The 72089-nt window shown below is 38.3% G+C and overlaps 1 protein-coding gene across 2 annotated transcripts; it reads left to right on the top strand.

Moving 5' to 3' along the window:
* The first annotated feature begins 19803 nt into the window (after positions 1-19803).
* On the top strand, positions 19804-70313 carry LOC127658145 (iroquois-class homeodomain protein irx-2-like). 2 transcript variants are annotated; one of them, XM_052147265.1, is made up of 5 exons: positions 19804-20417; positions 21525-21927; positions 22193-22846; positions 63292-63474; positions 67597-70313. In XM_052147265.1, the coding sequence occupies exons 1-4, from the start codon at positions 20199-20201 to the stop codon at positions 63456-63458; spliced, it is 1443 nt and encodes a 480-aa protein (XP_052003225.1). In that variant the 5' UTR covers positions 19804-20198; the 3' UTR covers positions 63459-63474; positions 67597-70313. The 2 variants fall into 2 exon arrangements, with proteins under 2 accessions (XP_052003225.1, XP_052003226.1); XM_052147266.1 differs by lacking the exons at positions 63292-63474; positions 67597-70313 and adding exons at positions 23220-23292; positions 23562-24191 and having other exon boundaries at positions 19808-20417.
* The last annotated feature ends 1776 nt before the right edge of the window (positions 70314-72089 follow it).

Raw genomic sequence — 72089 nt, 5'->3', positions numbered from 1 at the left:
TAAAAGTGGAAATTATACTAATTTCAAAACTAATGGCAAGTAAGTGGGACTTCTTTTGTCCCATGTCTTAAGAATCAGTGGTACAGCAAAGGACATCTAAGTGAAATTAAATATGTGTGATATCTCAGAGAGACACGGAGGGAATGTGTCTTAATGTTCTGGCAGGATGGTTTTTATCATCACTTGGTCATCTCATCCATCTGAGAGGTTAAAATGTGCTTCCATGGCAACATACAGGGTCAGCTGATAAAAAGATCAGCCACTCCTGATCCTCATTTTCTTCCCATATGAGCTCAGTCTCGACTTATCTGGACCACTCCATCAAGGTCCACTCAGATAACACACCTTAAATCTCAATCCACCTAAGGCAATGGAGGCTGCTGCCGCCGGCGCTTGCAACAGACTTACAGCTGAAGAAAAAAGCACATGTACACAAACAGATGTCTTTATTTTTCATGCTTTTTGTCTTTCTCTCAAACCCAAATCTTTAAAATAAATCACCCATAGGGAAAACCAGGGCTGGTTGTCATATGTTTTACTCCAGTGAATATTTATATGGATAGGTTTATTTCTGAAAGTCAGTCTCTGTATAGTGGCATCGGACATTTTCAAAAAAATTCACTTTATTGTCCCCAAAGGGAAATTTGTCTTGGTCTTGGTTTTGGACTCATAGTGCATACACGTTCACGAAGACTTGTTATTCCCCTTTGAATGTAAATAATACAATAATTTAACAATTATACATACTACCTAAACCATATCGCATTAAAAAGCATAAAAACATAGCAAAATAAAAAGTGTGTATATACATCAATAAACACATATTATTGGCTTTTCAGGAAAATGCAGAAAAGCAGTTCTGAAACAGAGAACAATTAATGCAACAGCAGAACTGTTCACATTATCTTGAAGATCTTGATGGCGCCGCAGATGGCTGCCTCGTTGTGGAGCTCTCCAATTCGTTTGTTATTTTTGTTAGTATGTCCTGTGTTTAGCAATCTTTTACCAGTCAGTTTTACCATGGACGAACTGCTGAACATTCGGCAGCACATACCAGATACTCTTTTCCCGGTTTTTGAATATTCGGACGTTTTGCTGGACGAGACGCAGGCGAGGGAGACGAGCTGGCGCGCTGGTTAAACTCTGTCAGTGCGGCGTTCAAACAGCACTGCTAAGCATTCATCTCGCGAATCTCCGCTCTCTTCCCAACAACTGGTGACGAACTACATCTCCTCACACATAATAATAAGGACTTTTCAAACTCTGCTGCACTGTGCTTCACTGCAACCTGGCTGAGTGAAGCCATTCCGGACAGCGCATTACATCTGCCGGGCTTCCAGCTGTTCAGAGAGGATCGCATCGCGGAGTTAATGGGGAAAACGAGAGGCGGCGGAACATGCTTTTACATCAACGAAAGTTGGTGTACAGATGTAACAACATTAAAGAGGATGTGCTGCCCTAATCTGGAAGCGCTCTTTATTAACTGTAAGCCATTCTACTCGCCGTGGGAGTTTTCTTCGTTTATTTTGGTGAGTGTTTACATTCCTCCAAACGCGTCTGGGAACTTAGCACTGCAACACCTGGCTGATCAAAACACAGACACAGAACAACAATAACCGGACTCAGTTATTATTATTCTTGGGGACTTTAACAAAACAAATCTCACATGCGAACTACCCAAATATAGACAGCACATTACATGCCCCACCAGAGACAGGAATATATTGGATCACTGCTATACAACATTAAAGGATGCATATCGCTCTGTCCCACGTGCAGCTTTGGGAATCTCTGATCACTGTCTGGTTCATCTTCTCCCGTCCTACAGGCAGAAATTAAAATCAACAAAGCCAGTTGTAAGGACTGTAAGGAGACGGACTATTGAAGCAGAGCTGGAACTACAAGCCTGCTTTGACTGCACTGATTGGAGTGTTTTTGAAGCTGCAGCTACAGACCTGGACGAGCTCACAGATACTGTTACATCATACATCAGTTTCTGTAAGGACATGTGCATCCCTACTAGGACATTTTTATCATTCAACAATGATATACCATGGTTCACAGGAAAACTCAGAGAGCTTCGTCATGCCAAAGAGGAGGCTTACAGGGGTGGGGATAGAGTCTTGTATAATCAGGCCAGGAACACACTGACTAGGGAAATCAGAGTGGCTAAAAGAAGCTACTCTGAGAAGCTGAAAAACAAGTTTTCAGCTAACGACCCTGCATCAGTGTGGAGTGGCCTGAAACAACTTACTAATTACAGGACTCCTACCCCCAACCCTGTGGCGGACCAACGACTGGCTGACGACCTGAATGTGTTTTATTGCAGATTTGAAAGGCCCAATTTCACACCCCACACGCACTCAGACCTTAATTTCACACAACCATTAACACCTCCTGCAACCCCCCTCCTACCCCCTCCTGCTACACTGCCTGCACTCAAGATCTGTGAGGACGATGTGTGCCATGTCTTTCGGAAGCAAAGGTCAAGGAAGGCTCCAGGTCCAGATGGCATCTCACCAGCGTGCCTTCATTCCTGTGCTAACCAACTGGCCCCCATCTTCACTCAGATCTTCAATAGATCACTGGAGCAGTGTGAAGTCCCATGCTTCTTCAAACGCTCCGTTATTATCCCCGTCCCTAAGAAACCTAAAATCACAGGACTTAATGACTGTCGCCCTGACATCTGTGGTCATGAAGTCATTTGAGAGACTGGTGTTGGCCCACCTGAAGGACATCACTGGACTCTTTCTGGACCCCCTTCAATTTGCTTATCGAGCAAACAGGTCTGTGGATGATGCAGTCAACATGGGTTTGCATCACGTCCTGCAACATCTGGACAGACCGGGGACATACGTAATGATCCTTTTTGTGGACTTCAGCTCGGCTTTCAACACAATCATACCAGATATACTCCGGACTAAGTTAAACCAACTCCCTGTTCCCACTTCTACCTGTCAGTGGATTACCAGCTTTCTGACGGACAGGCAGCAGCTTGTGAGGCAGGGAAAATTTACTTCCACCACCTGTACCATCAGCACTGGTGCCCCCCAGGGATGTGTGCTCTCCCCACTACTCTTCTCCCTGTACACCAATGACTGCACCACTAAGGACCCCTCTGTCAGGCTCCTGAAGTTTGCAGACGACACCACTGTCATCGGCCTCATCTGAGATGATGATGAGTCTGCATATAGAAAGGAGGTTGAACGGCTGGCTTTCTGGTGCAGTCAAAATAACCTGGAGCTGAACAGGCTCAAAAGGGTGGAGATGATTGTGGACTTTAGGAGGAACACCCCATCATTGTCCCCCCTCACCATTCTAAACAGCACTGTGGCAGCAGTGGAGTCATTCAGGTTCCTGGGCACTACCATCTCACAGGACCTGAAGTGGGAGATACACATCGACTCCATTGTGAAAAAGGCCCAGCAGAGGTTGTACTTCCTTCGCCAGCTGAGGAAGTTCAACCTGCCACCAGTGCTGCTGAAACAGTTCTACTCAGCAGTCATTGAGTCTGTCCTCTGCACTTCAATAACTGTCTGGTTTGGTTCAGCTACGAAATCAGACATCAGAAGACTACAAAGGACAGTTCAGACTGCTGAGAGGATTATTGGTTGCCCCCTGCCCCCCCTTAAAGAACTATACACTTCAAGTGTGAGGTAAAATGCTGGAAAAATCACTCTGGACCCCACTCACCCTGCCCACTACCTTTCTGAACTGTTGTCTTCTGGGCGGCGCTTCAGAGCTCTGAACACCAGAACCGTCAGACACAGGAACAGTTTTTTCCCCTCAGGCCATCCATCTAATGAACAATTAAATGTGATAATTATGTGCAATACACAGTTTAATTTTAATTTATATTATCCAACATATCCACTTCTGCCTTACATTACTTACATTGCTCTGTACATAATATACATGTTTTTTGTTCTTTATATACAGATTGTATTAGATTTGCACTACGTGTGTGTATGTGGGTATGTATGAAGGTGAGTGTATGTACGTATATGTATAATTATTTATATTGTGTTCTTTTTTGTTTTTAATTACCTATGTCTTGCTGCTGTTTTTGGTATTGTTTGTATTGTTGTTGACTGGAAGCTCCTGTCACCAAGACAAATTCCTTATATGTGTAAGCATACTTGGCAATAAAGCTGATTCTGATTCTGATTCTGATTAGCATACAAAAATATAAAACCATTCTTTGGTCAAAAAAATACAAAAAACTAAGTACCTAATGAATTTTCAAAAATTGCATAACATGCATATAAAACATGTGACAATTTGCCATTAATAAAAATGCAGCAACTTGCCTGAAAGCACAGTTAAGGTTCAATATACTGTTGACACTTGCACTCTTGAATGTATGTTAATGTGGTTTTATTATGTTTACTTGTTTACCCAAATCTATATCCAAAATATGATTAAATTAAAATATAAGTTTGTTCCTCAAATTTCACTAACCAATTGTCTTAATTCATCACAGTTTTTAACTGTAATACAAAACTACTGCTTGAGAAAACAAGCATTTTGGTCTTTGGAATTTTGACTCAAATCCTTATAGTTACTGAGATATGGCTCTTGTGACAATCTGTCATCATTTTATTTGCATTACCAATTTTCACAGTATATCAAGAATCAAGAAAACTATGGCAACACCATGTTCAGAAAGACCATTTAAAATCACCAGGCCTTGCTTGTGTAACTTGTTGATACTTTTTAGAAGACCAAATCCTTCATGTATTGCACAAGTTTGCTTATAGTGTCTGGCCATTTTCAAAACTGGGGTCTCTCCCTCATGGATGCTGTGTCTTAAAATGTGTTGTTCACTTTACATCTGCAGCCCGTGTAAGAGAGGGTGACATTTGCCATCGTCAGTACCCATGGACAGTAGCCAAAAGCCCAATCACCAGCTTTCACCTCAACTCCCAATAATGACCCTTCCATATAAAACCGCTGACCATTCAATTATTTAATGCCTTGTTATGAATAAATAAACTGACTGCTCCTCACACAACAAATCTGGGAAGTATTTGCTCAATTTATCATTGAATTCAAACAGAAGCTGCAACACATTCCAAAAGCAAAACCTTCCCATTGGACCGTTCATTCTTGACCACCGGCCAATATGATGACAGAGCTTCTTCCCAGACCCTTTTATCTGATTTTCTCAAGCTTGTGTTGAGTGCTTGGTGTGATTAAACCTTCATTTCTCCCCTGATAATTTGATGGAATTAATTGTATGCAGCACACATGCACATCCATTTTTAATTAGCTGAAACCTCTAGTCCCATGCTAGTTCATTTTCAACTGGCTAGTCGATGTCTCTGCATGTTGATTTGCCAATGTATAGCTTGTCTTGATGCTCTTCTAAACATAATTTATCATTCTTCTTATGCAGACTCTGGATGTGCAAATGGCTCCTCTACAAACTCTGATCACGGATCAATAAATGTTCACTCTTCAGATTTAATGTTGCATAGCAAAAGTACTAAGAGACTTGCAGGACACAAAACAAACTGCTTAAAATGGAACAGTCTGAGCAGCGTAACATTTTGAGCAATGAGCAAATTGAAGTGGATGAAGTGTTGCTCAGATTAAAGAGACAGCAGTATAAAACATTTGCAGTACTTCCTACAAGCACTGAATGTGATTTTCCCTCCACAAGCAAATTTGGAAAACATATCATAGAGGTACACAGTAAATTCATGGATCTAACTAAATGTTTTAAGTGCAGAGATCAGGGTATGAAATTAGCATCCACAGTGGTGGATAGTTTTATGGGCGACCTGTAAGACTTCTCGGAGTGCCATCACTGTAAAAAAAAAAAGACTAAAACAATGCTACAGTAAAAAAAAAAAAACATTAATTGGTTAACGGGTAGTTACCTTAAAATATATGGTAATTTTTTATTTTATATATATTTAAAAAGACAATACATGTAGTTTTATGGTAAGAATTTGTACATATATATATATATATATAAATGTATGATTTTCTGTATAATTAACAGTAAACATTTTAATTATGGTTAACAAGAGAGTACATGTACTTTTTACAGTAAATTATGGTTATAATTACGGTAAAATACAATAATCAGGCGTTCCCAGAATTCCCTGCGTGACCCAGTTAATTGCATTATATTTTATGGGAATTGTTTTGTTTATCACTTATGTACATTGGGGTGTAAAATATACCGGCATCAATATTATGTCCCGTAAAGCCTGAAACGCAGTTACGGTTACCATATTTTTTAGGACCAGTGGTAGCTCAGCGGTTAAGGCTCTGGGTTACTGACCGAAAGGGCGGGGGTCCTTGAGCAAGGCCCTTGACCCTATCTGCTCCAGGGGTGCTGTTTCATGGCTGACCATGTGCTCTGACCCCAGCTTAGTTGGGATACGTGAAAACAACTGCATTTCATTGGCTCTGTACCTGTACTCTGCACAATGACATTAAAGTTGAATCTTAATCTTAATATTTTTTACAGTGAGTTTCGGGCAACCACAGATGCCAGTTTTTAACTGTAAATTTAACAGGATTTTTTTTTTTACAGTATAGACATGAAGATTGAAGAAACACACCTGTTTATATTCTGAAGAACATATGAAAGAAAAGTTGTGGATGTGCTGCCTTTTCAGAGGTTCAGTGGCACTACACTACTCATGCATCTCACGGAACACACGGCTTGTTATGTGTTCACTCTTTCTGTGTCAGTCATCTGAAAACAGTTGCAAGTATAGCGTTGTATATATTTACAGTGATAGTGAATTTAGACCATCTCAGGAAATGATTTGAGTTTCGTTTGATTTATTTCCACAGAGCAATTTGCATTTGACATGTATTGCAATACAGTACATTACTTAACAAGTCAACAAGAATGGCATTGACAATTTAATTTACTGATTTAATAAAACTTTCCTTGCTCTAGCTTCCATAATCCTCTACTCGGGAAACTTGGCACTGCAATACTTCAGATTTTGACTAGAACATTTTGATCCATTTAATCCATTGTACTTATAATTTTGTGTTTGTGCGGGTAGGGTTGATGAAACATTTCATGTTACAAACAAACGTGAAAATTGGCTGGTCTTTTTACACTGTCACCCAAAACTCTTGTTCCATTTTAAATGGGGTAAAGTTGCATATGCATTCTAGGGTTAAATGAATTTATAAAAATGAGTTTAGCACACGCCTAACCATTACGTATTTCAGTACTATTATTGGAGCATAGTACAGCCAGCTCTGGACACCTCCTTGGAGAGACATTGTGATTCCTGCCAAATTTTGTTCAAGTGCTGGAACAATTTCCAGAGCCTTCTCAATTAGATGAGCACTGAAGCTGTTTGTAGCATTAAAAAGTTGGATCAACAACTGACGTCTTACAGTTGAATCTGACACTGGTCTGCCTTCGAGCTGGCCTCAAGGGGAAGTGATTTCAAACTCTTGGGAAAAAAATAAACACATCTGTATGTCTCTCATCAACTTGCTCTGCCTTTTTACTTGTAGATGTTGCTGATGTTCTGGTGTGATCCTGACAGTTTGCTCTTTTCAGGATGTTTCTCACCTTTTCTGAAAAAAGAAAACAATTCCTCCATTTACATTTGATTTGCAATACAACTTTATGTGATCTACCTGCTAAATTAGAGGCACTTTCATAGGATGTTGAGGAAGAATAAGGTGTTCTCTTCTAGATGAGATTATGATATTTAATTTAATTTTGATAAGCTTTGTGAAACCCAAGGCTTTGATTGATCACTCCCCGGTCCTCCCTTCCTCCAGCTCTGCATCGTTTTGAACAGCTCCGTGTTTACATGGCATTCTCCACTTCAAAGTTTTTCCAACATGACGTAACGTGTGCCAAAGCTTTTCTCTCTCTGTTGTGGCATTTTGTATGGTGTTTGTCTGCCACCCTAACATTTAATCGTGATAGGATTTATTTCAAGTCATCAAAACACTCCAACTCTCTGCCTGACCTTTTGAACCTGCCGCTTCGAACGCTCCATTCCAAAGCCACATTAAATGTCACCTTACTTGTGCTCAAACATTGTTTATTTGCAGGCCCAGACATGCAACCCGATAACACCACAAAAGAGTTGGTGCAAGACCTGCAACGATTGTTATATGTCAGTATTCTCATACCTTTTCAGTCGTTCCAAACTGTACAAAAGCGTCCTCGTTCAAAAACCGAGGCAAGGTCAATGTGGATTAGCCACAAGTAACCCTATCAGGCCCTGCACAATGCTTACAAAGACCACTGACACTAGCTGTCAACAGACTTTTTCCAGGGAACTCTATCTGTTCGGCTCTTGGTTATTGGACTACCTGGGGGAGGTTTGGGTAGCCATTTCAAATTGCATCTCTTTGTGCCTCCTTTTATTTCGCTTTGATTTAAGGTGATTTATTCGGCTCACCAATAAAACCGGAGGGTTCTATCGGGTTGTTGCTGGAAACTTGTCCATTGCATAATTCCTGTAATTTGTGGCTATTCTCTTCTCACATACCTCTCATTGTGCTTGAACTTCCGAGAGGTAGATGAATGGACAGAGGCTTAATTCTACATGACATGGATTAGATGTGTTCCCATTGGATCAGGCACTAGAATAAACAGAGGGAATAAAAGCTAGATTCAGTCTCATTTCCACTTGCTCCTGAGAATATGTGCTAGGAGTGTTTTGCTTTTGTTTAAAGAAGTGTTGTTCTTTGGGCTTGGCTTCAAATGAGTGTGTAAGTGAATCTGTCAGTGTTTGTATGTTCTGTGTGTGCTAATACTTATGAAGACCTGATCATCAAAGCAATGTTGATGATGAATTTGAGGTTGCCTTTAAAGACCTTAAATGAATCTGCAGTGCTAAGAGCGAGATATATAATATATATTATTTATATATATATAAATAATTTGTAATGGATTATTTGGATGGAAGAGAAGGAAAAACTGCCAACAACAAGCGTAATATTAAAAAATTTAAATAATATATATATATATATATATATATATATATATATATATATATATATATATTAGGGCTTTCGATTTAACAAGTTAATTCAGTGCGATTAATTTTATAAAAAATAACGTGTTAAAAAAATTAACGCAATTAATCGCCCTGGACCGTAATAAGGAAGATTCCTGAGAAATGCAAGCTTGTAGTACCATCTGTTTACTCCAGAGGGCAGTAAGTGAAACTTCAGCTGTGTGAGCAACACACAGTTTATACAGTGAAGAAATCAACCCATCAGCAGACAGAACAACACAAACATATGCAACATTCTTGCGTTCAAAACACTTGATGGAGCGCAAATCCGAACTAAGGGATCTCAAGATGTGTTTGTAAAGGGATCAATGGAAAGGAGGAGGGGAGAACCGGCTTGTCAATATAAATAATAGTTTAATATAAAACTTAAAACAAGGACACAAACACACATGACAGACATGTCCGTAAACTATCTCTCTCTCCCGCACGATCCTCTGCAGTCGACCTTTATACCTCAGAGGCTTGATTAGCCTAATACGGGACCGGGTGTGTAGGATCACGACCCGGCCCTGCCCTCCACCCTGCCACATTCCTCCCTCATTCTCTAAGCCCCTGGCCTGACGTACACCCCTCCCCCCTTTCCCTGGGAGAGGGCGTGCTTTAAGTCTAGTCTGCCGGCAGGTCATACCCATCTACCTGGATGAGGGAGGGGACAAGGGGAGGGAAACTGAAATTATTAAAATGGGGGGGTACTTCCTGTAACAGTGTAGTACCCCCCAAAAAAACACAGAGAGGGAAAGGGCCAATGCAGAGTGGCAGTGAGAGAGAGAGAGGAGAGAGAGATGAAAAAAAAAAACTACTTTAAAACTATACACCGTCGCATGGTCCCCGAGCACTCCTCCACCCTCTCAGGTGGACGACAGCCACTTCTCCCCGGGCGGACCGGAGTCAGACTCACGACCCCCGGCAGTCAGAACGCCCCTCCGCGTTCTCGGCGACTCGTGGGGACACTCCTCCGCCCCTGGCAGCAACACTACCGCTCCAGGCGTTCAGGGAACACTTCCCTCCTCCCCTCACGGCGGTCTTGCTCTGAGCCCTCCGCATTTCTGGGGGATGGCAGGACTCTCCTCCGCCCCTGGCAGTGGCTCCATTGCTCCAGGCGGTCGGGGAGTCCAGTCCCAACTCGCCTTGCGGACGGCAGCCATTCACCGCGTCCGGGCGGTCGGTCTACTCCCTCCCCCGGTGGATGGCAGCGGCGCTACCCTGGGTGGACGGCAGTGTGGAAGACTCTGCAACGGGCATCCCTCCTCCTTCCCAGGCTTCGGCACCAGTGTAAAGGGATCAATGGAAAGGAGGAGGCGAGAACCGGCATGTTGATATAAATAATATTTTAATGAGAAACTTAAAACAAGGACACAAACACACATGACGGACATGTCTGTAAACGATCTCTCTCTCCTGCACGATCCTCTGCAGTCGACCTTTATCCCTCACGGAGGCTTAATTAGCCTAATACGGGACCGGGTGTGTAGGATCACGACCCAGCCCCGCCCTCCGCCCTGCCACAGTGTTCTAAGTATTAAACTATATTTAACTTTACACAGTGACCTAAACATTTTATGTTTATGATGCAACGCACACGAGACGCTACACAAGCATGTCTGACGCAGGTGAAGATTGACGGGTCCTTAAACAAGCCCTCATAATAAATCTCCAACTGATTGATAATTTACTTGTGTAATGGATTGCTGTGAACTGTGTGTCAATGTTTGACTTATGATCAATAATATGGTAGTAAACAATACATTGTAATCTAAAGATGCTTTTTGTATTGTCTTATTAATGATGAACACTTCTGCTACAAGAACGTAATGCATTTTAATTATCTGAATATTTTTTTATTTTATTTTATATATATATATATATATATATATATATATATATATATATATATATATATATATATATTTATAGATAACTATGTTTAATTATTTCATCATTATATATTGAATAATTTTTATATGAGGGGCTTTCTCAGCAAATATTTGTAAATGCGATTACCGTAATTTCCGGACTATTGAGCGCACCTGAATATAAGCCGCACCCACTGATTTTTAAATAAAATATTATTTTGAACATAATTAAGCCGCACCTGTCTATAAGCCGCAGGTGCCTACCGGTACATTGAAACAAATGAACTTTACTCAGGCTTTAACGAAACACGGCTTGTAACAAAAATAAATAGGCTTTAACGAAACACGGTGTGGCAGTGGGGGCGTGGTCAAGCGCCCGTCCGGGAGAGAAAAGCGGTAAGGGCGCTTACACCTGAGCTAAATTGTGTCTAATTTCAGTAAGCATGGGGAGAGCGGCATAAAAAGGCAGCAGCCACAGAGCTGAGAGAGTGATACACGTCAGTCTAGTGTTGGCGCATAGAAGAATTGAGAAACTTTATAAAATTGATTGTAAACATTGCTGTGGCCATTAAAAGCCTTACCTGGAACGTCAAGTGGCCTGCTGAAAACTGTCACACTGGTGCCCGTGTGACAGTTTTCCCAAGAAGGACACGTGAAGCAGGGCACTTGAAATTAGACACCGGTGTTAGACATAATTTAGCGCAGGTGTAAGCGCCCTTACAGCTTTTCTCTCCCGGACGGGCGCTTGACCATGCCCCCGCTGCCACACACGGCTTGTAATAAAACATTTGCAGTAAACAGTAGCCTACCAAGAAAGTCAATGGTCACTATCTTCCTCGTCCTGTGCACTGAAACCACTGAAGTCATCTCCTTCGGTGTCGGAGTTGAATAGCCTCAGATTTAGTTGTCTTTTTGCACTGAGTCAATTCCCCACCCTGCTGTTTCCAACGTCTTATCATCGACTCATTAAGACCAAGCTCCCGTGCAGCAGCTCTATTTCCTTTTCCAACAGCCAGATCAATCGCCTTCAACTTGAAAGCAGCATCATATGCGTTTCTCCATGTCTTTGCCATGGTGAGGGTGACACAATTACTATCGTAATCAGAATGATGGGAAGTTTGCGCGCGCTCGATTTAATCTAAACAGTAAACAAAAAAAGTTGTTTTGACCTTAACCCGTTCGGCAATTTCATTGGTCTAATGAAAGCTTCACGCCAAAAAACTGAGCACGCCACAGAATGTGTTTTTTTTTTTTTTTTTATATATAAAATTTGAAAGCGGGAAAAATCCATATATTAGCCGCGTCATTGTATAAGCCGCGAGGTTCAAAGCGTGGGAAAAAAGTTGCGGCTTATAGTCCGAATTTACGGTAATCACGATGAATTAATCGGGACACCATGTAATTAATTTGATTAAAACTTTTAATCGACTGACAGCCCTATATATATATATATATATATATATATATATATATATATATATATATATATATCACCGATCAGCCACAACATTAAAACCACCTGCTATATATTGTGTAGATCCCCAAAATGCTGCCTGTAAACTGTACTGTTATCTGAGTTACTGTAAACTGTACTGTTATCTGAGTTACTGTAAACTGTACTGTTATCTGAGTTACTGTAAACTGTACTGTTATCTGAGTTGCTGTAGACTTTGTCAGTTCAAACCAGTCTGGCCATTCTCTGTTGACCTCTCTCATCAACAAGGCATTTCAGTCCATAGAACTGCCACAAAATGTATGCTTTTTGTTTTTAGCACCATTCTGAATAAATTCTAGAGCCTGTTTGCTATGAAAATCCCAGAAGATCAGCAGATACAGAAATACTCAAACCAGCCCATCTGGCACCAACAGTCATGCCATGGTCTAAATCACTGAGATAAAAAAATGTCCCCATTCTGATGGTTGACGTGAACATTAACTGAAGCTCCTGACACGTATACGCATGATTGCACTGCTGCCACACAATTAACTGATTAGATAATCATATGGATGATTGTTGGTGCCAGACGGGCTGGTTTGAGTATTTCTGTAACTGCTGATCTTCTGGGATTTTCACACACAAAGGTCTCTAGAATTTACTCAGAATGGTGCCAGAAACAAAAAGCATCCAGTGAGGGGCATCGGTTTGGGAGGGGGGTTGTAATGTTTCATTACAACACAATACACAATGCATAATAACAAATAAATAAATAAATAAATAAATAAATAAAAATATTCATTGTAGGTATGCTGCAGTGTGAGATTTGACGGTTAGATTACCGTCTGAGAAAAAAACTGCAGTTAACCGGTTTTACAATTATATGCACATTTTCTCATCATGCAACAGCACTGATGCCAAAAATGCATATCAAATAATAATTGTCTAGATATCTAAGTGGATGTATTTCTGGGGAATAAGTGGACGCTAAGGGAAGCCCTATAATAAGAAAACTGATAAATACACACACACGCACACAAAGGAGTTAATAAGAGACTCTCCAATCTAGGGCACAACACAGCTTATGCGCATACCGAGTTCAATGATGTGCTTAAGTGTAAACAGAGTGCTCCAAATGTTTGTAAATATAAGATTATTGTGTATGCGCAACATGTAGTTCATGGCATTCAACAGTTTTTTCCTTCTGCATCAGTTTATTAAAGCAATCTGTTGTCTGTCAGACACACCAACCAAGAATCAGCAACAGACTCTAAATACTGTCCATAACACCTTATAAATAAAACTTTGAACGGGAACATTGCTTTAAATAATGAGGACGATTTAAGACGCAACTTTGTAAAGTTTACTTGCTGAAAGCACGCAATGCCCGCACGCTGTCAGCACGCTTAAACATTAGAAAAGAGGCATCTTTAATTCATCACTTTAAAATCAACACAGTTACAAATATTAAACTTTCTATGTTGTTTTTGAATGATTAGTGGAGCATCCTCTCCCAAGGATGTGTTTTGAGTAGACTTCTGTCTACTTGTTTACATCCGTCGTCTTCAGTCAGTCATTTAAATGCTGCCAGTGTTCGAGGACCATGCGACGGTACATCAGAGAACTGGTGAGTGAGTTTATTCTCTCTCTCCTCTCTCTCTCTCGAACCGTCGTCACCGGCTGCCTTTATCCCTCGCGTGCCCCATCAGGCCGATTGTGGACTGGCCGTGCGACATTCTAGCCCGCCAAGCTTCCCTCCTCTCCACATCAAGATTTCAAATATTTAGAGTATTTTTTGTCATTTTTGGTAATGTGCTTTCAGGATGGATTTGTATCTCATGAAGTCCACAGATTCACCTCTTGACAAGTTGTCATTCTAATTGATTAAACCTAGCTAATACAATTGAAAGAGGGTGATTTAAATCATTAAATTGCAGTAAATCAACACCCCAGCAAGTGTGCTCTCTCTGGCCCTTTAAATATTTGCAAATGATAATTCTTAGTCTTCGCTCTATTTTAAATCCCTGATCAGACAGTGTGGATAAGCAATCAATCATGAGTTTAAAGTCACTTAAAGGTAAACTTTAGGAGGTCATGATGAATTCTAACAGACATAAGCAGTATAGGTTACCCAAAACACACAGCATTTTCCACATAATCTTAAGAATATCCACACATTTTGCAACATGGGACGGGATATGGAAGCGCAGCGTAGTTCTAGCGGAAAGACTAGCAGCTGCACATTATCACATCATTAGCTGAGTAACTCCTAGCCAATCACATGTAAGCCGTTGCTTTATAAGTCTGCTCACAATCTATCACATTGCTGCTTCAGTGTGCTAACACGGCAACCTCCACCACCCCACCACCACCAGTTGAGCCCCGTCCCGCACAGGGGTAGGCTCCTCGCCCCTGCCTCCTATCTTCGGCAGGATATGATGGTTCCGAGTACAACTACCTCGGACTGCCGGACGGGGCCTACGCCAAAGAGAGAAATTACTTTACTGTTTTACATTCATCAAATAAATGGCATCTTAAACCTCACTCAAGCCTGCGTGTCTTCCCGATAGAAGTATTTTTCCTATGCTTTGGCAGAGTAAAAACCAGGGGGAAAAACAGTCTAAAAACTGTAATATGCAATCATTTTCCATAGTGGACTCACTACAATGTTTACCTCTCACGCCATTGCCAACTGACGTACTGTATCTGTTACATACATTGAAGCACTTCAGTGAAAAAAGAAACCGTTACTGTGCCAACCGTTTGGCCCGATGGTGGAAAAGTGGCTACAGTCTCATGAAAACTCGTAATGATTTGTACTATATGGTGAAATCGTAAAATATTGCATAATGGTTCATACACAAAGGTGTGACTTTTATTCCGAGAGAGACCACCCTATCAACAAATTGAATTTCAAAATGATAACAAACAGGCATCAAATTTTAGCTAGCCTCCAATGCAACACTTCATTTAAAGACAACAAACATCAGAAATCACATTTGGTAACTTATTCATAACTTATTCATGCAATACTAATGACTGATGTATGTCAATAACCTGTAATATGCTTCCCATCCATTTTTATCGAGGCCTTCACACAATTTCCCGGCTACGCCCTTGTTTTACACAAAAGTTATTTTCCTATTAAAATCATGGTTAGGTTTAGGTTTGGGTAGACGGTTACCCTTTCAGAAAAAACCAAACATTATAACCTTGTTTGTTGGTTCTTTTTCTTTTCTATGGGAGTAAAAGGCGTACGTTTTTGAACAAGCCAACGAACACACATTTAATGTGCAGCCTACTGTTTGCAGCCAAAGAGGCATGGAACCAGTTGAGGTTTCAGTCTTAGTTGTTTGATAGGCTATAACTTCCATAACTTGTTCCTCCGGTATTACCAGAAAAGTGAAGAAAAGAGAAAGACAGAGAAAGAGTGAAACTACAATTGTCACTTGCTCGGTTGGGCTTTTTGTGCTCAAAAACTGTTGCCGAAACATCCATAGCTTTCTGCTGCATGTTAAACAAATTGAGACTGTGTGTGCCGCTTCACAAATCCATTCAGCTCCAGGACGCAGAGTGGTCGAGGAAACGAGTATCTGTGTTCCTCCCCAGACTTCATCACAGGCACAAACCCTGCTCGCCCAGAGGAACATGCTTACAAAGTGATGGGGCTCAGGGTTTTTCACTCGGGGCTAGGTACTGATTCTAAACCCTTTCTGCTGCCAAGCACATGGATAGCTACTGATTAGAGGTCTGGCGAGCTTGCCGATGCCAGTTGGGCAAAATGATGGCAGTCGCCACCTTACCTCACCCCGTAGGGCCCACTGGAGAAAACCAAAGACATTTTCCCCTGACAGAAAAGGAACTCGCCCCAAACCACAAGGGTCAGACACTGAGAACGCACTATCTCCAAACAGCACTTCCACCTTGAAATTTATGTGAATTATCACAGAGACAAATTGCTTTTTTGTTGTTATGTTTATCTGTAGCCTTGTTTGCTCTAGCTCAGCTAAAATGAGCTGTTTTGGTGACTTTTTTGAGATCTCATTCGCTTACAGATCTGCTGTAGGAACATGATGAAATAACAGCAAATCTAACTTTCTCTAAAGTGCCTACGGACACGCAAACACACACAAGCTCTCACAAACCTATTCTCTCTGGTCTTCTTCTGACATTTTGGGATTTGCAGGCATTCAAAGAAAAGTTCAAATGCCAGTTTTTGCCATGTTCAAAGTAATAGTAAGTTAAGTAAGTTTCCTTATATTATCTTTCCATGGAGCACAACATACATGGTTTCTGATATCAAGAAACAGAATACAGATTCGCCATTGAATGATATGTCATGAAAAATACGTAAAGGTTCCTTTTACTAGTTCGCTCTGTCTATGGCTGCAAATACCTCACTCAAACTCTGAGCAGCAATATGAGCATCAAAGGAACATGGGTTATCCTGTATTCAACTCAGTGTTTTGTTTCAAAGTTGAGATTGATGTGAGCACAAGGGTGGAATGTTAACTGGGCAGACAGGTGTATCAAGATATTTTTTCTTTCAGAAATGGGCTCAGGACCTATCCAGGACAGTGGAAGAGCTACAATAAACAATGTCTCTTTGTCCTTCATATACAGGCTCTACACTATCTAGTCCCATGACCTACTGTTTACTGTTGCAACAATTTCTATTGTGTACTTCTACCTGCTCTGCTGTACCAATAGAAACATGCGCATACAGGGAAATAAACACACGCTATCTAAGATTTATGCACACACAAATACACGCATACAAAGTAGGCCAAAAAGAATTGTAATTCACAGAAACAGCACTTCAAACCCTGTCAGCCGTCTAGGTTTCACATTTCAGAGTTAAGAATATAAAATCAATAATCATTTAGTCATAAGGGCAAATGAAGTAACATAAGATCAAAGTATACCCCTTTGGCCATTGAAGTTGCACTGAGTAATTTATCTCATCAAAAGGCAGTGGTCCTAATCCCTTTGCTACTCACTGGAGCTGCCATAGCCAAGCTGTATTATCCTTGAGTAAACAAGTTTGATAAAAAAAAAAATGTAAAATCAATAGCTGTTTCCTTCTATCCAAATCGATGGCATGCATCATAAATCTGACTCTGTAAGGAGCCTGAATGTATTTGTGTGCGTGTGTGGTTTTTCTCATATAGCATAAGGTCCTGTATAATTACAGATTGTGCTGTTAAAACTTGATCAATGGTATCAAAGGCAAGCTGATTATATTTGCTGTTCATGACCGCAAAGCTTACTCGCTGCATACTGTGCAATGTTGTGTTTGTGCATTTCTGCTTTTATATATGTTAGGAATAATAATAATAATAATAATATGCTTATAGAAATGTTTGTTTTAAATTGAAATAAATGACCTTACATAATTTAATTTAACATAATTATGTTTGATAAATAATATAATTTAATGCATTTCATTATCAAGTTCTCATGTGCAGTATAAGCATCCAAGTGCATGCATTAAAGATATGGTAAACTAACTATTCCACAATTCTCATAAAAGTTCTGTGTCATAATTATGGCACAAAAGCTGTATTTTAATTAGTTCAAGAAACAAAAACAACAACAACAAAATCTTTGTTTGTTTGTTTTCTTCACACGACAAATACTGCTATACCTGTCCAAGCCAATCTATAATGTAAAGAACGTTTTTATTGATTTTTACGCTTTTAGACAACGAGTCAATAATACCATGCAAGCCTATTGTTGGTTAATTCCATAATTTCGTGTTTAAAGGCTTCTGCCGGCTTGAATCGCTGTGAATTGGATAATGGCATTTCACTGATACTTAGCTGCAGTCTTGAATCTCCTATAATTCCATCATGTTTGCAGGGACTAAAATATCACGAGGGTTTCTAAGCATGAAAGGTAACCTAGTTAACCTACTGCCCCCTGCTGTGCGGCGCGCGCCTGGCAGCATCACCTGCGCAGCTCGCGCTCTCTCCCATGCCGCGTGCTTCATTTCCTCAGTGAGCCATCACCGCCAAATTAATCTGTTTCCAGTCTTTACAAATTACTTTATGATAGAAATAAGACAGAAGGGGGTAGAAACAGGACTTAAAATGGGGAAGAAATAAGACCGACTATGTATCTATATATCATCTATATATATATATGAGTAACCCTGATGCATGAGAGCTGAATAAAACAGTGTAAATAAGAAATTAATTGGATAAAATAAAGAATATTTGTGTTCTTTTTTTTTTTTTTTTACAATTTTTTTTTTTGTCTCAACACTACCACAATTGTTAATCATTTGAATTTTGCTTTTGTGTGCTTTTGTTTGCAATTGAATTCGTATATGCATTAATGTTCAATCTTTGAATAAATATAAATATATAATTATTGCTGATGCTCACTGCGAAATATTTTTGGATACCGTCTTGTCAAAGGGCTGCTTATATGAATTATATTTGCATATGCCACTTTAATTTAACGCAGTGGCATAAGTGGTAGCCTATAGGTTACATTTCTACTGAAGACAAAAATGCACATTGATTATTGTTGTCTTGTCAGTTAACTGTTGAGAATATAAAAAAGGCAATAAAAAAAAAGGAAAGTTTCCGAGCAGTGTTTGGTATTGTCTTGGGGGGAATATATGAAAATAGTAACACTAATAAAGGTCAAAGTCGAATTAACATGCGTAGCACCCATTCGATGCATATACTGTACACATCACTTTTCCTCTTTTACAAATTATAGATTATTTTAGATTTTTTCCCTCAAAGTTTACTTGTTTACTGCCATGATCAGGTGTGATTTAAACATAATAATAATAATTAATAATAACAATAATAATAATAATAATAATAATAATAATATATAGTTACTTTATTCCATATTTAATCCATCAGAGTAATTACAAAATAAATGATACACGTATGAAGAAGCAAACCCCGACTGTAAGGACGGAAGTCCTCTTGCGATTAGAGAAATATTAGGAACTGTGTGGAAGATAACACCTCCCATCGGCCTGTTCGTGCACTGCTCCTCTCACTTACTGTACAACAACGCAGTTAACAATTAAATCAAGAACTAGACAAAATACAATAAAAATACCTTAAGTAATAGCACGCCACATTGAGCAGGCCTATATCATGCAACTGATTGCAATTCGAAAAGTGTAACACTAAAGCGTCCTTACACACAGGCCATTCCAAATGATTGCGTCATTACCCGTTGCTCCACAAAAATAATAATGACAAAGTACATATCACATATAGTATTTATAAAGTACATATCATTTATTAGTAGGCTACTTAGTGCTTGAATAAAAACGCAATGACATAGGCAATGTAATGTCTATGAGTAACGCCTTAATAGAAACAGTGAGATTCTTTTTTTCTTTTTTTCTTTTTTTTGTATGACAAATGGTGAAGTTGCATCATGCCATCCATCAACGATATCACGAGCGTTCTATGAAATATATAAAAAGAGAAAGAAAACTTGCCATCGATAAACGGTGGGAACGCGACGACTAGTACGCACAGACTGCTCTCCGCGCAGGTTTTGTTCCGGAATTGCATTTCACTGCGCGAAAGAGGGGCGGAGATGGAATATTCAGATGAGCTGTGATTGACAGCTCCGGTTTCTCCAACGCTCTCAGAAACTCGCCTGCTCCTTCCAGCAACTCTTCACTCCACACTCCCGAGCACTAAAAACAAACGGACGCTAAGGGGATCTTCATGACGGCACTTCGCTGATCTCTTCCCTTTTGCGCATTTATTTATTTTCTTTTATTAGTTGATCCCTCGACTCGATTGTTCGATGCGCTGATTCTATTGAGCAACTCGTTTTCCGCCCTCCTGACTTCCTCTGCTGGAGAGAGAACAGTCGAGTCTTTATATAATAATGTCCTATCCTCAGGGTTACCTCTACCAGCCCACGGGCTCTCTGGCGCTCTACTCGTGTCCGCTGGCCGCCCCGCGGAGTGAGGAGCTGGCCCGGTCCTCCTCCGGTTCAGCGTTCAGCCCGTACCCCGGATCAGCTGCATTCACAGCCTCCGCCAATGGATTCTCCAGCCCTCTAAACTATTCAACAGATCCGGCCACGGGATTCCCGTCCTACATGGTAAATAGCACTGTTGTGGATTTAGAGCCATCGCAATTCACAAAGTCATTGTTGTTGATAGGATGCGTTTGCAGAAGGGTTAACTTATAGTTGTGGGTTTGGGGTCTTGATGTGTGTTTCAAAGGGAAAGCTAATGCGGGTCATGAATACAAATGCTGTGCATGCACTTGGGGTTGGCGTTGCTCTAGATGCCAACAACAATTCAATGGTTACAATCTCGTCATTCTTAATACAATAATAATAAACGTATTTATTTAAAACAATCGAGTAGGCGAATTTTTGTTAGAATATTTACAACCGCAAATGTGCATTAATCTATTAAAAACAATAAGAACATGCGTGTGAATATTTCTTAGAATGCATTCAGGCCCAATTTCACGTTAACTTTTGCCATTTAAATCTGCACTGAATTATTCTGAGATAATAGGGGATATATATATATATATATATATATATATATATATATATATATATATATATATATATATTATCAGTGATAAATTGTTAATAAGAATGTGCGTGGTTGTGCGCACCTACAATCCTGGGGTTGCAGCCTAACTATATATTTTTGAGTTGTCATTTGCTTCAATTTTGGAAATGGTCTGTAGTTCAATAGACGCTATTCAATCGTGAATAGATGAATTGCAATGCTAATGACATGGCACATGAAAGCGGTTAAAAAAGTGTCCATATCCAGTGATTTTTCTAATAGGATTTGTAATGCTGCGGTTCACTGATATGCTTCTGACAAAACACACTTGCACTGGGGAAGTCAGGCTGATGATTATGCAAAATGGCTGCAATTACCCATTATCTGTTATCCACCCCAGTCACATGTAATTGTGCATTCTGATAATTGTATGAAGGATTAATCATTGTTTATTGGCTTAATTATTATTAGTATTATATTTTTGGTTACACTTTATAATGACCTTTTATAGCATTAAATATATATATATATATATTATCAGAATGAACATGGACCGATTTAGTGTAAAGCTATACTAGCCTACAATGTTTGATATATATATATATATATATATATATATATATATATATATATATATATATATATATATATATATATATGTATGTATTTTTTCGAAGGGATCTCCGTATGACGCGCACACTACGGGGATGGCAGGAGCGATAAGTTATCACCCGTACGGGAGTCCCGGTTACCCGTACCAGCTCAATGATCCCGCTTACCGAAAAAACGCTACGCGTGATGCGACAGCAACGTTAAAAGCATGGCTTCAGGAGCACAGGAAAAACCCTTATCCCACAAAAGGAGAAAAGATCATGCTGGCCATTATTACCAAAATGACCCTCACACAAGTGTCAACCTGGTTCGCTAATGCCAGACGGAGACTCAAGAAAGAGAACAAAATGACATGGGCACCTCGGAATAAAAGTGAAGATGAGGATGAGGATGACGGGGAGGGAGAGAGAAAAGATGAACGCACGGATAAAAACATGGACAACGGCGAGGCGTCTGCTGATGACGAAGGTACTTTATTATAATGCATTTTAATATTTACAATCAAATATTCGTGCGTTTTGTCTTTGCCGCACGGGTTTATGAAAATTGCATAACAAATGGGGGACGTGTTTTAGTTGAATGTTCTGTTATATTTTAATAAAAGCATAATGGGTGCGTTGTTATGCTAAATTTGATTCCAAACATTTAGTTTAGGCATACTATGTTATAACATAGAATCAAAGACGTGACTGCGTGAATTAAAACTTTCGCGTGTTGTATATTGTCCACATAGGAATCAGTTTGCACGTCGATGCCCTGACAGATCACTCCTGCTCAGTGGAATCGGACGGGGAGAAGGCCACGTGTAGGACCGTTTGCGATTCTGGACTTGATACCAAGAACAAATGCGAAGGGAGTGATATTGACACGGGCCACGAGGAGAGGCAAAGGGTCCCGTCACCCAAGCCGCTGACGTCCTCTCCTCTGACTGGGGTGGAGGCCCCTCTCTTGACCTACCATCACCGAGAGGACACCCGAAACAACGCTAACAAAACATGTCTGGACAGTCAAAACCATACCGTCAAACCTAAACTCTGGTCATTGGCCGAGATCGCCACTTCGGACCCAAAGCAACAACAGCAGCACTTGGGGCAGAACTGTCCCCCGGGCGTTGGCCATTTGACCTCCACAGCGCCCAGCGCGTCCCCGGCGGGCGCAGTGTACCCCGCCACCTCAATATTAGGAAGGCCTCTTTATTACACCTCTCCGTTTTATAGTAATTACACAAACTATGGCAACTTTAGCCCACTGCAGGGCCAAGGGATTCTGCGCTATAATCCAGCTGCTGAGGGACTTCTGCACAAACAGACCGGCGACCCCCTAATAAAGACTAATCCAAACCAGACTGAACAACATTTCATGGCCTCAAACGCAGAATCCAAAAAAGGTGCGTAAAGGTCCTAATGCTGTTGATCTTGACCAACGAAAACGCCCATTTGGTGATAATTTCACTGATTTCACGTAGGCATATTTAATATAGTATTTTTTGCAACTATATTGCATAAAAAACTGATTAATTAATTTGAAGACTTATAGTTTAGTTCATATTAATTCATGGCAGAGTATGCTATATGATTCATCTACTTCAGCCTTCAAATGTGTGTTATACAAAGTTCAAGGTTTGGATTTTATTATTAGAAAGTGACTTTTATTAGAAATTACAAAGACACATTTTTTTCATAATCAAAAAGTAGAGGTATGACTGTGTATACTACATATTTGAGCTGTCGATCGATGTAGTATATTCCGTTTCCCCACAGACCCCTCCGAGGTGTTCACAGTAAGACCCCAGTCTTATCTCTCGAGTTAAAGACAAGGAGGCAGATCCTTCAAGTAAGTCGCTAATTTTAGCATTTGAAGTGTAGGTTAAGAGTCATTTTGATCATGACAATTGAGTGTCTCCATGGGCCACTTGCTTATATTTGATCGGTCGTGTTGTTCCCACTGTTTGATAACTAGGCCTTCCCATTTGCTTCTACTGCATATAGAAGATTGTCTCTGGTGGTTTAGAGAGATATATATATATGTATATATATACATTTAATGCAATGATTTTTTTTTAATTATTTTACTGATGCAGGTTTTGTATCCTTGGTTCACAGGTAGGTGTCACAGTTGCTTCGAGCAAAGCGAACAAGCCATCATCTCTCTCTCCCCAAGCTGTTTTAAACTAACATTTGCTCTTAACGCGGAACCTTTTGTGTGCCACTGTACACCCACGGACTACAGAGCACCTGCCTATAGACATTACAACCCTAAAAGTTAAGATTATAGAAAAGAAAATGACAAGAAGGACCGAAAATATTAAGGCAAATTAGCCAATTTGGTCTGGGTGGACTGTTCATTTATTGATGAAGTACATTATCCCATCATATGTGACTTTTCAATGAGGAACATTATTTCTCAGGATCCTTAGAGTATAGCTTCCTTGCCACCGGTTGTACGTGCGTGGGACATGATATGCCTCTTAAGACTTTATCTGCTAGAAGTGTAAACGACAACTCGGGACTGGTATAAACTTGACTAAGAGTGGAATACATTTGATATTTATTTTTGTAATGACGGCGACAGCCTATAATTTATGCAAGTTGTATTGCAATGGGAACTGAACATTGTTTTGTAAATAAATCATGATTGGTTTTTATTTCAAAGCTGAGGTTACACAATGTTGTTAACAAGGAGACCTTTACTAATTTATATCTCTGATTGTAAATAAATTTCGCTAGTCTGCACTGGCACAATTTGTGTGGAATATTTATACAAAAAGAAGAAGAAAAAAAGTATTTTATATATATTGTTCGTTTATATAATATACTCTCAAATAAACTATAACATCAACTGATAATATATATATATATATATATATATATATATATATATATATATATATATATATATATATATATAGGCCTATATATATATATATATATATATATATATATATATATATATATATATATATATATAATTTATATAAAATAATCGTGATAGACATGTTTATTCCTGCCATACATACATTTTGATTGGTCCTAAATAACGTTCAATATGTAGACCTGCTCTAGCCTTAATACCACAATTTAATTCCACCATTTTGATACATAATATACAATATAATGTTGAATGTGGTCTTAGCAGTGAATAATAGAGGCTGCTGATAATCCAGGCCTTCATCTATTTTTCAGGATGATGAATACCGGGCTGGAAAGGAAGCGTTATGAGCTCCCGGCGGGCTTTTAAGATGACCAGTCGGGCTTCATTATAGACCGATATTGAACGATCCATAAAATCGTGTCTAAACATCTGCCAGTTCCGATGGGGCCCGAGTGTGTGTGTGTGACGGGAATGACGTCTCTCTTACGGGCCACTCCGTTCAAATTTAAAGGCGTTCGTTAAACAGACTATTATCGCTCACGGTGTTAGCTTAAACAACTTTACAATAAAGCAAAAAAGGCTAAAATAATAATAATAATAAATATTTTTTATTAAATGTTTTTATTTATTTATTATTTAAATTTTATTTATTTATTAATTAAATAATAATAGTATTAATAATAATAATAATTATTATTATAAGCTATTAATAATGCTTTATAATAATAATACAAATAATAATAATAGGCCTACTAATACCTGTGTTGTATTTTGATTTGATTTTATATTGTATTAATAATAACACTAATGATAATAATAATAATAATTATTATTATTATTATTATGCCTTTTATTATTATTTGTCATTGATATTAAGTCTAAACATGGCATCGGTGGGCTGATCGTAACGCAAATATACACTGTATGTGCTCCGAACTGTTATTAAGGTAACAGAAAGTAGTATACCGATAGCCTAATATTTCCTAATAATTAAATAAGCATTACAAATAACAACATTAGACACATTTCACGCTCGGTTAATGTCATGACTGATAGCATTAGTCAACTCAGTTGGATTTTACTCATTGAATTCAGGTCAGTACTGAGATGAATTAGGTCGTTTTCTCGATTATATAACTGTTGAATTTGTCCCGTGAAGTGTGTTGCGGGTGTGCATATAGGCCTGAACGAAAGGCTTCATTATTAGAGGTGAATTATTGAAATGCAGGCTTTAATCTCAGGTTGGATCCCGTGGGGAGATCGACCACTGCTGTCAAAATGGCACCACAGGCGGTTTCCATTCATACTCCCTTCAAATGTCAACATTTGTTCTCAATAAAAAGAGTTATTGTTTCTGTAAAACAGCCTTTGAAAACATCAAAAAAAGTTCACCCACCTCTGTTTGATTGGGATCAGGAAAAGTTGAAGGAAAAGATGTTATTAGACAGATAACATTGATTTAGGCTCCTAATTTGACGCACTATTAAGGGCATGTATTTATTCACTAAGTAAAGGGGTTTGGGACAGTATTTTTAGTCAACCCATTAAACTGTAAAATTATAAATGCGATATTTGAGGACTCAAATGTATTTTTTTTTTTAACATTTCTTTAATTATTGTTTTTACTTTTCAGTTATTTCACTGAATGCGACAAATGTCCTACATTTTAACTAGGCGTTAAAACGGGTTCAAATAAATCAATAAATAAATATTGAATCGATTATTGACGTTTAATGTGTTAATGAAAACATCGAAACTAAAAAGATCTAATGCTGTTTCCTATTTAAGAGGTGCTTTATTGAATAGTTTGAACGCCCCTCTCTCTCTCTCTCTCTCTCTCTCTCTCTCTCTCTCTCTCTCTCTCTCTCTCTCTCTCTCTCTCTCTGTGCGCTATGCTAATCCCTCAAAGTTTAGTAAATCCAACTGGAGAGGGCAAGCACATTAAAACGCTTCGAGAAAGCAACCTCTAATAGCCTCCCTCTATTCTGCACCGTTTATCTGAACAGCTTTAATAAACCATTAGACTCGTAAATAATATTACTGTTCAAGAAAGGAGAGAAAAAGTATTAACAAACAGAATACATGTGGGTTCAATAAGATACTTCAAAGTCTCAGAGGCTCTAAAAGTGAGTCCCGGGTCAGTTCTTCCATAAAGGTGTCAAAAAAGATGTCCTCTCATTAGACTGATCAAGGCAAGGGAGAGAGTTTGTCCACACCAGACTCCAAATAAGATCATTAGACCCCTCAGCTAAGCATTACACCTTTAACTGACAATTAAAGTTCATGCCAAGAGAAGCCAAGTCATGTAGATCTTATGTCCAATTTATTTCTCAAGATCATTGCTTTAGTAGCTGGAGTTTTCCTTGAGCGCTAATGTGTGTCACTTTTTTACTTAGTTGTTAACTGCAGTCTTATCTCCAATAATTTGTGATTTTGTGTATGACAGTTATGGAAGGTCACATCAATCAAGCTCCCCTAAAACAAGTAAATGTAGGACTACTTGAAAGTATTTACCCTAATGCAGTATTTAATGTATGTACTTTTTAGAAAAATAATTTTCATGAATAATCAAGGAGGATTGACTTAAAGAGTGGCAAAATGACAAGAAAAGCAGAGAGAAAAGAAAGATAAATATTAGTGGAGTTTAATTAAGGGTGTGGAGGGCTCAGTAATGCAGGAGATGAGGCCAGACGAGGGGAAAGCTATTTTTTAATGTCACTGTTTGCTTTAATAAGAGCAGTAACTGAATATGTTTACATATTTTTAAATATTCTCTCTGTCTTTTAATTAAAAAAAGCACTACAGTACAAAGGTTTACATCAAAATATGATTGCAAGCTCTAAAGTACAGCATCAGTCTATAAATTAAAGCAAAGCAAAGACATAATCATGACAGACTAACAAAATATTATATATGGACAGCAAACAAATACAGTATATACTGTATACATATATATATATATATATATATATATATATATATATATATATATATATATATATATATATATATATATATATATATATATATATATATATATATATATATATATATATATATATATTAGTATATAGCATATATAGTATAGTATGTATTCAAATCAAATATATATATATATTTTTTTCAGAATCATATAATACATGAATAATTAAGACATTGTTTTTAGCTATTATTTTTTTTTTTACACAGCTTTAGCACATGTTATGCTCAAAAGAAATCCCTAATATTGAGGCATTAAAGAATGGGATGTAATAGTAGGGTAGTATTATCATCTATAAGGCTACTTCCTGTAGAGTTTGTATATATTAACTTGAACTATGAGCATTTCACCACTCTAACACAATATTGGTTCTTCCACGCCGTCTGACTTTGTACCCTGATAGAGTGAATCCAATTCCAGGGTCTGATGTGAACTCACATCCTGGATCCCATCTGATCTCTCACATCACATGTTTCCTTCTGTTAACACTGGGATATAATTCTAGTAAGATGCCTGTGTTAATGAGTATGCTCTCAAGGACTAATGCAAACATTTAGTCCCCATTAGTGCCACATGGACTGGGGCGAAAGTTTAAAATTAGCCATCGTACACACTTCCCCTCCCTGCCCTCCGCTTTTCTTTTTTCCATCCATCCCTGTCTTCCCATTGCACATTACATTTCTGTCGTGCTTTGCAGACAAACACAATATCCCCCGAAGAGCCGCGTGTGAGTGAGCCATTAGCCAAGCGAGGGCACTAAATGAAGCCCCTCCGATATCATTGCTAATTAAAATTCTGTTTAGCGGGCCCTGGCTGGAATGCTAATGGGCTAGCTGGCTTTAACTCCCAGTTTGTCGGCTAAAGTCTGAGCCAGGGGCAGCCAGAGCGGTTTTGCGTTATAGAGGGCTGTGTTCAGTTGATAGCATCTGCTCGAGCCGGGCTCAGGGTCAGGCCAGAGCTCTCTGCTAAGTCATTAGCTCAAATTACTCTGCTGGTTTCTCTCAAGTTGTGCAGGGCTAAGGAGCTAGATCTCCCCCGGCTGCTGCCTAGCTGCTTGTGGCTCTCCTGGAAGCCAATACTCTCCTAGGGGGATCAGGCCGGCATTAACCCTCTATCTCCTCCCTCGAAGAGTTCACCTGTGCCTGCGCTTCCCCCAGACAAATATAGCGGCCCTGAATGCGACTGGAAGATTAGGATCTATCGGGTACAATCTCGCAAGCCAAATCCCCACAGGATTGTTGACCCTTTGAAGTCCTCGGCGAGTTTGCTTACACAGAAGTTTACATGGTTAAGTCGGGTTTTGACAAGGCTCAGGGAGGCAGACTTTCACAGTCTCCCATTCTTTGAACGTGGAAACTGCATGACCCAGAATCCCCCTCTCATTGGTAGGATTCACACGGGAGAGATGGTTTCACCTGGCATCTTTAAATCTGACAGTTACACACATTCTTTGAATAAAAATAAAAGGTCTTGATTTCACCACACTGGCTCTCTTTTTCATTATTTCATTATTCAGCCCCTCCCCTTTTTAAGTAATTTTACTGAGGTTTTTTGCATTCGGTTGCTAACTAATTAGGGGAATATTCTGGATAATATACAAGTTATGGTCAATAGACATGGGATAATGCTGATAACTACAAAAACATTTTTTGACTCATCCCTCCTTTTCATAAAATAAACAAAAAGATTACAGAGTGGCACTTACGATGGAAGTGAATGGAACCGATATTAGAGGGTTTAAAGGCAGAAATGTGAAGCTTTTAATTTACAGTATATTAATTATTCTGTTAAAACTCATGTATTATTTGAGCTGCAAAATTGTTTAAGACAGTCATTGTTTTCTGGTCATTTTGGAGCAAGTGTATGTGTGTGTGTGTGTGTGTGTGTGTGTGCAAAACACCAGCCCACCTCATCACTCTACAATGATAAATGGCAGCTATTGTTTACATGTCAGGGGCTCTATCTTCTAAACTAAAGATGGTGTGTAATGATTTTCCATAACACTTTAATGTAAATGTGCATTCTTAATATTTTTATTATGTAATGTTAAATATTTACTTAATATTTAATTATTTATAATTTAACCATTTTATGAAAACAACAAGGCACACAAGGTCCTGCAATATTGTGGAAATGGCTAAAGGCCCATTCACACTGCCAGAGATGTGATTGCTTGGGGTCTCTAGTCGCTGTACTATTGGTCGCTATTGAGTGTTATTGGTGGACTGCACAACTGGTCTTATAAATGATATTGCATTTGAAAATAAAAATGAGCGTTCTGAAGAGAAAGCAGTTTTATATAAACTGCAGCAGTGCTTAATGCATCATATCATTAACAAGATTAATGATCTATCAATGTATGAATTGTATCAATATGATCTATAAATGTATGTCATGGTTTTTGATGCATCATTTTATTATTATTACTTCCATGTAGGGTTAGTAACCCTAACCCTAACCCTAAAACTAACTAACTAACTTCTCCTTCTTGCCAGCACTTGACTCCAGTCTCACAGGAGACGAATGACTTGAGCTCCTGATGTAAACATATTTGTGTTGCTGGACATGCCCATATCCTGTCACCTGTGGTCGCTGCCATTTTCGTTGCTGAAAATTGCCAGCTCTCATTGAAACTAATCTCCAGTCTAGCAGAGTAAACAGGGCTTAAAGGAGTTGAACTCGTGCCTATATTCACAATCCAGCTTTGCTTCTTAAACTTTTATACACTCATTCACTCATTGCCCTTAAACACTATATATCTTATTATTTAAAGAGTTCAAGCTAAAAATGGCAGCCAAAATTTTCACATTCTGTTTTAACATCTATTTAGCAATGATGAGGTTACTGATGATGATTGATCTTTCTCTTTTCAAAACAGATCCACAAAGGAGTCAAATGACCTGACTTTAGTATACTAGAGAGTGAGTTCTGCTTTGTTGTGTCTCAGACAGTTGTTCTGAGGCACCAGCTGCGGTGTCTGGTCTTGAGACAGAGAAAAAGAGAGAGATCAGCAGGTGAATGAGCAGAAATGAAAAGATAGGCTTTCTCTTTAAATTGTGCTGTGCGGTATTTAAAATGAGCATGACAGAGCTTCATACCCTTTCCTCCAGCGTCCTCCCAAAAGTTGCGTCTGCCAGAGTTACAAGTGAAATACTATCTGTCAGGTTTATCAGCTAATTAGCAGCTGCTGCCTTTAAAGATGTTTCTGTCTTTCCATTATATGGAGTTTTTTAGGGTGTAAAATTGTCTAGGGAATGTCCAGACACAGATGAAATTCTCAGAGCTCTTTAATGTGACAACATATCCACATCACTGTTGTGAGGCTTGGCTAGAACATTATCATAAGACACCTTGGAGAGCCGACCATAATTTAATTAATGTTGGTCAATCTTCAGTTCTGCTGCTTGGTCTGTGCTAGCCAGAATTCAAACCACTGCCCCCAATGGCTAATGCTGGAAGTGTTTTAGAGCAAATGGTCTTGTGTGAGCTCCAGTGTCCAGGTGAAATGTCCACAGAGTGGCGCCAAAAAATGAGTAGATTTTTTATTTATTTTTTGTAAAATATATAATCCAGTCAAAAGGAATGCGTATTATACTAACCTTACTCTGTACCCCAAATACTAGCCCTAAACCTTACCGTCAGTGAAATACTTTATATTAAGTGTATTTGAAAAGTGAAAATGCAACCTCCAAATAATGCTCACCATTTTTAATGTGAACAATATTGCTTCCTTGCTTCAACTCGGGAACTTTGTACGTTCTATAAGTATCATCTATTTTAAGGACCGTAAATCCTTCCAGTAAAGCTAAGGATTTCTGTATATCTTCTGTACATGTGTAGTCTCACAACTGGCAAATAGGTGGCACTATTTCCTGTTAAAATGCTACTATGTAAGACTATGTTCAATGTGAAAACACGTAGTCTAGACTTTGCCAGTTTTCATGTTCATAATTCATAGATTAGTGTCCTGTATATCTACTGAAAATCTATTGAACTCTATTCGGGTCATTTTTGACCCAAACATCACAGGTGTCATTATTTGTAAACATAACAGAAATGTTAAAAACATAAAACAACATAAAAAAGAAAAAATATTTAATTGTCATATTGTGAAGACAGGGTGTTAGAATGTGTCCTCCCCCAGTTTTCAGATCGTTCCTATGTTGAGTTGATTTCAGGGTACATGAACTTTCGGAAGCAGCATGTCGATTTTCTGTTGTAATTTCCATGCTACAAGCGTCACAAACCGAATCGCAAAAATAATGACTACTTTCAAACAGGTTCCCTCCAACACTCCCCCCGTCCGCCATTGGTCAGAACATCTATTTATATTGTCGTTACGGTCAATTTGAAGACAAATGGTATGTGGTGAGCTGTCATAAAGATTGAGAAGTGGAGTGCCAACAACTGCGGCCTGTCGAGCCTCTGCTTGTGTGAAAATATGTGTAACTGGTAAGTTTGAAATAGTATACGTCCAAAATGCTTCCTCAACATGGTCTGAGACTATATATTTTCTCTTGTCATATTTTAGCAGTGGAAATGTCAGGAGTTCAGTCTCAGCTCTTTTCCTCAGAAACCCTCTAAAGCTGATATAATTCAAAGCTGAGAAGCTTAAACAGCAGAAAAGTATGAAAAGTAATGTTGACTTTGGTCTATTGCAGTTGGCTGTGCAGCCGTGCTTAAATCAGCGCTCTTCTATTGTCTGAGAATCCTCGCAACTATTATTCTCAATTACTTTGGACATGTCGGTAAAAAAGTATCAAGAGACAGCATTTATGTATGTTTTTAAGTTATCCAAGATGAAATGTGATTAGAGTGCAACCAAAGTGCAAGATATAAAGAGGCAAATTATTCTCTAGATAGGATTATAAAATGATGAACCACTTCACAAGGTTAATCTGCATATCTCATTACACCAGTTTTAAGTCCACTAATAACAATAATGGAATTCCCAGTGAAGCACTCCACTTTTATACTGAAAACACTTTTGTCTTAAGTGTATTTAAAGGCATTGTTCATTGTTAATTACCACACATGCAAGAATAAAGCAGCTGCTGTGTTGATTTAGCAATGCATTATAAAGCAGCATCAAGCTTTGCTTGTGATAGCTTTGATCTCTGCTAGTCATGTATGTTATAACAGATGAATAACAGTCATTCATCAGTCGTTAACTATGTGAAAAGGAACGTAAACATAAATTACTAGGGGTCTGGGACACATTCACATCAACATGTCCACACACCCACACACACATTCACACAAACATACATGCATTTCAGTCTACACTGAAGCCCAGAGCATTAAACCTTTGGCAGTAAACAGTAAAACAATGGCATTATTGATGTTTAGAACAACATACTGACATACAACGTACCAATTTTACTATTTCTATCTTATACAGTATGTAATTTACAGCATCTCTGGCTCTACAGTGTGCATGCACGATCTCCGAGACATGTTTTCTGGTCCAGTAGACACCAGGAAGTAAATGCGTTCATTTAAGCAATGATGAGTGTGATTCAGGGGTTGCAATTTTTGCTTTAATAAATACTTACATTTAATTAATTTAATACTTTCTGTGTGTGTGTGTGTGTGTGTGTGTGTGTACATGTTTATGCTACATTGTGGGGACCAAATGTCCCACAAGGATAGTAAATCTGAGATCACCTACATTGTGGGGACCAGCCAGCGGTACCCACGAGGGAAATGTTTTTTTTTTATATTTTGGTGCAGCTATCCTTATGAGGACTCTCCATAGACAAAATGATTTTTATACTGTATGAACTATAGATTCTGTCACCTAACCCTACCCCTAAACCTAACCCTCACGAAAAACATTCTGCATTTTTACATAAAAAATATAATTTAGTATGTTTTTTAAGTGATTTAAATTATGGGGACACTAGAAATGTCCTCATAAACCAAATTTAAAGCATAATACCCTTGTTATTACCAGTTTGTAACCTGAAAATTTTTTCCTCGTAAACCACCCAAAACACACACACACACACACACACACACACACACACACACACACACACACAACACACACAGGCACACACACACACACATTTGCTGTCTCAAAAGAACTGCCTTTTAACTGTTGCTTGTATATCTACACTATATCTCTATACGTGTTTAAATTCCCCATCATATTCTTTATTTAATTTATTATTATTATTATTATTATTCTGTTGATGAATTTTAATCAAAACAACCTTTAGTTATTTTTACTTTATTATTTATTTATAATAATAAAAGAAAATAATGAATAAAAAAAGCTAATTTCCCTTAGGGGGGGGGGGTTCCTTTAGCCCCATTGTACCCTTTGCCCCATTTAAAAATAGAATAGAAATAGTAGGCAGTACAATGCATACTGTGCAGTATTCAGTAAGCAGTACACTAATCTGTTGTTTGATATGTAATGTGAGAACTTCACTATAATACACCATAAGATTCAACAGTGGAATTCCTTTTTGAGGTTAACACAACGTGTTTGTCTATCTCCCCCACCCGTCCAGACCATGCTCAGCCCCAAAAATTAAAGGCAACCCTCTCATGTTCAAATTCCCTCTCACCCTCCTCTTCTATAAAAAGGCTATTCCCCATTTACAGCACAAGAGTGTGACACAGAGGGAGCGGCCTCCAATCACAAAGTGCGTATCTCTGCATCTCTCTTAGTGGAGGACGCCTTTTAAGACGATCACCACTCAGCCAAGTCACCCAGGAATATTAGTCTTATTTCATCTAATCAGTGTATCCTTATGCCCACGATTTCAATTCATTAGAAGCACTCAGTGATTCAGGCCAGCTGTTTCCTGCCGCTTGGCTGAGAACGAGGTGGAGAAAGACAGGCAACCCAATCCACGGCAACACTAGGCTGCTCAGCGCAACACTACTGTTATTATACAGACCGGCAAGCAGCTTAAAGGAAAAGTTCACCCAATAATAGGTGTCATTATTAATGTCCTAGGTGCTGTTTTCTATACAATGAAAGTGAATGGTGACCACAGCCAGCGGCAAGTTTGTCCCTCACACAAAGGTATCATATGGATTCACAGGACTTAACATATAGTGCACAAATTAATGTGGAATTAAAGTTATTAGCTCTCAAATCTCATGTGAGACCATGTAGAGTTCAGTAGATATACAACACAACTCCCATTTGATTATATATATGAACATTTATATAGGCTCCAAACTTTTTAAAATAGCATTTCATGTGGAAAGAGTACCACCTATAGATCAATGGTGTTACTGTTATTTACAGTATATACTGTATACAGTGAACCATTTATTTTGAATGAAAAAAATGTATAAAACATAGTCACAAAATATGTTTTCTATCTGTTTGGAACAAATACAGAATAATTTGACTGGCACAAAGAAATTAAGCATACAATCCCATAGACTTCCATTGAAAAGGTCCCGGACATATCTAGGGATCAGGATATCATAGATACTTGTTGATGGTCTCTTTTGATTTGGCTAGAAATATGTAGTTTTTTTAATGCTCTAACACCCACCTAGCAACACCCTAGAAATCACAAAAAAACACTTAAAAGATTAAGATTAGTTTTCCACTGTTTTTAACTTTAAAATGGGTTTACCAGACATTACAGTAGGGTAACACTTCTGGTTGTGGTTGGTCACAATGGCATGGGGCGTTATTACTGTCAAATCAAGCACAACCTGTCCAAAGGTGTCATTTTTTTATTGTACACATACATGAATGATCATACAGTATGATCATAACACATGTCATACTCTCTTATGTATTTATGGTGATTCTTTTATCCTTTTGGAGTTTTAAAGAACCTTTAAAGAATCCTTATTGACTTTCATTGTATGGAAGAGAGCAGCTCGGACATTTTGCTTAACATCTCCATTGGTGTTCCACAGAAGAAAGAAAGTCATATGGGTTCAGAATGAATAGAGAGTAAGTAAATAATTACAGACTTTTCTTTTTGGGTGAACTTTCCCTTTAAAGCGTTTTATTAGTGCTATAATGTTGGGGCTGCTGTGTACACTAATTCAATCAAGTCAATACAGACCCACGCGTCTGCGGGCCTCACACTATTCACTTTCAGTCTGACACGGACAGGGGAGAAGAAAGGAAGGATGAGTCTGCTTTTTCTTTTCAAAATGATAAGCTGCATCGGCTGTCTGCATGAGGAATGCACAGACACATTAAGCTGGATATCAGAGCAGGGAGATTATGAGATGTATTGTGTCTGATTTGGACATAAGTGTTCCACTCTGAAAGGGAGGAGGGGGAGTACTTTAAGGGGATAGAGAGGCAACAATATATCTGCATGTGCTTGCTGAACGTGGCTGATAAAATATTGACTCTCTGGTTTTGCAGGAATAATCTGGTGAGGTCCAAAATAAAGCTCAAGGCTTTTGAGTCCCGCTGCTTGACTTGCTGATGGTGCTCCCATGTCAGAGTACCTGACAGCAAACTCTTCATAAAAAAAGACATGGCACATTAGAAATTCTCGCATTCCCTCTCTTGTGCGCATGGACCTTCCTGTTGAAAGAACAGGAAAGCTTTTCCCCTTAAAATCCACATCTCCATCGGCACTCAACTATTTCCGTACTCTGATGGCTCCCGACCCAGGCATCATTGTGCATTCAGAGTAAAAAATACAGGAAAGAAGGTTCCTAATAGTGGAAGTGACTTTTAAACACGTCAAGGCTCAACGTATAAAAATGATCCCTATGTTTCCCACAGAAAATGAAAGCTGATTTTCTAATGTGTGCACACACTGTCAGATGCTCTGGCTGAACATATATAACATAACTGAAAAGTCATTGGCACTGTAAGAGAGTAAAACGTTTTTGTTGTATGGGAACTTGCAGTCTCACTATTAAAGAACTGGGGTGGAGGGTGATCACCAACTACCCCTCACTTCTACAATATTTTGACCCCCAACGTTTTTGTGCAGGGGGTGAACTTTCCAGACGGTCTCTTGCACAACAGTCACATTTCCAACAGGAACATTTCAAAAGAAGCATATCAAATGCACATAAAAAAAAATAAAAAATAAAAAAAAGGTACATAATAGGCTGTACAGTACAGGGCAAGTTGATCAAATCACAAAATAAGATACGTCCCTGTGCCTAATATAGTCTACATTCAATTAAACATACAGTTTATTCTTTTCTTTTTCTTCTTTTTTGTGCTAAAAAAGTTGAATTTGTGCTCTTCATCAATCTGTTGCAAAGTTTACAACTTACAGTAGCTAAACTAAATATCTTAATGTGTTCTGGGTTCAATAGAAGTTCAGAAGTGCACCTGGTGCAACACGGGCACAAGTGCCATTTTTAAATGAACACAAGCGTGAATAGTGACCCCAATTGTGGTCTGTTCCTCAAGCAAACCTGTCGTATTGATTTCATAACACTTGGACTATATCCGTAGACATACAGATTACTTTTATGGTACTTTCAAGGTTCTTGATTGTCCTTTTTGGATCTTGGAGGTATCCATCCAATTTCCTCGAATCTAAAGCATAAACGTGGACATTCTGCATTAGATCTCATTTTGTGTTTAATGGACAATAGAAATAGGTAATACAAGGACAGAATAACATGAGTGTGAGTAGGCCTAAATAATAACAAAATGAAATTTAGGTTAGATTTTGTTTCTTCAACTGAGAAGTACAAGGCTTTAAACTCTTCCTCGCATACATTTTTCTTTAACCCTGGCTTGAGACAAATCGTCCATTGTAACACCAATGTACCACCATATCCTTCTCCACATCTAAGCTTTATCTACTACTGCCCCCTCTGTGCTATCATGTGAAAGAGCATATCACTCCTTCTGAAAACAAAGTATGAATGAACTGCACAGCTGAAATGACAACACTGAGCTTTGGTTGGTGTGTAGACTCTCACTACTGTTCTATGTCTAAACAGTAAACACTTGAGTATGAAACGTTACATTTTTGTATTTTCCATATTTGAAACATACAACTATAGAACCATGGCTGTAATGAAGTAAACAAGCTGAAGTTTTAAATTAAAACACTTTCACACACTGTCCTTTATTGTGCTTATTATTAATATATTATATTATTTTATTATATTATTTATTTTTTATTCTGTTGGACTTGGTGCCCTTGGCCTTGATACACCACACCTGTTTTTGTAATAAAGCCCCCTCCCACACACACACACACACACACACACACACACACACACACCACACAACACCAGTGCCAGATCCATGCTGCCACGGGCTCAGGGGTAACCGCACGCATGGGCTGTGTGTTTCTCTGCCTTTAGTAGCAGATGTGTTTCATTATTGCAATAAACACCACTTCATGCTTGCCCATTCTGCCTCACAGCACACTAAAGAAACTAAACAGATTGTATAACAGAGTGTCCTATTGCTGTCTGCAAGGGATTTGGAAAATAAAACACTTCCTTTTTGACTTTGAATCGCTTGGCAAGGGCCACACAGAGTGAGGAATGGACTCCCTGGGCACAGGAGGGGAGGGGATTGTGGGAAAACTTTAATTAAATGCTTGTCAGTGCATTCACCTGGGTGAAATAAGCCCTCCTGACTCCAGGCTCTGCTGGTGCTCTGTCGGCTGCAGGACAGTTTGGGAATGCAATGGAATCTGGTGAAAGCTTTTTCTTAGAGCGAGCTATATGCAGTAGGCTGGACTTTACTATGTCTGTGCTGTGTCATAGCTAATAGATATACAGTTGATATGGCAGTATACTGTATGCAGCGACTCTAATGGTTAAAAGTGGTGAGCAATTTCTGTACAATCTGTTTGCTAGCGCAGCCAGATTCAATGAATTTGCAAGAGTTTTGGGCGGGACTAGCTTCTGTTCAAACAATAGAAGACGGGGGAGTGTTTAAAACCAACACAATCACACAGGGAGTCGACATGATGCTACCGAATGTTCCGGTACCCTGAAATCATTTCTATTCTGCAGAACAGTTCAAATGTGTGTACCATTTCCTGCAGTGCGTTGTGTCAGCAGTCTCAGAGACATGGTTTCTGGTCCCATGGAAACCAGGCAGTAAGCACATTCACATAATTAATCATAAGCACAGTTGCATTTTCATTCTAAAATTACATTTTACATCACTTATGGATAGGTTTAGGATTAGGGGGTAGAGTTTATTAAATATGCATTCCTGTTGACTTGCTTGGGGGGCCTTGGACACCTGGAGTCGCAAGTTCGAATCCAAGGCATGCTGAGAGACTCCAGTTAGGCTTCCTAACCAACCAATTAGTCTGGTTTCTAGGGTGGGTAGAGTCACGTTGGGTTAACCTCCTTGTGGTTACTATAACGTGGTTCTCTCTCTCGGTGGGCGCGTGGTGAGTTGTGGGTGTGGAGAATAGCGTGAGCCTCCACACGCACTAGGTCTCCGCGGTAACACGCTCAACAAGCCACGTGATAAGATGAGTGGATTGACCTCTCAGACGCTTAGGCAATTGACATTCATCATCCGCCACCTGGATTGAGGCGAGTCACTACCCTACCATGAGGACCTAGAGCGCATTGGGAATTTACACTTATGTATACCTATGTAAATTGCTTTGGAAATAAAAGCATGTGCCAATAAATTTAAAGAAACATAACTTTTAATATTATTAATGTCAAATTTAGTTGATGATCTGAACTGTTATGTTGTTGGTCTAATTGAAGTATATAGGCAGTACCACCCCTCCCTTTATGCATACTTCTCACTGTGCACCCCAAATTAGAAGTGTCTCTGTCACCGTGGACAGGAATAAAGCATGTACTGCCATATTTAGCACCATAGCATACCATAGCATTTAGCTGCACTAAGAGCATCTTAAGATAGCTTGTTTCAGACACAGACGTGTTTCCTAAAACAATTAAAGCCTGTCACGAACAGGTTAAATTAAAAGTAACTTGGGCATACACAATTGTCATTTGTAAACTTGTCTATGCTTTCCTAACAACGTTATATTCGCAATAAAGCACAACCTTAATCAAAATATTTGATCAATAATATACAGTCTACCATACTGCTGCAATGCGGCATATAGGCTACGAAGTAAAGTCTCTCAATTGTACGCACATCCGTTTTAATCAAATGCATGATGTGCATAATGGCAGATGTAACCCTTTCATATGTCAGTGAAACTGGTGGGGCCCAAAGGGGTAAGCTGGGAAGTTCCTAACGTTTATGAGATGTGAGAGTGCCTCTCTCAGGAATTAGCCTCTTGCCTTCTCTGTCATACGACCTTAGCTATTGGTGGATGCATCTGGGCATGTCTTACTGGATCTGATTAGGTGCAAATGAAATCTTCATCCATTGTCAGAGCGTATTAAAGAAACGAGTGGAAGGGTGCCTTTGTTCCAGACTAGAGTACAATTTTACTCTAATACACGCAAGTTATGTCTGATCTAGAAGCTATAAGTAACAAAAGACTATGAATAAGAATGATATCATTTTTAAGATATACATCAGTTTTGTTTCAACATACTTAAAAAAAAAAAAAAAAAAAAAAAAAGGAAATTTGCATTACATTATTAAAAACCGAAACAATGTGAAAGTTAAACCACAATTACTACAGGATAATTCTTTAACTTCATGGTGCCTGAATGTTTTCCATGACAGTCATCCTGTTTATAATGGAGGTAATAACCTTGGGCCCCAACATGGGTGAGAGTCCCGTTACAATTATATGAATGGAACAATGAACCAATAAATTAAATACCTTAAACTATACACATGAACGTTAACCCTTAAACAGTTGCCACAAGAAATATTAAAGGGAAAATGATTCTTCTCGCTCCCACTTTATATTAAGTGCCTTTAACTATAATGCACCAATATTAAAATACATACAGTACAATGCAATGTATCAATAGTGTAACTGCATGTTGTATTGCAAAAATCAATTCACATTTGTGCTACCTAGGTTGAGGTACTGTATGTGTAGGTTTATGAGTAGGGGCTGGTTAAATAAACAAAGCCATCAGCTTAAGACTTCGTCTAACAATTAGTCTGACTATCTAAAGACGCCATAGAAAGCATGTTGCATAAAACAAGCTCACAGTTGTCTTATTTGCATTGCATTGTGGGAAAAATAATATGAATGTGCAATAATATGAAATAAAAAATATGTGCCTGTTAGAAGAAATGCTTCAAAATCAATTGTAATGAAGAAATGTAGTGATTTTAACCCAAATAATAATAATAATAATATTATATATATACACACTACCGGTCAAAAGTTTTGAAACACTTGACACTGAAATGTTTCTCATGATCTTAAAGATATTTTTATCTGAAGGTGTATGCTTAATGTTTGAAATTAGTTTTGTAGACAAAAATATAATTGTGCCAACATATTAATTTATTTCATTATAAAACTAAAATGTAATAATACATATATATATATTTTTTTAAATTGATGACTTGGCCCAAATAATAAAGAAAAGCATTCAATAAGTGCCCAACATAGATGGGAACTCCTTCAATACTGTTTAAATGCATCTCAGGGTGAAACATCAAGAAGTTGGTTGAGCAAATGTCAAGAGTTCATGTCTGCAAATTCTAGACAAAGGGGGACTACTCTGAAGATGCTAAAATAACAGTTTTGATTTATTTTGGATTTTGTTCAGTCACAACATAATTCCCATAGTTTTATTTATGTTATTCCACAATTTTGATGACTGTTATTCTAAAACAAATATAAAATATAGAATGAGTAAGTGTTTCATAACATTTGACTGGTAGTGTACATATATATATATATAAACTTAAGGAATTGTGTTACCATCGTAGAAGTCAAAGTCTTCTATAAAGTCTCAACTGAAGCCCCCACTGGCCAGAGAATATTTGTCAGAGACGAGCCACTTCTTTAAATGAATGGGAGAAATTGGAATGCCCAGTCAAGGAGCTCTAAGTGTTCAAAGGTCAAGGGATGTAGAAAGGAAGTCCTGCCTTAAAAGTAAAAGAGACAATCAGCTTTTAGATACACGCATTGCCTGCCAAACAATTAGAGAAAGCATATGCTCATTAGCTATTCAAGCTGGGAAATGTTTTTTTTTTTTTTTTTTTTACGTAAATCTATTTGAGGTAAAGAAGCACAGTGATTTGATTAGAAATTTGTTCTTTTAAGTTTTTATACCACTGACTGAAAAATGTAAAGACCAAAATTCTAGACAACTAACTTGTAAGAGTAGTCTAAAATAGATATATACAACCAGCCCTAGGGGTAGGTGATAGGGTTAGAGTAAGGGTTGGGGTAGGATTGGGTTTAGAGGTAGGGTTAAGGTTAACAGTGTAACTACAGATGCAATTTAATGCAGGTACTTGATATGCATGTACAATGCAACAACATGCATGTACATAATAAGTACTTTGTAGTTAAAGACACCTAATTTGATGTGGGTCCATATTACTACACTTTTATTTTTAAATGACAACATTTATTGAAAAGTTAATTAACATTAATGACCTCAATCAATCAGCTGATGCCAATGTAAAATGGCAATGTTTCCTGCTTCCTGCTGAATGACCCTGGAAGGGTGGGGATTTGATTATCCAAGGTCTGCATCTAACTTTCATTGTTTTTACACTTGAATCTGCTCCAAACTGTGGTCTATCAAATGAGAAAACTCTTCAAGTTATACACAATAATAATTGATACATAAAGCACTGGATAATCATCACATTACAAACTATTTAGAGTGACAACAAACAACAACAGAAGTGGTATAAGTAAAAGCAGCAAACAATAAAAACATATAGTCATCCACATAATTTGCTTATAGCTGTGTCCCAAAAGACACATTATGCACTATGCACTTACAATACACACTATGTACTAGTAGTGTATGGATTTTCAAAGTGTAGTATCATTCCAAATGGAAAACAACATTGTTTTACTACACGGAAGCATTCGCTGTTTAACAGCTGATGAAAGTGACGTTTCAAACAGCTTTCAGTTCACTTCAACATATTCAACAATATCTAAAACAACATAAATATTCACACAGTATGGGGTGATGTGTAAAGCACATTTGCTTATATGTGCTGTCTTCATTCAAGTTACCGATGTTAATACATTCTTATTATTTACAACTGTTTTGTCAGGCCAGGACCGCAGCCAGGTACCTGCAACCCTTCAGCTACATATTTCAAACCATGAGCACTGAATGTATAAGGTGTCCAACATTCCAAACCCCGTTTGAGGTTGAAGAAGTGCATAATCCGGTTACATATGCAAATTATTTTATTTTATTTGCATTTTCAGCGATAATATACTTCTCAAACTATTTACATTACAAAATGCTATAGAAGAGTGCAGAAGTGTGCAGTTTGGGACGCACCTAATGCCATGGTGCCAGCTCGGAACACAAAGAGGCCTATAGCACTAGTTACAAATTACAGCGTTGAGCTCATTACACTTAATCCAACCACTTAGAATGAAATTGTGAATAAACTAATGAAATATATCAAACTTAAATTCTAAAAACGTATTAAATCCATTATAATTGTCAGAAATTAGTGTGGATAGTCAAATGGGTGGAAACCTGTTGTTATAACATAATTATGAAAGCCTTTATGTCAGTAAAGTAATAAGAAATAATTTCAGTCTGTTTTTGGTCACTTGTGTGATCCTTAAATCCACTTTAAGAATCACAGTCATGCACTTGATTTCAGATTTTGAGGCAGCCAGTGAAAGATGGCACAAATACAACACAAAAACAAACAGACATGGTTGTGCCAGCCCATTCCGTGTTCCCCACTGTCAATTACTCTAGCACATGTGTGTTTTGCAATGCAGATCCAGGCCTTTGACTGGCAGCAGTAAATCCATTTCCTGAACTCCTAGGGTCTCTCTGCCCAGGCTGGGAATTAGTGTTTGGGGAGGGGGATCTACCGGCTTTTACTGATAACGTGCTGGCTGAACTAGCCAAAGACTGTCTGCAGGCATGCATTAAGCATCTCGATGGCACTTACCAAGCCCTTATTCTGCCTCAACCGTCTCTTCTCAGAAAGCATGGGCAAGCCTTTGATATGCAACTACAGAAAGCAGCTTTTGACTGATTGAGTGTTTTGAGGAGATACTGAACAGTGTGTGTGTGTGTGTGTGTGTGTGTGTGTGTTTGTGTGTGTGTCTGTGTGTGCATTTGTCTTTTTGTGCATGCATGCTTGTGAACATTCAACATGGAATTTGTGTGCTTTTATTTTTGTGAAAAATTTACTAAAACTGAAATAGTTTTGTTGGTTTTATTAAATATATTTGCATTGAAATTACAAGAAGGTTGGGGTAGGATTGGGTTTAGAGGTAGGGGTAAGGTTAACAGTGTAACTGCAGATGCAATTCAATGCAGGTACTTGAAATGTAGATACAATACAACAACATGTATGTACATAATAAGTACAATGCATCAAATGGTTAAGTACATTGTAGTTAAAGACACCTAATATAAAGTAGGTCCTTATTACTAGTTTATTGCTACACAAAACAACAACAACAAACAAACAAACAAACAAACAAACAAAAAAATGGCATGTTAAACTCAACCTTGTTGTTTTGTTGTTGTTGTTTTGGAGTCTCATTAAAGTTGATTAGGGCTTTCAATACAACTATGTTTAGAAAAATGCAAATATTCGATAAAATCAAAAAACATTTTGGTTCCACAACATCCATGTACAAGTCTCAACCTATCGTACACCAAACCAATGGCTATGTGATATAAAAGAGGTACAGCGGTTAAAGCCAGACGGTCAATGTCTGACTGATTACATCATTTCACCAATTTGAGAGCTCAGCCAATCATCATAAAGAAAAGCTAGGACACAAATACATTGATTGGAAGCTCAATGTCAAATAGGCAGTCTGATGCAGATCCAATGCAAATGGCACTCATGAACATCCCATAGGCTGTGTTCAGAATGGCACACTAGCCATTATACTTGTGCTACTTCTGCTATATTTGATTATGGCAGAAGTAGTAAAAGTAACGTGGTAGTACATGTCATTCCAAACTTGGAGAATGACTCTCAGAAAAGCTCAATGTTGAGGCGTGACCCAAAATGATGTGTTTACAGCACCTTGATCAATCTTTTTTGGCATTGATTTGAATGGTACTGGTATCTCATCTAGACTCCGATTACAGCATTACTTCAGCAGTGCTCTGTGGGCATTCATATGGGAAAACCCAACTGCGTTACTTGAACAAACAGCACAATAGTGATTTATGAAATTTGAAAAAAGTTATTTGCTAAAATATTGGAATGCAGAAAGAGTAATATTGCAATTTATTTCATATGTTATAGTCATTGATTGCCACATTTATTATAATATTCTAGGTGGAAGCTGTGGTTCCCGTGTAGTGTTAAATCAATCACCACTGAACTAAACCATAGTGCATTGACAGCCATTCAACCCACATGTTGTGACGGAATAAAATGCTTTTGCAAAATATTTATTATATTTTAGTGGCTTTATTTATTTGTGTACTCGTTTATTTATTTGAGTGTAGAAGGAAATAGAGAATTGATCTATTTTATGTAGTGTACATTTTATGTTGTACTGAAGTGTCGAACAGAAAGAAGAGAATGTAAGAAAAGAATGTGACTAATCAAACTGCTGAACCCTCAGGGTCTCTCAGAGCATTTATTCCACAGGCTGTAAGTGTCAACATAACCAGATCAGAATACTTAATTAGATCATTGACAAACAGTCAATGGGTAGAGATTAATATAGCAATACATTTTATGGTTTTAACCGGTTATGACAAGTTTGCATTTTTTTATTTAATTGGGACCACCTGCCCTGTGAAATTTAATTACGCCATTTTTACAAACATACAACTGTCAAATAAATTTACTTGCAATGAAACACTTCATTGTAAACTATAAGGGCACCTTGGCCCATGAACAACAGTCACTTGCAACATCAAGTTTAACAACTCGTTTTTCTGGTTTATATGAAGAAATCTCTTCAACGTGCATTTTGATTTACATACAGCTTGATTTACAACATAGAAGTCAATGCAAGCAATTACTGCAAAAGGAAAAATGGCCTTTGGCGTAGCGCTTGGCTCGAAACTATCAAATGACAGAGAAGTTGCCACACAATGCCTCAATCAATACAGATTCTTTCCATCAAAAATGACCCGTGGTTAAACACAATCCACATAACTCCCCCGAAGGCCACTTCACACAAAGCTTTCATGACTTGTGGAGTAACTGCGCCTTCAAAAGAAATCTTTAATCACCTAAGGCTTCTCATTTGGCAATGTCAAAACAGAACTATACTCTCAGCAATATGAGTAAGCAGCACACAAGTGAAAACATCCAAGTTGGCTGGTGGGATCGAAGCAATGACAGATAGGTTAATACCAACTGGAGTGTGAGAATTTGACAAATTAGAGCAGCACCTTGGCTGTGATTTATCAGGCTTCTGTGATGTGCCTTGCGATGAATTCTCAACAGCAAAGGAGTTGTTTTGAAGAGAGAGAGAGATGGGCTTTTACAGAGGAAAGCTTTTTTTGTGGAAAAATATTAATAGCATTCTTGACCACAATTCATTTTGACAAATCGGTTCTCAGGGTATTAGGATAGTTTGACTGTGTCTAACATTGCTTCATACTCCTGGTTTGATAACCCCCCACCTGCAAGCCCCTGTAGGATATTTGATGAAGAGATAGCACAGATGGCATTGCAAGGCAGTTTCAAAAATACATTCTAAATGCAATAACCGAAACATTAAAAGGATGTGAGAAAGATGCTCTTCCCACAAATGTCTCGTCAGACTCTCAGTCATAGGAAGACATGTGAGTTGAACTGTTGGGAAGAAGAAACATGCAATTAGTCAGCTGTCAGACGGGCTTTTCTTTACAGCTTAAACACACATCAATCATGAGTGTCTGTAGATAATTGTAAATATCTCTGTCAAAGCACATAACATTCCAATAATGATAGTTAAAGGTGAAGTCTGCGCCACAGGTGCCACCAAACAGAATTGCCAAAATGATGTTTTCAAACAGCTTTCTGAATACACCCCGTCTGAGGTTGATTAGAAAAACAAAACCATTATTATCATTATGTCATTACGGACGGGTCGATCAAAATAACACAGAACCATTTTTACAGTACCACAGAGACAAATTATTCACAGTTTTTGAGAAAACTAACCAACAAATGGCTTACTTACAGTTGGCTCTGCATATTAAGGTGGGATAAGAGGAGTTATTTTAACACAGAAAAGCTTCACACTTCAGCTTTATCCCTGGTCAAGCTAATGAAAATATTATGGTTTAAAGAGAGAAGATAAAAGCTATGCTGATGTTAAAATGTTTTGTTAAGGAAATATATTTAGAGATATTTAGTATTTTTTGTTTTAGTAAAAAAAATCCTGTTTGAATGGGCAAAAATAAGGGAATAATTGATGAAAAAATTATTTTAGCTGATGACTTGCATTAAGGCTAAGCAACATAATGTAGCTAAAAAGTCTTGATATTTATAAACTGTATTGGGTAATATAACTTTTAAATGTAACTCATAAGAATATTGTGTTACTCATTAAAAAAGTAACTTAATTAAAAAGTTATTTTATGGAAAGTAAAGCATTACTAACAATTTAATAAGTGTACATTACAAATAAGCCATGCATTGCATACAAGAGGCATAACAGGTCATGCTAGCTACTGTACAACACTCATGTCAAAGCAACATAGTAAACAAACACATATTTAGAAAGTAGGTCTTTCCTTCATATTTATAATAAAGAATCAATAACATGCATATGCATTATTTGTTTTTCCATTCACATGGTAGCAAATATGAATAATGAAGAATAACCACTGTCTTACCTAAAACCTGCATCATATCTGTCATCGTGCTATGCCCATCGACAATGCCAGAGTCAACTTAAGATGTTTTTCAGAAGTAATGATAACATTCAGTGGGGAATGCCAGTCTAACATGTTCAAGGAATAAGTCTGATTAATAAAATAATGTTTTTCACTTAAGTCATCTCAGTGCAGGCTTGTTTTGAGTTGATCCACGGAGCATTCAGATACCACAAGGTGCATACTGACAACTTGAATGGAATTGTTTTTAATGCTGCCAAAATGTCATAAAAACGGCTTGTTTCATGAATCAAACTACTTGTTTATTATAAAACAAAAATCAATGTAAAACACTGCTTGGAGTCACTGATCCAGAGTCAGCTTTTCTCATCCTGTTCTCCCAGTAACAGGGAGCTGCAACACGGAGCAGTTCCGTGCAAAAGTTGGAGAATTTAATGAGAATTTCAACCTGTGTATCATGTCGTGACCAGTGGAAGACTAGTCTTATAATTCCTCTGCCTAAACACGTTTACTGTTTACGTTTTTTAATGCAGTGTGTATTGACACATGAATCAATCTTGTTTCACGCAACTGAATGTTGACCTCATATTACTTTAAAACATGAAATGTGCATGAGCGTTAGCGAGTTGATTGACAGGTGATGTCTGTATCCTGTGATTGGCTCTTTTACCTGCAAGGTGGGGCTTCCTTTCTACGTCAATTGAATTGGGTGCTTGAGCTTCTTGGTTGGGTGTTCCAATTTCTCCCAGAAGTGACTCGTCTCTCTCTGCTAAGTAGTCTCTGGCCTCACGCTCTATAGAAATACAATGTCAATCGTGCGCTCCGTTTCTTCCCGGAAGTTTGCACAATTTTACTCCTGATTTCTCGCAACAGTGGGCAGGGACAATAGAGGTGTACAAAAGCAACACATTACTTTATTTAAAAAGTAACTCTGATATTATAGTCTAAAATAAAATATATTGCGTTACTTTACTCGTTACTCTGAAAAGTAATCTGATTACGTAACGTGCGTTACTTTTATCACTTTACCCCCAACACTGTTTATAGAAAATGACTTAAAATGATTATTTATTTAATTCATTCATGTTTTTAATCTCTCATTGAGAGGAATATCATATCAACCATCATTTAGTTTTATTTGTAGTTGCCAAGTGAAAACAAAGTGTGTGACGTGTAGCACACATTGACAAAACACTACAAATCTAATTAATAATAAACAGTTTATCACATGAGATGATCACTGAATGAACTCAAGGAAGAAGGGCATTTAATCATTTTCATGCACTGCATTTGCACTGATTAACATAACAATGCATACCAATAAACAACATATTCCAAAAAATATTAACAAACACGTGTTAATATACAATATATAAAAAATGTCACCTAGAGACTACCATGCACATTGTTGAGTGATTGCGCAAGTGAATCTTTGATTTAGTTCACTGAAACACGAGTATAAATTACCAACATTTACAACTGAAGATTAAATCAGAGATGCAATAAACATCTTAAGACTTCACACCCAAATTCTCTTAAATCACAAGACAATGAAGGATTGCAAAACAAATCTAATAACACAGTCTTTAATAAGCATGAAAGCCAGATAAAATGTTCATTAAATTCATGGTGATATTCACGATGTCTCTTCATTTATATCAGCAGTTACATCACTACAAATTAGGGATGGGCACGAGTACTTGAGTACTCGGAATTTACAGCAATGATCGACCATGAAAACTATGTGCCTTTTCAGTAAATTCAGGTGGATTTTTTGAGATGGATTATCAACAGAGATGTCTAGAACCAACCAATCTAATAAACGATGTTGCAGTGCTTGCATTTGTTCAACATATTTACGATAATTAAAGGAAAGAATCACTTTTGAACACCTGTCTCTGCAAATGTTTGCTAAATAAGTTTTACTATCATGTAATGTAGGAACTTTGACTCATTCATGTTTATCATTAACTCTGTAAACCTCGCTGACATGTTTGCGTGACATCACACACCTGCATCTCAGTGAAATTGAAGTTGAAGATTTGCGCACGAGTTACCAAGTTGGAAATCCTACATAAAATGGCATTCAATTGCAATTTTCCCAGAAGTACATTGGAAATTTCAACTCTCCGAGTTGAATGAAACGCAACACGACGTTAATTAAACATGACAGTGATAAGCTCCGACACAGCACATTGTGACTCTCTGTCTGGGGCAAAAACAGCACTCAACTCTGTGGAGAAGCGCACACACACCAGACGAGAATATCTAGACAGAGCGGAGCATTAGGTGAAAACTATTTTCACCTAATGCGGCATATTAAAAACATGATGGTTACGGTGTCTCTGGTCAAGCCAATGATGGTTTGCAAATACACAGTTCAGCCATCCACAACGAAACAGCGTTGCATGCTTATTAAGGTAATTACGGTAACCTGTAAGGTGACCAGTGAGTCTTCACATAATGAAAAATATAATGCATTACATTTTGATTATGCCATCTTTTGTACATTTTTTAAGAGACAACGTCATAACAGCCTGCTTTATAATAATGAATATGTGAGACATTGGAACAACAAGATGCAAAGCAGCAGCCAAAAACATGTGTCTGACATATGTACATAGTATGTGTTAGGAATTCCTTGTCTTGTTTCACTGTTGCCCTTTGTCTGCCATTTTTGTCACCTTTGCATTCCTTAGTTTTCACTTTTGTCCCTTGTGTAGCCCCTTAGTCTCTTTGTTAGCCTTCGTGTTCACTTGTCATTGTTAAAGAACTACACTTCCCAGAATCCACCTGCCATCATCACTGCCATTTTGTTCATTGTTTTCACCTGTGTCTTATTCAGTCATCACTCACTGTGTATTTAAGCCCTGCTTTTTGTTCACTCCTTGTCGTTCGTTGAATGTTGTTGTTAGCCTGGTGTGTGTTCCCTGCCTGTGTTTTCTAGTTTTATGTTTTATTTCCCCATTGAGGGTTTTTCCCGTGTTCCCGTGTTTTGTGTACCCGCCTTGTTTATTTTTCTAATGAAGTTTAAACTGCTTTTGGATCCGCATCTCCTCGTCTGCTTCGCTGCCTCCATTCATAACAGTATGAGCCCACCAGTTAAGTAGAGAAAATGACCACATTTCTGCAAGTATATCATAGATACAGTATACAATGCATCACCCAGCACACATTTGGATCTCAGATCTTATTTTTTTTTTTGTACAGGCTTAAATTGATGTCCTTTCCCAATCTGATGTGAGTCTTTAGGACATGTAGTTTCTGATCATGGTCCAGAGAGGACACACGGATATTTCTAGCTACTGCCATTGTGACTCACAGCACCGAGAATGGGACCAGAGGGGGTGTGAGGAAGAGAATTATTGATTGATGGGTGAAGGGGACCAATCTGCTCTATGACCCTTCAAATGGGTCATCACTCTAGGGCAACAGCGGATCAACCGTCTGGGCAGGTTAAAGAAACACAGTGCTGCTGCAATCTAGACCTTGAACCTTGAACGTTATATCAGATCGTCTGTCACCAAGGGGAACATGGAATAGTTGACAAGTCAATGCATGCAACATAAAATTCCTCCACTCAGTAATGACTGGAATTGAACAGTTTCTATTGAAGTACAATTTCATCTGAGCTTGATGATGGTCTAAATCTGTGGTTTTCAATTGCTGGAAAACAAGCCAAAAACAGGTTGCAGTTCTGTTCCTAATAAATACAAAAAATAAAGGTTCTCTCAGAAATGTTTTCCTTAGTAAAACATTATGGAGAGTATTTTTAAACATGACCACTCACAGAGTCTCTAGTCATATCAGTAACTTATAAAAGCTGTTTTATTCTACATGGTGAGGGTGCTCTCATGGGAGCTGCCATTTAGAATCACATGACAAGTTGGATGCTACTCGCTTAATCTCAGTAAACATCCTGTAATTGGACACTTTCACTCATTTATTAAATTAATCATGGCTGATTATGAATAGTGAATTTCTGAAATCAATAATTGAAAACTATTGCATTTGAATGGTGATCCATCCACTCCACTAGTTAGCAATGCAGAAACAAATTACTGAGTGCACCTTTAAAGATAAATCCAGATAAATCTACATTTCCTATATTGTTTTTTGTTGAAATCAAAGGCCATGTGCCCAATCAAATTACTGTAAACTGCTGCAAACTCATCCATCATTTGAAAAAAAAGCTAGACAAGTCATGCATATGCCAGCATGGACAAGTGGCCCATGACATCCTATTGAAATCCAAAAACACAATTTCACAGATTAAAAAAAAAAATACAAATGAGAATACAGTAAAGAAAAGTTCCTCTGTAAATCAAACCTTTGCTGATGTTTTTGAGCTTGACCTCTTTGTCAAAAACTGGCACTCTGTTATGTAAATAATTATGTTGGATTGATCAAGCCAACACACTGCTATGCTACAAACTATGTTTAGGGTTTCTTCAAAATACCTAAACCGTCCTCGTGGTGGCACGGTTACTCACCTCAATCCAGGTGGTGGAGGACGAACCTCAGTTGCCTCCACTTCTGAGACAGTCAATATGCACATCTTATCACGTGGCTTGTCCTGCATGACACCGCAGAGACTCACAGCATGTGGAGACTCATGCTACTCTCTGCGATCCACACACAAATTACCACACGGCCCACTGAAAGCAAGAACCATGAATCGCGACCACGAGGAGGTTACCCCATGTGACTGTACCCTCCCTAGCAACCGGTCCAATTTGGGTGCTTTCCTCCGTATACCAGTCCCTCTCACACACAGTCGAGTGCTCAGCATTTCAAGTATACTCTTTTGACCGCAAGCGTAAAAGGATACATTCAACGCATGCCCACTCCGACTGCTTTGTGATACTCTTTAGTACAGTCAATGGATTGGCACTGTGCATGTGCCGAAGATGCAGGCAGTCCTTGAGCTGGACAGGCCGCAAGGACTGTGCTGAAGATGACATTTGAGTTGTGCAAACTGTGTGCGAGCTGTACTTGAATGTCAAAACCGAAGTATACATTGGTCTAAAAGGAATAAATAAGTTAGTTCACCCAAAAATGAGAAAATTCTAATTTATTCTAAGAAGTTAGAAGAGATCAGTCTCCTGGTTGCCTTGATTAAGCGGCCCGCACCCCTGGATTCTGCCCTCTTCTGCAAACGACGGTACTTCTGGGTAACGTTTTGCAGGGCACCGGTCAGCGTGTCGTTGCTACGGTTAAGGTTACTGATTTCAAGCTTCAACTTTTCAATTAGATTTTTACAGCCAGGGTTGCTGCATTCTTCCTCCTCCTCCTCCTCTTCAAATGGGCAATCAGCTTCCTCCATGTCCGGACCCAAATCCAGGGTGCTAATCAGTGGCACCTCCGGGTTCGTGGCCCTAAGTGCTGCCAGCTGTCCGATCACCCTCTTCCTCTTGCAGGACAAGACTGCGCTCTCCTTTTCAGAACTGGACAGCTCCGTGTGCAATTTCAGGTGCCGGTCTATCCGGGTTGTTGCCTTCCCACAGCCAGCAACTGGGCAAAGGCAACTGTTGATATTTACCCTCCCGGACTGCAGTGACAGCAGAAGCTTTTCTGAATCTTGTGACATACTACCAAGTGCTGGCTCATCCGTGGAGTCATATGGATTACTTTTATGATGCCATTATGTGCTATTTGGAGAGTCAAAATTTTGGCACCCATTCATTTGCATTGTGCCAGAAATACTCTTCTAAATATCGTATTTTGTGCTCTGTAGAAGAAAGAAAGTCATGTGCATCTGGGACGGCATGAGGGTGAGTAAATGATGAGAGAATGTTTATTTTGGGGTGAACTATCCCTTTAACACTAATTTCTCCTTGATTTTAAGCTACATCCATTGAACAGACCTTCAGAATGTTCTGGAAAAGTGTGCTATGTATTTCTAAATCATTGTACTTAAAAATGACTAATAAAATCAGTGTTGTGAGATATCTAACTGATTTCTGTGACCGCTCTAGTCTCTGTAAACAACAAACAAAAATGTGTCCGTGAGTCGCGGTCACTGAAACGTTCTGCCTGTCTTTCTGCATGTCAATTAATTCGCGCTCTCTTATAGAATTATAGTTGCAGTGAATTATTGTGGCTTAATGCCATTTTTATGCCATGTTATTCATAATAGTTGTCAATTGATGGCGCTATTTTGCTGATGTTTTAACAACCGTCTCTGCTCTCAATAATGCTCATTTGGTCTCTTTGGAGTGTGGGGTTTTGGAAAGAGGGGGCGTGGCTAATTCAACAGCTCAGTCATGTGGAAGTAGAACTGCTGGTTTTTGCACAGCAGACAAATGTTCAAATGGGCCAACGGAACTCCAACTCTCAAATATTCTAATGTAAACAAACCCACAAAAAGGCCTTTGATCTGTTTTAAAGAAGCAGTACGCTATTTTGTTTTAGTTTTTTTGGGAGGGTGAAAAAGTTTACAGAAAATGTTCCTTTTCTCTGACAGATATCAAGTCTTTCTAGCGATTCAGTCCACTGTCGGCTATCTCTGAAATGCTCTCGGGAGGCTATTTCCAGTCATGCCAGTGAAGCTCCTATCTACTTGAACGAAGAAAGATCAAAATCTCAAAAACAGTTGTCAAGATTACAATAAAGAAGATATTTCAAATCAGCAATAAAATCTGGTATCATAAATAGTGATTCTTTACCTCATATTACGTTAAAAAACTAAAATATCCCGGCTTGTATAGCTTATGCGCATGTGCGTTCTAGAGTTGATTGACAGGTGATGTCTGTATCTAAAAGGTGATTAGCTATTTTAACTGTAAGGCGGGACTTCCTTTCTACATCCATTGACTGTTGGGTGCTCAGAGCTCCTTGGTTGAGCATTCCAATTTCTCCCATTAATTTTAAATGAAGTGGCCGGTCTCTGCTAAATTACGTGTCGCTGCAGATATCACTGAAATAAGTGTCATGAGATATCTCACTGGTCTCTTTGACAGCACTACACTGTAAAAACAGCAAACAAAAATGTGACCGATTCATAACAGTAGTCAGCTCTGGGCGTTATTTTGCTACCGTTGTGTTCGACGACTGTAAGATGTTCAGTGACGGCCTCAGCGCTATCTTTGTAGTGCGGTGTTAAGGAAAGACTTGGCATGTTTAATTTAACGGCTCAGTCTCATGGAAGTTCCAGAACAGATAATACCACTTACAGCACCTTTAAATTGCCATCCGTCCATCCATCCAACCAACCATCCATCCATCCATCCATCCATCCATCCATCCAACCAAGAGTCTGTCTATATATCTAGCTAACTGGCTGTTTAATAGCTGTACATCCATCAAACTTAAACATTTTAAAGCTAGTTTAAATTTTGTCAAGCTAAAATCAAAGTCTTGTCATAAAACTTTAACTATCTAGTTTTGAATAATGATGGACCAGTTTTTGGTGACACAGATAACCATGATTTTATGTATTGTTATTTTTTTTTAACTTTTGCATCATGCACAGCTTTGGTACTGTGTTGGGTGGCCATTTGATTTCTAATGTAAAATATGGGTCTTCAAGCAAAGCCAGTCTAAATGCAAAAAAAGCTGTTTTGGTGCACTCTCCGCAAAGTACACAAACATGACTTGGGATCGCTCCATCTCAGAACTGGTTTTGACACATGTGCGGTCAGCTGAGCACGAAAGACACAAGGTGGAATATTGTAAGTGCACACACTCCAGTGGAGAGGACTCCAGGCAAGGTTACCTTCTCTTGTTTTGGCTCTCCTCGTGCATGCTTTCATTGGTTCCTCGTCCCTCAGGCCCTTTGGAGAAGCAAACAATCCAGCCACTCCTCAGGCTGTAACATCTGCTTATCCCTCACTGCCTGTAGCATGGCTCCAGGTTCCCTCTGGCTGGAGCACACAATGTCATTTTCTGTCATGAGCACAGGAATTTGTAGTGACAATGTTAAGACTTTTAGAAGCTTTGGCCAGCTTAGGTTTCCTGCCAGCTCCGGCCTACACAACAGAGATGATATGGCCCCTTGTGTCACTCTTTCTTCTCTTCAATTTTAGCAGACTCCCAGAGCACAACACCTGGTTATTCGTTTTTATTCCCAATTTTTCTGCTTTCATTTTCTACCAATCCCACATCATTTATTTAAGGTCATAACCTATTTATTTGTTTTGTTACTGCCAGTTATTATCTAGCAGGCAAGATATAGAGTACGTATCCTTTTTATTTAATGTATGGGCTTTTTAAATGACAGAGGATTGGAACGAGAAATGTAAATGTGATCGGAACATGATGCAGGCCAGATTCAAACCAGCGTTCCTGTGATTCAACCGATCAAATGTATTGTGCTCTTCCAACTACACCACAGCTCCAACAGCAAAGTACATATTTTCAAATCTGTAAACGTATTAAAGGTTCTCACCCTCATGCCATTCCAGTGTTTGACTTCTTCAGGTCTCACAATTTAAGTGAATGGGTACCACAATATTGAAGCTGAAAAAAGCACATAAAGGCAGCATAAAGGCAATCCATAACTCCAGTGGTTGACTTAAACATTTTTGATGAACTATTCCTTTAAGGTATTCTCTACATTCGGGCACTTTTAGCCCTGTACATTTTCAGTAAGTAAAATCCTGTTGAAAACATTTTCACACTTGCTATTTTATTAGAATTGTCTTCTAACAATGCTCAACAGTGCATGACCATGATTCCGATCACCAAGATTTCAATTATATATTTTTATTTTCTCTGAATGTCATGAAAATTCCCACCACAGTGTCATTCCCAGCACATCTCAAATTCTGTATTGTGTTTAATAGAATAATGTGGTGGAAATGGCAGTGATGAAAATTATTATTATTATTATTATTTTGAAACAACTCCTTTGTCTTAAAAATGCTAATTTCACAGTTAACACTTTTGTATCCTTTTTTGTATATACACTTATATATTTTATATATTTATTTATTTATTTTGAGATATTTCACACTTTTTTGCATAATTTAGAAAAAAAATACGTTTTGATTGGAAAATAAATATTCTGCTCACATGTGGTATTTGCATTAATTTCTCTTTTGTTTTCTTAAAATATCACTTGTAACACAATTTTCAACATACGAAATAAATAAAAAATGTAGTAAAGGAAAACAATAATTAGATTGAATTTTCCTAGTTTAAAACAAAACTTAAACAATTACATCTGTGCATAAAATACATTTAAAAGTTACCAGAAATAAATAATAAAGGCCTGGCAAAAAGTCGGTTTTATGTGACCTTTATTTAAATAACTAACTAACTAAATAAATAAATAAATAAAGACATAAATACAATTTTCCAAAGTTGACGAAACACACAAAATGAAATTCTATGCTGCCTTTGGAGCAATGGCCTACTGGTTAGAACAATCACTCTGAGATGTTAATCAACAATGTTCATGTGAGCGACACATGTTTGAGTCCAACTTGCAATATTTCCTAATCTCATTGCCCTCTCTTCTGCCCATCATTTCCTGTCATCTCATCCTCATTCACTCGCAATAAAAGTGGCAAAAAGACCAAAACATTGAGTAAGAAAGACAGAAACTCTAGCATCACTGTGGCTGACTGCTCTCAACCATACTTTACAGCTGAAGATCAAACTATGTAATGTTATCTAGTGTTTCAACAGAATATTGTGTCCCTGTGTTGTATGAAAAGCAGATGTGTACTGGCCAGCTGGACGGTGAGCTGAGAGACTCTCTGTTCTGATTCACAGTGGTATCTTACACCGTTGCGATGAAAAAAACAACAACTATACATGCAGAAATATAGTGTCACTGTAGTGGCTTGATGTGCAACGACAGTGTGGATGTGCTTTTTTCATGCGGACGACCCAGGTTCAATTCCTCCGTTTGTCACACTTTTTTTCCATACTGTTTCCTGTCTGCACAAATTTTTTATATTTTCTTCAGTACTACTTATTGTGTAATAAAAATAAAAATGAATATATAGGTTGAGGGTTGTGGAGTTGAGAGAACTATTTGCACTTAATGCAAACAAGATGTGTTTTTTTGCTATTTGCACTTAGTGCAAATAGATATATAAATATATGATATAATTAAATAGTATGAATTCATGTCATAGTACTATGTGAGGAACAGACCAAAAATGTTACTACTGTGCACTGAATCTCATTTTGTGTTTTTTTATAGTTGATTTGACCACACTGACATTTAAACATTCATTCAGAAATCACCATATTAAAACTACAGCTTGTATATATTTTATACTGCTCACTCTGCAATGTTCTCTCAGTAGATTACTATTAAATATCTCACTCTCATTCTGTGATACAGTATGGCACTCTCCAGGTCTCAGATAACCTTGGCTCAGTCTGACACAGTCAGCATGAGGAACTAATCTGGACCATTTGCATAGCATATCCAAAGATAGAGGAAGCGTCTCTTAAAGTCACCTGCCCGCACTGAAGCTGCAGATGCTTGAACGCCGTTGTGCACACCACAGGGGGGAGGTCACTGCCGATACTGTTGGAAAAGCACATTATTTGTGGACACAGCGAGCCGCGCTCCCAGCCACCCCTGTGGAGAGCTCGAGTCGGGTCCCACTGAGCTCATGTACCTCCACGTCTTACAGGTGCGCCAGCATTCCGCCATTGATACAGACGGACGACATATTTATTAACTTGTTCAAATGCACCCTCCCCCATCCACCCGAGCACTCACCTAGCTAAAGAAAACAATTGGCTCCTCCATTGGCTAATTGGGCCGGGCTCCTGTGGCGCGACTTGCCCAAGTGCTTGATGAGGCATGAAACGATGATTAATTAATTTACTGCTCAGTTGATCATCAAACTGAGAGGTTTATGATTTGCACAGCGGTCAGTGCCTCTCTGCTGTTTTGGAACTCAGTAGCGGAGAGATCAGTGCAAGCTGCAGCCCCGCCGCTGCCTTTGCTTTGACCTGTACGCCGGAAAAACTTTACGTCCACACCCCTGTAGAATATCCCATGCATGAGTAGTACAACACCAATATACATCTTATGTAACTATACTTTGTTTCATCTACTACAGGCACATTTAGGTCCAACATCGTTTATATATATATATATATATATACAATAGTACTGAAGAATAATAATAATAATAATAAATTATTTCATTTTTTTATTAAAAATGAAGGTCACATTAAAATTGTCCCTCTGATGTATTTTGTTCTACTTTAAAATGCCATATTTGTACATTATACATTATGTTAATAATTTCTACATCATTCCAAGTCCCCTTAAAATATTAAAATCCATCATAAAAATAAATAAAAAACAAAAAATTCTTATAATTGTCAAAGAGTGATATACAAATAAGCCATTTCAATATGTATGTCTCTTAGTTCTGGTGTCATTTTCAACCATTTTTCCCAAGTGACAAGTGTTAGTGAAGAATACGTGACATATGAGAAAAGGTGATAGATGAGATGTGATGTTAAGAACAAAGTGTATAATAAAAAAGAAAAAAAAAAAAGAAAAATAATAATAATAATAATAATAATAATAATAATAATAAATAGTGCCCCAGTGAACATATAGATACCCACAAGCACCCCAAATGAAGAAAAACCCCACCAACTTTACAAACAGTCCTGTCCATATGTTCAAATGTTTAAAAAGTATCTAAGTCAAGTCTTTTTTATTTGAATGCGCTATTTACAACACACATCGTTTCAAGGCAGCAGAAAATCATGCTTTACCAGGAAATATCTATATGGTAAAAGCAACTTTAGTTTTGCTTCATACTCAGTTTATTTCAACTGCAGTTTGCCTTCCCGAAGTTCAAGAGCTGACCGGTATTATATGCAGTCTATTGTTTGTGTCTTCATGTCTTTTATAATTGTTGCATGCTGTCTGTAAGGTGTGTTGCATTTTGTTAAATAATAAAAAAATAAAAAAAATATTATATTTATACATTTAGCTGACACTTTTATCCATACCATCATGCTGAAAATTTTGCCAAAATATGCAAAAAGCAGTGAAAAATTATTATATGTTGTGTTTTAGGACACAAATATCGAGAAACTAGCATTAGCAATACAAAACACAGGAGTACAAAACATAATTTGACATGATAAAATGATGATATGGTGGAAATTAGGGCTGTTAATGATTATTTTGATATTTGATTAATCTTTGATTATTACTTTGATTAGTCAATGTATGTCCTTATTCATTCAAATGTATTTATTTAAAAATATATATATATATAAATTGTATATACAGTATATATATATATATATATATATATATATATATATATATATATATATATATATATATATATATATATATATATATATTTGTTTATATAAACATTAAGAAATATTATAAAGTCTTCATACTAAGACTGTGGGTGCTAAACATATAGGTTACATCATGTTAAATGGTAAATTGTATCTTGTACTTTGTCACAATTAGCTTTTTAAAAATGTACAAATTCCACATTCTATTCTATTTCAACAAACCCCTTCATAGACACTGTAGGAACTTATTTTTTATTGTTGTAATTCTTCAATATAATAGTTTTGCAGTGATACAGTATGCATCCATTCACTGCAATCATGCTTTGTGTGTTTAAATTAGTTTATTTTACTTTTAGAGCAACAAAAGGCTGTAAATAATAGAAATTATATTAAAAGAAAAATGGATTCAATGAAAATGGATCTCATCTTTGGATATGATGAGCCATCTAGGTGCTAAACTGTGCCACATGGTCAGCATTTACCTTTTCTATGACATTGTTATTATTTCAATACATTTAAATTGAATAGTTACTGAGACTAAAATTATTTCCAAATTTCTTTCTAAAAAGTTAGAAAGACAGGGAGACTATGACAGAGAGAGAGAGAGAGAGAGAGAGAGAGAACTATAATAGAAGGACAGAAGACTGAGGAGTATTGCCTAGGGCTTCAGGATGTCTTCAGAGAGAAGCCTCCAAAATAAGGGCTTTATAATTTAAAGCACACAGCGTATGCATCATTAAAGGAACATTCAGCGTTGTCCTTGTATGACTGACTGTATTGATTTTACCCTACTCTCCTGAAAGTGGCACCCTCCAAGGCATATCAGCAATTCATGCTTGACTTTCAGTTGTTTTATCAATCACCTCAGAGTGCATTACTAAAAATGAGGTCAAATAACAAAAAGAGACAATGTTGTTTCCCAAATATGGACATTATTAGTTTTTAGAAAATCATTTTTATTTTTTTAAAAACCTTCATGCAAATAACATCCACTATTACATCGAAAGGCCTTATGTCACTAAAACAATGATCAGACTATGATCTCTTATAAGGTGCTACTGGCTGGTTCAACAGGTTAGGTTTAAATGAGGATATTGGGAAATTGCAGTATGTGCACTTTGTTGGTCTGGAGGATTTCTAATGCTACACATATGTCATTACCAAGGAGGTCTATATATAATACCTCTCTAGATAATTATCGATTAGTATTCCCATTCATCTCAATGGCAGTTTTTCGGCTAGTGCATACATCCCCAATGTATTCAATCTGCATGCTGCCATCTTTGCACATTGCACTCCAGAAACTCCCTATACAAAGAGGCACAAATAATGACTTCAAAATAAAAAAATGAATTCACTTATAGAATAAATATATAAATAATAAATATTTGTTAGACTGATGATGCAACAACTACAGTGTTTCAGCAATATTTAAAATAAAAAATATTAAAAATTTCATCACGTTGTATTTGTGAAGCCAGTATTATATATATATATATATAAATGCACACAGTGTGATTTTAAGTTCAGAATGTATGACCTTGTTGTATTTTGCATTTATTGTGTAGCCAAAAAAAAAACAAAAAAGATTGACTGATTATCCAAGAAGCACAAGGATAAAGCAATATTTAAAATAAACTTAAATAAAACACAATGGTGAATCTGTACAGCCAGTATGACTAACATATATAGATGAAAATGCACAAATCTGAAATCTGAGGTTGTCAAAAGTAACATAACAAAGACACCAGACTCAATTTTAAGGGTGCTAGTGCTAAGCGCAGCGCTATGCCATAAGTCATGCCTGCAAAATCAGTGGATGTTGCCATGACGATTTGGTATTTTCCTGCAAGCACATGCTAAGTCTAGGTGCAAGTTGGTTTGATGAAATTGCACGTGAAAATGCTGGGTCAAGTAATATTAAATTAATGAGTTTCTTCTCCAGTTATTGAACCATCTGTGTCCTATATATTTATTTCCTGTCAAGCACCAGCGATATAAACAAAGACAGCATGAGAGAGATGGGAGAATGTACACATGCTTGTGAATAACCATAAGTGAATACACCCACATCACATTTGTCAACATACAAGATTTATTAAATGGTGTATAATACATTTTTAAATAATTTGCATAAAACAAACCAAGAAGCCGGATTCATTAGCTTTATATTAGTTGACTATATGATCTATGAATTCTAACCAATGATCCAGTGGCCAAAGCAAGAAGTGCTTATGGCTGAAATGTCCACAGAGTGGCGCAAAATGCGAGTTGCAAAGTGAGTTGTTTTTAGTTGTAAATAATGTAACAATCTTAAATCTTAAACCTAACTGAGAGTGGAGTAATAATTTAATCTTAGCAGGAAAATGAAAACTCTGAGTGGCACTTGTCATTGATCATGTGAATGTGATTACTTGATGGTGTTAGCACGGGACTAGAACCAGTATCTCTGAGGCTGCTGATGCAATGTGCTAAAAACATTTGAATGGATGCAAAAATATCATATGGGAGATGACGATTGTCAGTTCCTCAGCAGAATGGGATCACTGTCAGGAAACTGGAACATTTGGTAGCAACATGTCGACTTCCCGCGTGATCATGTTGAGTCATTCGTAGTAACAAGCAAAACACTGACCCTAACCTCAAGACAGTACTGCAAGCTGATTTCAAACTTTAAGTGCTTAAGTATTAATATTAAGAAGAAGGAGAGTGAGAATTTTGTTGGTCCCTTTGAAAAAGTAGGGGAAAAACAATACTGGTTGATCTGCTGGCCTTTTACACCTTCTCAGCCAACTCCAAGTGAGTCATAATTGCTTTAGGACTTCTAATACACTTTTGAATTTAAAGCTTCAGACAAATAATTGGATTTCCAGCAAACATGCTGAGCTGTGTTTCTCTCTGTTTAGCAGTGTCCTAGGGGCTAAGCACTCACCAGTCTATATATAAGCGCACATGGTGGTGGTGATCTTGGGTTGGAAGGGTTGGCGTGGAGCCTGTATCAGAACATATTAGGATTGTCATCAATTCTGATGCAATAACTCTAACCTTCTTTGTCAGCTTTAAGACCAAAACATAACCTTCAAGTTTTAATTTGATGAACAGAGAGGTGACTGGCGGGAGAATACTGGGAGCAAAGTGCTAGTGGTGTAGCATAGAATTACCATGCTAGCCAAGTTCCAATAGAGCCTGAATTTTTAAGGCTGTGTTAGACATAAAGCAAAGGTGCTGTATGAGTGTCTTTGACTTTAGGGCAGTCAGTAATGCACTGGGAGGACATCTGACAACAACAAAAACGCACCTTCAATCTTTATTAAATACTCTTTGCAAGTATATGACAACATCACCATACCTGTAAACAGTTGGGTATCAAAATCCGGGAAGACCTCTTTAGGGCAGAGGCAGGCTAAATTCATACAAGTTGTGCCATTGTGATTTAATGTGCTGAGAAACGTCATTTCCCCACCGTGTCCGATATTAAAATCAGTGCGACACATATTGCAAAAGGCATGGGCATTGTTGATATGGCTACAAGGTATAAAATTTAATTCTCCCGTCCAGCTTTTGTTAATTTTACATATATATTTTTCACCAGAACACCACCTGGGTTTTCTCATTTTATCTTTGTTCGGGCAATGGAGGAGTCATGAGACAATGAAGCAGATTCAAGATAAGTTAATTTAATGTTCAACTGTTAGGGTAACCATCAATACAAACTAAATGATTCACAATATAATGGAAAAAACACTCTGTAGGTTTGTTGGTCGCTCTCTCCCCATGTAGCTCTCTGGCGTGCCTTTTATATCTCCCTTCGCATCACTATAACGAGAGACAGGTGTTAGGGGTAATTATGAACCAGGTGACAAGCCTTACCACTCTCTCTCTCTCTCCCGCAGACCGACACATGACCATGTCCCCATGCCACATGCCCCAACCGCTGACTCAGGCCTGGGCAACATCTGGCCTACCTACCCCCATTTCTGGAGAGAAAGTCAGCCACAATCATCTGCACCCCCGGTCTGTGGACCACCTTGAATTGGCACGTGATCGGAACAGAGATTGAAGGCCCACCCCAGCAGGTAATAGAATGTCAGAACAGCCCACTTAATCGCAAGACACTCCTTCTCAATGGTACTATGTTTTGTCTCCCTGAAGGAGAGCTTGCGACTAATAAATAGCACTGGCCTCCTAAATGCTCCTCTCCAACCTCCTGCGAGAGCACCACGCCTGGCCCCCTGTCAGATGCATCAGTCAACAAAATAAAGGGGAGAGAGAAATCAGGTGCATGTAAAAACAGCCCCCCACACAGTGCAGACTTCACTTTAAGGAAGACCTGTTTGCATGACTCAGTCCACTGGACCAGATCGGGAGTCCCATTTTAGGTAGGTCAGTCAGTGGGCTGGTGAAATCAGAGTAGCTAGGCACAAACATTCGGTAGTAGCCAGTCAGCCCCAAGAACTGCCTTAGCCCCTTTTTGGTCTTGGGGCTGGGCAGTCTGCGGTCTTTGCGGTGTTGTCAACCTGTGTACGCACCTGCCCGTGCACCAAGTGGAACCTAAGATACCTAACTTCCCCAATTGTGCACTTCTTCGTGTTGGCTGGGCGGCAGGCGGTCATACTGGACCACTCAGACATGCCTCGGGGAAGTTGGGAGACGAACTGTTCCAGTACCACCAGGTCGACTATTTAAGGGTTCCCCCTCCAGCAACCATTTGCGGCAGGCGTCACAGAGCTGCTGCGCAAAAGCGAGCGGGCGGCCATCCTTCCCGAAGCTCAACCAGCGGAAGAGCTGCCGACTCTGCTCTAGGGTCTGACCGACCCGTTGCTGGATGGCCTTCTTTAGGTGGTTGTAATCCAGCAGGCTGGCGGCAAGGAGCTGTTGTACCGCCAGCTGCGCCTCCCCAGAGAGCAGGGGCAATAGGCGGGCCGCCCACTGATCAGGGGGCCACCTCCAAACCTCCGCGGTTTTCTTGAAAATGTCAAGGAAGGCCCCCTGATCGTCGCTTGGCCACATTTTCGTGAGGGCCACCGGTGGGAGAGGCTCCGAGGAGGTCACAGCACCAGCCCCCTCCCTGGCGACCAGGCTCCGGTGAGTGAGCTTCTTCTCTCTCTCCGGACGACACTTGACCACACCCCCGCTGCCACAGGGACTCTTGCACATTGTTGCATACGGCAAACAACAAAAGTGGTATTTCTTTATCCCAATCCTTTTCACGGCCAATACAGTTCAAAAGCATAGTCTTGAGAATTTGGTGAAATCCTTCTACTTCGCCTTCTACTTCCGCGGGTGATATGTACTGGATACATGATGTTTTATACTCAATTGATCCATTTCTTTGGCAAAAACTCTGGACATACTATATGAGCCTTGGTCAGATTGGATATATCTGGGAAAACCGGAATTCATACAAAATGTAATGATTGCCTTCACTATGGCCGTGGCCTTAAAATGCAACAAAATGGCTGCAGGGTCATTAGTAAATGCACACATCAGTGTGAACAAGTAAGAGTGTCCAGGCTTTTTGTAAAAGGTCCAACAAAATCAAATAAAATTTCTCTCATAAATGTTCACCCAAAACTAAAATGGGTTTCAAAGGTGCTGGGGGAATAACCTGATTGGGTTTTCAGCAGCCTGACATGCGTGACAGGATCTGCAGTACTGAGACAATTCAGACTTCACGGAGGGCCAAAGTAGTGTTTCAAGTGGCAACTTTATATTTTCCTAATAACAACATGACCAGAAAGTTCATGATCATGCTGCCTGTAGAACTTTAAAACAACAACTTGGAAAAATGAGCTCCACTTGTGTTTTGAATTTTCTGGGGTCCACTTATGCATTAATACACCATCCTCAAAGTAATTAGCAACTGGATGCTCAGATAGCAATTTTGTCAACAACAGACAAAATTTCATGAAGGGTGTCATCAGAATGTTGGGCAACTGCCAACTGTGTTTTTCAAAGAGGAAAATATATACCAGAATCCACACAAGATTTACCTTCAATCTCAACACAATCAGAACAATCTTTACTGGATTTAGCATGGGAACATCAGGACACAGGAAAGAGTCAGAAAGATCAACCGCATTTTCAAACTTTCGAGCTTGTGCTCATGTCACAGCGATGTTTTGGACCAGCACTAATTTTCTCCATTCAATATATTAGTCATATATGTCACTCAGTGTTTGGTAAGTTACTCTAAAAAAAGTGATTAATTACTACTTAGTAAATACATATTCAACAGTCTGCGATGGACTGGCGACCTGTCCAGGGTGTCCCCCGCCTTTCGCCCAATGTTAGCTGGGATAGGCTCCAGCCCCCCGCGACCCTGTACACAGGATAAGCGGTTGACGATGGATGGATGGATGGATGGATATTCAACAGTGTAATTCGATTACTGTACTAATTACTCTCTCTGAAAAGTAATTGCATTACTTATTATTACTTACTTTATAAAATGCTGATCAACCTCGACCAGATGAAAAATACAAGGATAGACATGAAACTGTTCTTTAAATTCTTTCAAATAAATCATATCAATTAAATTATTCATAAACTGGACTATGAATTTAAGGGGGCGATGTTAATTTAGAAAACATTATTTTACATTAGTCGTTAAATGTAAAATTTAAAATTCACTATTTTTTTATATAGAATTGTTTTATAGTCTACACAGTATTTAACGCAATAACATCAGAATTAACTGTAATTAAATTACAGAAAAATAGACTAATCCCTTACTTTAATCAAATTACTTTTTCAATGAAAAAAGTACAGTTATTCTTTACTTAGTAATGCATTACACCCAAGACTGCTGTCACTTCAGGAACACAGAAATCTTGTCTTCTGGCCAAATCATTCCCCAAAATGAGAGAAACTCTCTTCACTGGCAATCGAGAATGAACTGCTAATTTAACCATCCCTGAAACTATATCATATCTGACAACACTAAGATCAATACCCTGAACCAACACATCAGAACTACAACTGAACTGATAAGAGACCAGCAGAATGTCTTTGAAAATGATTGACTGTGCTGACCCTGCGTCTCTCAAAATGTGGATAGGTTTACGATCTGAATCAGAAAGTGACACAAATCAACAGATGAAACTGAGCACATATACTCAGGCAATGACTTTGGAGAGGTGTTGGTGTTTCGCAGGTTTTTGCATTTTAACGTAGCGTAGGACACGATGCGATTAAATGACCAATTTTATGGCAATTGAAACGTTCACAAGTTGGTGTCAAGGCACTAGGGAATTTGTCAGCTTTCAGCACACCACAGCAGCCATAGAGCTGTGATTGAGATGGCTCAAACTCCATCACAGAGGTGAAAAACAACCTTAAGAATGAGTACAAATTCATCAGAAAAAAAACAGCTGCCCCAGAAAGTTTCTATTCATTCAAATAAACAACACATTTCTAAGAGATGTATTTTCGAATTCTTCCAGCAGAGGGATAGTTTACCAAAAAATGCTAATTATCTCACAGGGATAAATCAAGGGGAGCTCAGAGAACAGAGACAAACCAGGAACTAAAAAAAAAAAAAAAAAAAAAAAAAAATATATATATATATATATCTAAATATGAGTTCATAAACAGTACTATTACAAAATAAGAATTTGTAATCATAGAAGACAGCATAAATATTACAGTAGTCATGGCACATTGTCTGAAAGAACACAGAATGTTCAGATATCTTACTCATGATTTATGCTACACATGGCCAAGAGCAGTTTTGTTTTCTTATGTCATCTTCTAAGAACCTGAAAATGGAATAGAGATCAGTGATTTCAAGTCACCCACACTGACTTTGAATGGAGTGCAGCATCATTCTTGTGGTGCCATCATCCACTCAGTGTTGTTAGCATGTCAGATTGACAATGTCTAAAAATATATTTAATTTAAAACACTGAATTGAAAATTTACAAGTACATTCTAAAGCCATATATATATATATATATATATATATATATATATATATATATATATATATATATATATATATATATATATATATATCTCATACATAAATGTGTTAATGCTGAAATGCTACAATACTGTATTGCCGTTGAACATCACTAGATCTACAAACCTTTAAAATGGCTGTAAACTTGCAGTGGTTCCTAGTGGTGCGTTTTGACATTGAAAAGTTGTCAACATGCCTCTAACATTTGTTCCCGTTACTACGAATTTACCTGCAGCATTCTGACAGCAGCACATTACTATGAGGCTGAGTGGACCAGGAGCATTGTTCCAGGATGGATGTTGTTCTGCTGCAGGCTATATGTCCACAGGATACAGTACAGCAAACCTCAGTGGAGAGCAGCCATTAAATATTCACACCGGAAATGCTTTCTTCATCTCAGCTCAATTCCAACTCATCAGGCTTACACGAAACACAAGCAACCATGTTGCCCAATTAACCTTCATAGCTTTGATAGCTCTGTCTTTTTAAAAATAAAAAAAAAACACAAATAGATAGATAACATGGCAAATCGAGACAAGATTGAAGGGTCATTGGGCTAAATCCCCTACATTTTCATTATGTGTGTGTACAGAATAAAGCACTGATTCCTGCAATAGTGCACAAAGAGTTTATCGACCATAGACTTACTGGTAATGTTTAGTTAGATGCTGTCAAGCATCCGTCTGGAGAGAGATAATGCGGTAAGGAGTTCCACCTGAGATTAATTGCTACTAATTACTGTTTCTACTGTATGTTCACAGTGAGAGATGGGGAGATAAAAGTCTCCCAGTCCACAGAGAGAGAGAGAGAGAGAGAGAGAGTTGCACACAAAGACTGTGTTTCTGTGTTTTAGAGTGTTGTGCTGAAAAGCTGATCTGTGTTACTGTTTATGTTGTGTTTTATGTTAAGAAAAAGTGACTCATGTGGACCATGAAACCGGCTCCCACTTCATCCTTTATCTTCCCAAACATTAACCTTGTTACTCTCGCATTATATTGTCATGGCATCGAAGTTGCAAAATTGGCTATAACTTTCCACAGAAAAGGCCAGTAAGTTTTTTCTCACACTTAAATCATGTTTACGTGCATATTGTTTATGTCTTTTGAAAAAGTGAGGAATTCGCCATTCAAAAATGTACCCCCATTCACTTCCACTGTAAGTGTCTCTGTGGAACCAATATTTGTGCTTTTTTTAAAGAAAAGTAGGGGCATGCCAAAATATTTTTTTGTGGTAATCAATATTATGCCACAAATGCTCTTGATTGAGCTTAACTTGTATTGAACCCAAATCCTTTAATTTGGTTGGAGAATGTGTCACTCCTGTATTACTGATCTTTGTGTGTACAGAACAGGATGAAGCACTCAAAGATGAACTGTAAACCGTATTTAGCTGCAGTGTGTATGTGGCCAGAGAATGCCAAATATCCCTCTACAATTTGTTCTTTCTTTATTGTTTTTATCCAGTCTGTCAATAGAAAACTGCTTTAGCATGGCATACATTCTATAAATAACTTACCATCACACTTACCAACAATTTTTTTGAATTTATTTTTCTTTAATCACATATTGTATTATATTGAAATATGAACATATGAAATACTATATGCCTTACTGTATGCAACACAGTGTACACATACCAGAGTTTCTGCTAATTTGGTGCTGTCAAAGTGACCAGAAATTATAAATTTTCCCTGAAATTTAGGGAAAAATATTGTAATCTCATTGCAGTGTTTATTTTGCACTGTAACATGATGGACTTTGCATGGTTGTACTTGCTGAAAATTTTGGAAAATTAACTCATTTTTGATGTCTGTCATTTTGACAAAACAAGACCAAACCTATGGCAGCAGTTTACATTACTCCCCCTCTCAGCATGTGTGTTCAATGTACAGGATATGTGTGTATATGATAGAGAGAGAGAGAGAGAGAGAGAGAGAGAGAGAGAGAGAGAGAGAGAGAGAGAGAGAGCTCTTAGCCAAGTGACTTTGAGAAATTTTAATGTATAAACAATAAAATAATAATAATAATAACTGAAAAACATGCATTAGGACTTTGCAAACTGACGGTAAAGATGAACCAGAATGAAGTGTCTGTCACATATTCCCTGTTTGTGCTTAGACGTGTATGTTGAAATTCTTGTTTATTTCTCCAATCCCGTTTACTGTGTTCATTTTTTAGTCCTTTGCAGTGTCATTTTATGATTGATTTACCCTGATTGTTTCCCCAGGTGTTCCTCCTTCCCTTGTTTCCCCTGGTTTCACATGTGTTACCTTATGCTCTGTGCTTTGTTCCCTGCGTTTTGTTTCTTTGTGTTTTGAGTTACTTTGTTTACCTTTGTTTTATTAAAGCTGCGTTTAGATCCATATCCTTGGCCTCGCCTTCCTTGTTACAGTGTCATTATTGGGATATGATTGGCTTCGTGTTATTTTCATAGATTTTTTTTTATTTTATTATTATTAATATTATTAGTAGTATTGGTAGAAGTAATAGTAGTATTTATTTACTATTATTATTATACATTTGTTTTTAACCAGGCATTGGTCCGACAATGTTTGAATAATCAAAACCACAGAACACATTATGCAATAGTATGCATTATATATTAATTAACATTATACAACAGTTAGTTCTGGTCCTCGAATCTGATTGGACGAGACATGCTCTGTGAGTACTGATGTCTCAGAACAGCAGCACTCGGACGCTTCACTGTTTGTATCACTCTGCTTATGTTCGTGCCATTCTAAACTAAAGTTTAAGAGCAGCACAGATGTGTAATGCTGCATTCACACCGGACGCGAATAGCGCGTCAGGCGCGAGTGATTTCAATGTTAAGTCAATGCAAAGACGCGTTACGCGCGTAAAAAATTCCTGCGGCGTGAATGAGGCGTAGAGCGCGGCGCGGTAGACGCGAATACGCCTCATTCGCGCGTCAAGTTCGTGCGAATTGAGCGTCTGGCGCGTTACGCGCGAATGGTGCATTTTGTGCATTCACTCGTGCCCGAGTTGAAAAATCTGAACTTTGGCGTCAATTCGCGCCGCGTTAACCAATCAGGAGCGTAGCTGCCTGCTGTCACTCAGGAGGCAAAGTGACGTAAACTTTCATTATTATTGTAATGTAAAGACAACCAACATTAGTGTCTGGACAGTGTTGAATAAGGAAAAAAACACAGGACAGGTTAATTACTTTTGGAGGCTGGCTCCATTTATCATCAAAACAAAAATAAATAAATAATTTAACCTGATATACTACCATGGAAAACCTGAAATTTTTGAAAAGTCTCAACTTAATAAATGTGCATGTTGTGGACCTGACATCCTGGAACTGGGGCTGACAACCTGGGAAAAAAAAAAATATATAATAATAATGGACTATTTTTAGATAGTTTAGCTCTTTATAGGTTTGTGGGTGGCTCTTAAAAGAGCCGTTGTGGGGAAGTCATGAGGAGGACTTCAAACGCTACTCCGTCGGCTGCCATGGTACTGCTCCCTCCGCCGAGAAGTGTGCCCTCACATCCCTCACCCGGAGTGCCTCTCTGGAGGAGTTGTTGGCCGCAACCCGACCCAGACCTGGCAGTGGCTCCTCTCCAGCATGTCCCGCGCCCCTCGCTGGTGGACCCAAGTACGGCGACGACGACCCATACGCCGCTGTTCTGCTCTCCAGAGCAAATAAAGAGCGGTGACTCTCTCCACGAATGCTCGATCAACATCAGCCATCTTGTAAAAAGATGGCCGTCATCGGATTTCGCCTCTGACGCGCGTCACGCGCGTAAATTTCGCTTCAAACTTTTGTTTTTTACGCGTGTCAATTTCGCTCTTGACACGCGAATGGATTCAAAGTGGTCAAGCGTATAACTAGACGCGGTAGGCGCGAATTTGACGCGCTATTCGCGTCCGGTGTGAACGTAGCATAAAAGAGCTACAGTATGTGTGTCTTTTAATTTTGTCCTGTGACATTAACGCTTTTAGCCAGCAGGTGGTTATGAGCCAGTTAAGTTTGACATGCATTGAGTCAGCGCACATGAGAGACACGACAGACGGAGTAATCAAAAACATAGTCAAGGCACTTACATTTTGCTGAAGTTTCCGCATTGTGAGGAGGTACAGTACTGTATATTTATTCAACACAGCGGAGGAGAGAACGGTTTCTATAGTGAATGACTCATAAGCCAGCTACAGACACAGGTTGTCGCACATGCTCAATCTCTCTCTCTCTCTCTCAAACACACACACACATACACACACACATTGGTACTGGTGTATTACGAGGACTTTCCATATCACCCATTGTAGACAAGAATGTTTAATGAAATAAAAACCTACATAAAAATAATGAATGCATGTTTTCGAGTGTTTCAACAATACAGTAATAAAAAAGCAATATACATATATATAAAAAAAACCAACTAGACTTTTTTATTTTCTTTTTTAATGAACAGGGTTTTCAAACCTACTAATTCACTCAATAACATTTTGGAATTAAGTTGATATTTATGATTATTATTACCAAAAAACTATTTATTGTTGTTCAGTTTGTAATAATAATATGATAAAGTATTATATATTATTATTAATTTGAGGACACTAGTAATATATTTCTATTCACCATGTTACAAAGGCTGGGTTGTATTTTATGTTAGCATTGTAGGCAACATTTGTTACATGCAGTAACAGTAAAGATTCAAGGCACGGCAGCCCCTCAGTACACTAGAGCAGAAGAAAATAAAAACAT

Source organism: Xyrauchen texanus, chromosome 17, assembly GCF_025860055.1.
Source record: "Xyrauchen texanus isolate HMW12.3.18 chromosome 17, RBS_HiC_50CHRs, whole genome shotgun sequence".
In the NCBI taxonomy this organism is placed as follows: Eukaryota; Metazoa; Chordata; class Actinopteri; order Cypriniformes; family Catostomidae; genus Xyrauchen; species Xyrauchen texanus.
Note: the sequence above shows the minus strand (reverse complement) of the source record. Positions and strands in the feature narration are given on the sequence as shown.

Excerpts from the sequence above, each read along its gene's own strand:
- LOC127658145 (XM_052147265.1), top strand. The coding sequence starts at position 20,199 with ATGTCCTATCCTCAGGGTTACCTCTACCAGCCCACGGGCTCTCTGGCG. Across the intron at positions 21,928-22,192 it reads GGCGTCTGCTGATGACGAAG|GAATCAGTTTGCACGTCGAT; the intron begins GTACTTTATTAT and ends TTGTCCACATAG. Across the intron at positions 22,847-63,291 it reads AAACGCAGAATCCAAAAAAG|ACCGACACATGACCATGTCC; the intron begins GTGCGTAAAGGT and ends TCTCTCCCGCAG.